Source organism: Hemicordylus capensis, chromosome 4 (assembly GCF_027244095.1).
Source record: "Hemicordylus capensis ecotype Gifberg chromosome 4, rHemCap1.1.pri, whole genome shotgun sequence".
Classification (NCBI taxonomy): domain Eukaryota; kingdom Metazoa; phylum Chordata; class Lepidosauria; order Squamata; family Cordylidae; genus Hemicordylus; species Hemicordylus capensis.
Window position 1 is genome coordinate 309146057 of NC_069660.1, and position 72089 is coordinate 309218145.

Consider the following 72089-nt stretch of genomic DNA (forward strand, 5'->3'; position numbering starts at 1 on the left):
TGGCCACATGACCCCTAGATAACCACCCTTTTAACCTACCAACATTCTGGAACAATTACTTGTTCCAGAAGGCTTGATACTTAAGTGTCTTCTACTGAAACTTTCAAAAGGGGCACTCATGGTATCCACCACCAAGTCAGCAACCTGCAAAACAGATAAGAAAAAAAAATTAACTCTCCCCTCAATCTAGCTGCAAAATGGCACCTCTACAATACATTTACACAGCATCTTTTGCCTTGCATCTGCATCAGGCCACATGTCACAGCTACTTAAGCCATCCACTAGCTATTAGGAAGGCTCCTTGAACGAGACTGAACCCTAAGTCATTTCATACTTCTGAGAGTCAGCTCTAAGGAAAAGGAAAAGACTCTAGAACTGCTGGGAAAGGAGGTTGAGTCAAATGTTATGAGGCTCTCTAAACAGGTCCCTCAAACTACTTTTGACTATATTTAAGTCACCTTAAGATTGGTCCAAATATACATGTATGTATGTAGATACGAGCAAGATTTAGACTCCATCCCTGTCAAGTAGAAAATGCCATTTTATTACCAAATTCTATGTAAATAAAATGTCCGTGTATGTATATAGGGGCTCACCTTCACACACAAACTACCCACCCCTCTTTCTTTGTGGCAAAAAAAACAACACGTAAATGGGGTGCACATGCATATGACATGTAACGAACGGTGCATAAACAAGACCTGCTCCCACACTCTATGCCAATCATATACCTCAGGACTATGTGAATTGCCTATTACTTTATTTTATTTTTTCCATAATAGCAAGTTGTACTGTAAAAGTAAACCTCAGTATTCACAGGAGTTCCGTTCCCAGCCAGTGCCGTGGATACTGAAACCACGAATACTGAGTAATTGGAGCAATGGCATCGCAGGGCTTAGGTTTGGGTGGGTGGAGTTACGGCCCCAAAACATGAAAAAAAGCATGGTGTAATGCCCTACCATGCTCCGCGAGTCCCCAGCAGTCATGCAGTTCCCCCAAGAGTAAAACATCGGCTGAAAATCAGCCAGAAGTCGTGTGTCCCCCCTTTTTGTAAAACGAGCCACAAAACGAGCCACCCCCGGCTTGCAGATATGTGGGTTGAACATGGATTTTTTTACCAGGCATATACTGAGGTCAGGTGTCTATTACCCGGCCACAGCTATGCAAATCCACAAATATCAAGGTTCTCCTGTATTCATATTTTTAAGATGCAGAATTTAAGATGCAATAAGTACAGCCTTTTTCCAGCACTTACTTATAATCTATTTTTCCTCACAGTTAGTGTGGCTTATTGTGTCATCTTCCTAATGAGAAATAATGTAAAGAAACTCAAGTATGGCATCCCTAATTTTAACAAGGAAATACAGTCCATGGTCAAAAGTTTAAGGAGTGCTTGAAGGGGAGAAGGAGAAGGAAAGAGAAAAAGAACATTAGATAGAAATCAGTTCCAATATGCACATCCCCGTTCTAGCTCTATCCAATTATGTCATGCCCAGTATGGAGCCCTCTACATCACTAATGGGTTAAGGAGCCCCCCCCAATTGTAACATTACACACTGAAGTTTAAGCATTAAACTACCGAAATATAAAGACACTCAAAGCTAAGAATATTTACAAGAAGCCCCCCCCTGCCCCCCACCCCACACGTAAGCAGTCATCCTTGTAGAACCCATCAGCCATTTCTTGTATGCTTAAAGAGGTTTGTCTTTTAAGATAGAAGGCATATTGCAGAACTATAGCTGAATCTGAGTCAGAAACTTGGCAGGATGAAGAGGAAGTAACATATATGAAGTCATACTAGAGCATCATAATGGCTTCTAAGAGTATCTTTGCCCCTGGACAGGGGTAACTCACTTCTGGGTTCTCAGGGACCCCTGGTCAGTGCAAAATACCTGAAGTGCTACTTTGCCACACAAACCAAACTTCTCATAAAAGGAGCCCTATTCCATAAGAACAACTGGAGCCATTTGGCAGCACATGCACTCACTGTATACAAATATATGTATCTGGCATCTTACATGCACATTATGGTAACTAATGGTGACTGAATCTCTTGGAACATGTCTTAAAATAGCTTAACTAGCTTCCTCATGTATTCCCAGGCAAAATTCAAAGTTTCCCAGTTTTGACCTATATTCATAGTTCTGGAAAAAAAGAAATCCAAGTTTTGACCTATAAAGTCCCTATCAGACTCAAGACCTGGGAATCTAATAGACTGTTTACTTCCACACGCATCTATTAAGATCTTGATCTCCGGATGTCCCCACCTTTGGAACTTAGGCAAGTAGCAACTGGAGAAAGAGCACAAAAAGCCCTAGCTCTTCAGCGAGCTGCTTGTCTGGTACTAAGTACCTGGTACTCCAAGGTACTACCTGCCTGGTGGTTGCCTGGTTAATATGCTTCAGGCATTGGGACCTTTGTCACCTTAAGTGGGGCAGCGCGGAAATGCTTGACTAACAAGTAGAAGGTTGCTCGTTCGAATCCCCACTGGTACTATATCAGACAGCTGCGATATAGGACGATGCTGAAAGGCATCATCTCATAATGTGCAGGAGGCAATGGTAAACCCCTCCTGTATTCTTCCAAAGAAAACCACAGGGCTCTGTGGGCACCAGGAGTCAAAATCGACTTGATGGCACACTTTACCTTTATTGGGACCTTTATTTTCATTTTCTTGGGCTTTTAATTAATAGTAACAGGATGGTTTTTATCTGCAAGCTGCTTTAGCTACTGCTTTATTATTTGTATTTTTAGGATACTTGCCATCTGAGCCATTTGTTGGCACTAAGGTGCCGGTTAGCCTATTTGTCTTCAACACCTGTGGCTTTCATATGCAGAATTCTGATCATCATAATGGGTGGGAGGGTGTTTTGAAGGGTGGGAGGGTGTTTTTAGAGGGTGTTTTGAAGAGGAACAGCTTTTTGAAAATTTCTAATGAATGACACTTGAGCCAACATGTCAGAAGGAACAAAGTGATAGCTAAACGCAATCCACTACGGCCCTAGCCTATACCACAAGGTTGTAACAAGTTTTTATGAGGTTCCTTTGCAGTGAGAAGGGTGTTCTTTCAGGGGAGGGAAGCATTCTCCAAAACAGCAGTACTCCACCCAATAAAATTCTGTTCCATCACAAAACACTCAACTTCCCTTTTGCACATATGGGGCTATGATTCGGAGCAATTTCCATAATGTTCCAAGTTCTTTTTTGATATTGTATGATCTCACAAGTATTCTGCAGGATACACTACAAAAAAGTATGCCAAAACATGAGTTCTCTTTCTTGCAGTTTGTTAAATTAGCTTCTAAACTTTGCAGGCAGCCATTGTTTGATTCTAAAAACATCAAAACTGTTTGGATTCCTTTTTCCCACTCTACATTCATGCCAAGCAGTATGAAATCTGAGCACTTGTAACATGACAAGTTTTCACCTACCTATATTGGGCATTTTAAGAGGGATTCTCCCCCTCCCCAAAACTATGCCTGTGAATGAAGCAGGAATTGCAGGGTCCTTGAACATTTCTTGCAGAGACGCAAGTTTGGGGCGGTATAGAAATTAATTAGTTAGATAAATAAAATAAAATAAAATACCGAGTGACTGAACTCACCTAGAACAAGGACAATGATATTGATGCAGCTGACTACTAGCAGTCAAAGAAGGACCTAAGTCAGGCCTGCTCAATTAGGCCATCCAGCTGTTTTTGAACTACAACTCCAATAATCCCCAGCCACAATAGCCAATAGCCAGGGATTATGGGAGTTGTAGGCCAACATCTACATGAGGGATGAAGTTGAGCAGGCCTGACCTAGGCTATGCTTGAGTAAGGCAGCCATCTACAGTTTGCCTCGATTGCGCAAAAAGAGTCTCTTCAGAAAAGTTGTCTAGTACAGTTAGGTCAATAGTTAACCAGAAGAGATCTTGTCTGTGATAATCCAGATGAGCTCTCTTTCATCTGCATTGCCAGAAGAAAGATTCCTAAAAACTTGGAGCTGCCACTTGCACATGCCCAGGCCCTCTTCTCAGCTGTCGTGGAAGAGGAGGAAGGGATGGAAGACAAGGAGGAGGAGAACAATGACTCCAGAGAAGTAATGGATAAAGACCTTCAGAGAAAAGGCTTCAAGAGAGCGGACAGGTCCGAAGAACCGGTGCCACCAAACTTTCCAGAGACACCTTGCCCTGAGAAGGCACGCCTCGCTCACCTCCCGGATCCCGCTTCCCAGGGCAGCGAGCCACCAACTGCTGCTTCTCAACCCCAGGCCAGCCACGGCTGAAGAGCCATTGCAGGAGGACAGCAGGGAGCAAAGCGGGCAGCAAAGGGGCAGTGTGTGGCAGCACTACCCACACCCAGCATTCTACATGGCACTCCTGCCACCTGCTGCTGCTTCCCAAACCCAGCCGCTCGCCTGGCTGGAGCACGAAGGGCTGTTGGAGCCAGCTGGAAAGTGGCACTCTTGTTGGGGGGGAGAGGGGAGAGAAGAGAGCGAAGGGGCAGCAGAGTGCTTTAGAGTTTACACTCAAGCTGCCTTCAACCTCGCTGCACCACTGCTTCAAAGAAGTCTCAGGAAGCCTTCTACACATACATGGATTTTTTTTAAAAAAGAAAAACTAATCACAAACACATACACACAATGTGCACAAGAAGAGTACAAACCTTAAAAGGTTTATATTTTGAAAACAAAACACAGGCGTTTGTTGCTCTGGTGCTAAAATAGTTTATTATGCTGCTGTTGAACAAATATTTTTGTAAAATCAGATTTCTACCCTGCCTTTCCTGCCCAAGGCAGCTTTAAAAAGGGAGGGAGAGGCAGCTTTATAGAAATAAATGTTTGAGCACCAATTGTTTTGGTTTTTTCCTTGCAAAGAAGTTAGCTTTCCATTGCATAAATGAAACTTACATAGAAAACAAAATGTACACTCCAGAACTTCAGTACAAATCCTTGAACTTTCTGACATGGCCCTGTTGATCTTCAAATGCTGTTGTCTGGGCACCAGTAGAATAATTGCTCCCTGTGCAGCCTTCTCACCCTGCTGCTGACAAAAAAGAACAAAATGTCAGTATATGTATAATTGAATGCTGTGCCAACAGCTCAATATTTGCACACAACACATACTGTAAGTAAAAGTTAAGCTTATTGCTTGCACACTCTGTGGAATACTAAACATGCTTACTCAGAAATATGTCCCACTACATTCAATGGGGTTTACTCCCTGGAAAAAAACAGGTTGCTCACCTAGAAATGATGATCTGTAAGTGATCTGTTAGCATTCATAAGCCTGGGTTCTGCACTTGCACAGGACCCCAGCACAGCATCCCTTCATTGGCGGTTGCTGGTGTCTTATCTTACATTGCTTTTTAAGATGATGAGTCCTTTGGGGACAAGGAGCAATTTTGTTTGATTGTTTATATCTACGTAAACCGCTTTAGGAACTTCTGTTGAAAAGCAGTATATTCATATGTAACAGGTAAGCTTTTTAAAAACAAAAAACTTTCAGCTTACTGCTGCGGGGAGGATCTTATGAATGTCAACAGATCACTTAAAGATCATCAGTTACAGGTGAGCAACCTGTTTATCTGTAGCGTGATCCATTCATAAGCCTGGATGTTTAGCTATAGTAAGACCATCTTTAAGATACTCCACCCACAATTTGCCTCTGAAGCAGAGTAAAGATCAACAGAGTAGTGCTTTACAAATGGTAATTCTGTTGACCAAGTAGTCACCTTACATAGGTCTTCTATTTGTATGCCTGAAAGATGTTGTGCTGCTGCTGCTGCTGCTGCTGCATAAGCTCTCATGGAATAGGCTCTTACAGTACATAAAGTAAAGTGTGCCGTCAAGTTGATTTTGACTCCTGGCAACCACAGAGCCATGTGGTTTTCTTGGTAGAGTACAGGAGGGGTTTACCATTGCCTCCTCCCATGCAGTATGAGATGGTGCCTTTCAGCATCTTCCTATATCGCTGCTGCCCGATATAATACCAGCAGAGATTCAAACTGGCAACCTTCTGCTTGTTAGTCAAGCATTTCCCCACTGTGCCACTTAAGGTGACCCTTATAGAACATGGAGGTCTATATTTTGTACTTTGTAAACTAATGAAATTAACTCCACCAGCCAGTGGGATAAACATTGTTTAGAGATGGGTTTTCCCTTGGCTTTACCCCTATAGGCCACAAAAAGTTGTTTGCATTTACAGAAATCTGTAGTTCTCTTTATGTAAAACAGGAATGGTCTCCTTATATCCAATGCATGGAAAGACATCTCTAGAGGCGTGGTTGGGTTTCTAAAGAAAGTAGGCAGCACTATATCCTGATTTAGATGGAAATCAGATACTACTTTAGGGCAGAACAATGGGTCCATCCACATGAGCACCTCATCAGGGTAGAATCTAGTATAAAGTATGTCAATTCTTAGAGGTGTTAACTCACTAACCCTTTTTGCTGTGGTTATGGCCACTGCTGTGGTTATGGCTGCAAGAAAAACAGTTTTCAGAGTAACCAACATCATAGTGGTTGCTGTCATTGGCTCAAAACGTTTAAGAGTGAAAAGTACTAATGACAAAGTCCATTATTCTATCAGTTGTCTCACTAGAAGGTACAGATTAATTATGCCCTTCAGAAATCTCTTGCAAACAGGTTGGGAAAATAGTTCTGCATCCCAACCCATATTTTTTTGAAGCGATCACTGCTAAACGGACTTTTAGTGAGACATTTGCTAGTCCAGTTCTTTTCAGTTTTGTCAAGCACTTGTCTAATAATGACATCCTAAGACCTTGGGTTAGGGCGGTATACAAATGTGCTAAATAAATAAATAAATAAATAAATCCTCAGGTTTAAAGACCTATATAAACACCCCTACTCACAATCTGAATGGGAATACTTTGTATTGGTACACTGCCTTTCCTACGGTGAACCTTAAATACTTTATGTGATCCTCTTGTATGTCTATATGGAAGTATGCATCTTTCACTCAGATCCAACATTGCAAGCCATTCCTCCTTGCAAAGGAGTGGCTGGATACCTTGCAACATCATCGTGTGGAACTTCCTGGTATGGACATACATGTTGATCCATCTTAAGTCCATTATAGGTGGATTCCACCATCCCGTTTCGGAATTTGGAAACAACGAGTGTAGAAACCTCTTTCTGACACGTCCACCATACAGGGGCAATAGCACCCTTTTCCAACTAAACTTTCACTTCCTCCATTAAAGCAGATGTTGCTGGCATGTATCTTATGCCTGAATAAACTGGCAGGGTCTTGAACTCTATCACATAACCTGAATTGACCATGCATAAGACCCACTTGTCCAACATTATGTTTTGCCATAGCTCTGCTAGTGGAAGATGGTTCCATCCAATATGGGTCCATCCTGGACCCCCAATGCCCCATCCGGCCTGTTTCTGTAGGGTTTCCTGAACCTCAAGAGAATCTTTTCATGGGTGGGGGGGAGGTCCAGGAGGCTGCTGCAGTGAGGAAGGGAAAGAAGTTCCTGTGCACAAGCTTTCTTCTGCCCATGCAGTTTGGGTTACAAACCAATGGATTTGACTTTTAGAAAACTGTAAAGAATTGTTATGAAAACCTAACTATGTTAGGTCAGTTCGATAACACCACTAAACAATTCTGCACTGTGGCTTTTTTCCTGGAACACCAAGATCACTCAAAAGCATTTAATTCTTTTAAAAGAGAGTCGGCATCAACTCCTTTGGCCCTAAAGTAAACAAAATGGAACTCTGGCCAGTGACCTTTGCCACTGATGGCTGCTTGCATTCCTGCTGGGAAGTACCTGAAATTCTAACAGGGAGGAGGAGGTTTGTTGTGCTACTACATTTGCCCTCGACTGCTACAGTGCTGGGGGCAAATGGCCTCAAGCCTGCACTTGCTAACAAATGAGACCATCATGATGAGAGAGAGAGAGAGAGAGAGAGAGAGAGAAGAGCTGTCGTTGACACAGTGGCATTCTTGGCTTCGTGGAATATTTGACCTCGGTCAAATATAGACAGTCAGCTGAACAGCACGGCATGCCAACCCCAATGTAAATAGTTAATGTTTACATATTTGCTTTGTACTCATTTCCTGTGCAACAGTTATTGCTCTGAAGAATAGAAGTGTGTGCACACACAGGAGCATTTCAATCCAGTTACGTGATGTGGGCTGGGAAGCAGGAGCTCCTAGGTAGCAGCCCTCACCAGGCCCCTGGTGCATAGTAGGAAGGCAGGAGAGGCATTTAAGTGAGGGGATGGGGGTAAAAAACATACAAAGGTGAAGTTTCATTTTTGCATAGCATGGACCTTGGGGAGGTTCTGACAACAGGAGGCTACGACAAAGAAACAACGATTAGTTTAATACAGCAGCATGTTTCATTCACTTAGGCCATACAAAGCATGGTGAGCATGCCTTACATGAGCTCAGTTATCCAAACGTCACTCAGTAATGCAAGTCACTGAAATCACATTTCCCATGATCTAATAACATACACTGCCTTGTGAGAAAGTACCAGTCTGAATGTATTTGCAAGTACACACAACATGGCATGATATCAACTGTGCTGGAAATTCCAAGATATATTACCTGTATACATCCCCCAATCACTCAAGGGTAAAGAGGAGATTGCCCTCCTCTACACAGCTGCTATCAAGTGCTTCTCAGACAGCTTCCAGGTCTACAATTTGGGCCACCAATGCTCCTCTTGAATGAAAGGGACCAAGCATAAGAGAACTATAGAATATGGAAAAGATACTGTGGGAATGTGGCACGATCATAGCTTTGGATCATTCCTCATTCCCAAGGTATATCCCCTGTGGCTAATCATTACCCCCTCACCACTGTGTTCTTTCCAGATCACAGAGATACCATCAAGGACAGAGGTGCTATGGCCAGAGGTGCTCTAAACCCCAAACCTTGGGTCCATGGCCTCCAAGGTCCGCCCCCCCCCCCCAAAATGGCCAGGGGGCCTCTAGCAGCCACCCTGCGCCCGACCCGCCAAACTTCTGTATTTTTTTAAAATTACAGCTGCCACGCGGACAAGGGGTGGTTGCCGAGGGGTGAGAGAAGTAGTCCTTCATTCTCTCCTATTCCCCCTCCAGCAGTGGTGGCCAGAGCGACACTGGGCCCATCCACTCGGGCCAGCATCTTCTACCAACTGCAAGGTGCACCTGAGCAGTTGAGAGATTGTTGCAAGCCCATGATGATCTCTCAACTGCGCTGCACTCAACTGCGATGGCAGACCTTGCTGTGGGTAGAAAATGCTGGCTTGAGTGGACGAGCCCAGCATCACTCTGGCCGCCGCTGCCGGAGGACGAATAGGAGAGAGTGAAGGACTACTCCTCTCATCTCCCTGGCAACCAGCCCTCGGCCGCATGGCGGCTGTAATAAAAGGAAAAAATGGAGGTTCAGCAAAGCCCCCCAAAATTAGGTTTCGGAGGGCCTCGTGCGGGGGGGGGGCATGGCTGGGAGGTCCGGGCACCCAAATCAGCTAAGTACAACCCTGGCTGTGGCAATGGCTTTTCGTAAACATTATGCAGCCAATTCCATGCTCCGATATGATGCATAAAGTCACCACAGTATTCACAGCACTGGCATACTAAACACACAGTTGTATGCATCAGGATAACCAGTCATGGAACACACAGATGTATGCCATCATACAATTCTGTGGCACTATACACATTCCAGAAGAAAATGCATTTAAACAAAACATGCCACCGTTTTAGTGTGTCTCAGGAGTGGGTTGGGGGTGAGGAATAAAAAGCTGGAAGATAGTGCTGCCTTTTGTCCACAGCTCCATGAAAAGGCGTGGGAGGCAGAAAGAGTGTTGTGGCACTTCACCCTAACCTCTACTAAGTGGTATTTGCCTTAATGTGCTTCACTGTTATAGTATTCCACTGCTGCCTGTTTTTATACTCTAAAGAATGGTCTCCAAAGATCGCTTGCCCACCACCACCAAACACTCTCAGCAATGTGCTTCCAGACTGATTCCTGAGCATGTTTGAAGAAGCCTCATGGGAGGACCTGAGAAACGCCAGCCTGTGTGAGTTGACCATATTCTCCAGAACATGTTCCAGAATTTTCTGCAACGTTCAGGGGTTTCATGGCAAGTGTGTGGAGGATCGTTGGCAGACCGAGGTGAGGGAAATTCCCAGAAGGTAAGAAGTTGAAAATCACGGCTCTGAGTCTTTAGCACACAGTAGCTCTGTCAGTTTGTTTACTGCAGTGAGATCAATAATGATACTTTGAAGAAATAACGGCAAGTTTTGCATCTCACCATATCTTCAGCTTACTTTAGTTCCGTTTTGTTCTTTCATCCAATCCGTGATTTAAGGAGCAGCAACAGCCACCTTTTCCTTAAATCTCTTCCTCCTGGAGGATTCAAAACTGCCTCAAAAGGAACCTTCAAATATTAAGCAGCAATGCTATGTAGGGCACTGTTCTTAATATTTTGTTTTCCTTTCATCTTTCCAACTTAAATATCAGACCTAATTTATTTTAACTTAAATTTGCAGCAAGATATCATTCATGAGTGCTCCACATGTGCACGTTCATTTTATTAGTAGAGAAATGTGTCCTTATGTTCTACATTTGACCTCTAGGCCAAGTTGAAAAAATCATTCTTGTTCATTCATATAGTCTAACAAGACATTTGAGAAGCTTTGTTAACTACAAACCCCAAAGTCTGATATCCCTTCAAAACCTCATCCAGAGTTTCATGTCACAAACCCCAAGTTTTGTGCCTCTTCCTCCATGAGTATACCTGAATAGCTTGTAAAAGGGTGTGAAATTGGCACAGACCTCTCTGCACAATGCTGCTGTTTGAAATCCCAACATGGGGGTGGGGATCTATCCAGTATGTAGTATGCTCTCAAAACATGAGAGAGAGACCGATACCAGTTGGCAATCTGGCTACATGATGGTACCCTGATGCCTAAGGAGGCTGCAGTAGACATGTCACCAGCACGGATGTCAGCATATGTCCAAGCATTCATGCAGTTTGTCTCTCTGACGAAGTACCGACGTGAACATGCAAAGATTTTGAACCCAAGGCTTGGTTTGCCAAGTTTGCCTTCTGGCTACATCAGGAATGACATGGCATGGATGCCCAACCTAATAGGAAAATGGTCCAGTCTACAAAGTCAGCATTGTCCAACTCATCAGTTCTGCTTGAGAAGTATGGCTCAAGGTATGTAGGTATTTTAGATGCTAGGAAGCCCAACTAGAGATACCAGAATACACCTACAGAGCAGGCAGCACAAAATTAGCACAAAACTTCAGAAAAAGGTTTGAGAGGTTGAGGATGATCTAGGGTTGGTTTGTTATTATTTATTTATTAACTAGGTACCCTGATGGGAAATGTCAGGCACATGCCTAGAGGAGGCAGCACAAAAATTGGGGTTTGTGGCATAAAACTCAATGTTTTGAGGGGTTTCAGACTTTGGGTTTTGTATTAACAGAGCTCATTTGAGGTGTATTTGCCATTCCTTGGGATCAAGACTCACAGATTCTTCTATGAGGGCATACATAGGTCACAAAGGGTCCAATACTATATAAAATGAACAAAAGAGCACTCTTATGATGGCAGTTGCACCAGCAGCCACTTACACCAGTGTAACTTAACTGGGATCCTGTACAGTCCCAGAATGAGATGGAAAGAGAAAACAGGAGCAGCTAAAACAAAAACCAAGAAAGGTACAACTCCACAAGCCACTCCCCCAGCCTCCACAGCAATGCCACCAGCACACACTGATCATGAGATGGCGTGCCGATGACGACACCCCCACGTGGACCAGACATGGAAGGAATCTACCCACTTACAACAGGGGGTGGTGGTGTCATCACCATATTATATCATGTGTTCAAAACACACAATCCATCTGATGCAAGGATGCCACAGCACCTTCCACTGCATGAGCTACTGTGGCACAGGCAGCCAAGAGGCCAGACATAAGAAGTTGCCAGGAACCTCAGCACCCCTTACACCACACACAGAGCTAATAACCACTGCATAACACAGAGGAAAGAGGCATGTAGAGCAAACACACAACAAGGGTTCAAGTCCCCCAAAGCAGGCAGGGGCTCATCTTCAGGAAAGGAACCTTTTGCCAATGGAATTGGAAAAAGCAACAAGGGATTTGTGCTGGATGCTCACTGCACATAGCTCTGGGCTAGAAGTCAAGTACGTTGGGTTCAGGCCCAGTCAGGGGAATGGCAGAATTAAGGCCAAATTTGCCTTCTGCATGCCTGGACAGGTACACCCACATCAAATGCCAAAACGGGTTGGCAGGTAGGTAGACCTCTGCATGCACAAACACACAGTGCACACACCATAACACAGTACTTTACTCAGGTACAGCAAGATAAAAGGCAACACTTCATGGGTCAGTTATCTTCAAAGCCACCCACTCCCCACAGATGCACCACATACTCAGAAACACAGAGGCTGCATGTAGAGCCCTAGACCTGTGCTAAAGCATAAGTCTCATGGAAAATGAGTCTCATGGACAAGTTCAAACCATGAACATATGGTCTCCCACCACCCAAACAGGCACACCTAAGAAACTGCAGTATCTCAGTCAGAGGGAGCACTAAATGGGTCAGTCACCTGGCTCTCACATGTTGTGGGCTGCCTTTTGCACCAGCTGTCTCAGGTAGCCACATACACCCCATCTTAGGAACCACAGGAATCTGCCATATACCAAATCAGATCACTGATCCATTTAGCTCAGTTTACCTAGACAGACTGGCAGCAGCTTCTCCAAAGTTGCAGGCAGGAATCTTGGGGATGCCAGATTTGCTGGGAGTACTGGCACCTTTATTAGCCCTCCAAGCTCCTCCTCATCCATCATGGCTGCAAGGGCCCAGTTGCTTAGGAATCCCAAAGAGCCTGCCCATTCCCACCCCTCTCACTGGAGCTCAAGAGGTCAGTGTCCAGAAGCTGCAGACCCAGAGCCCTGGAAGGAGGAAGCTCCTGTTACTCTGGCACAGCCTGGCACCATATAGCCAGAGAGAATCTGTGGAGATAAGGCAGCAGATAAATCATTGCGGGCTATAGGTCTTCAAATGTAGGTCTTCAAAAAGTGGGAAATGGAATTTTTGATGGAATCCAGGTTGCCATGATCAACACTGAATATTAGATTTCTAATTACTATGGGGATAAGGGGCCTAAAGAGCCAATGAGAAGTTGGGGTGCAACAGGTGGATACCAATCAAGAGTCTGAAAAGACAGACAAAGAAGTGGTGTGACTTTGGGGATATAAAAAGTCACATTAATAGGAAGATAGCAGACTTTCCCTCTCTTGCTTCCTACACATCTTTCACTTTCCTTTTTTGTACCTTCTCTCCCTTTTGTTATTCAAGACGCCTTTTCTCCCAAAACCAATTTTCCTCTCTCTTCCTTTTCCTCCTTCATAACAGTAGCCTAAAGTCGTCTATTTCTTTCTACTCTCTCTCTCTCAAAGCCTATTTTTCTTTCTTTCCCTTTTTCTACCTCATTACATTAGCCTCAAATATTCTATCCTCTTTTAAGTGTACCAGCTCTATCTATACAGCTTATTACACTCCTAGAGACTTATGTGTTAGCTAAATAGATAACTATTTACTTAGTTGCTTAATTTTAAGTTTTTATTTTCTTTTTGGAGAAACCTGAAAATACTTCAAGCTGCCAGAATGGTAAACATATTACTTTTACTTTTTGTTGTAGTTAAATGGTTCTAGATCCATTTAGTGGTAGGGTTTATTAACTCACAACATTCCTCTTGATATTAGCTTTGAATGCCACATATTTAGCATATTTTGCTTATGCTTGTATTTTGATGTATCTTGTATCATGTATTTACATCCCATGTGTCTTTAGCTACATTTAACCGTCCTACATGCCTCAAGTCTTTGAATAAAACTTGTAAACTTTAAAAGGTATGCTCATTGGGCTCTGAAGTTTTGATCATATGAAAAGCCTACTGAGGCACTAAAAGAACCGGATATTTTCAGCAGATTTTCAGATCCCTGCTCAGAGTTTCTTGCCTCTTGTTGAGGCAACACACAACGGTGCAGGGGTGCAATCTTCAACAACAAAGTAACAAGGGCTACCCAAAAAAATTAAGCTTGTATTGAAGAGCATCACAAATGAAGCGGGATCTAAAAGAAAAAGACAGGAAAGGAGTTGCCAGCCATCTCTCCTCAGCAGGGTTCCTGTGTCCTTCCTTACATGTCACATGAGACACAGCAGAGTGGTGGGTGGGGCTTAGGCCTGTTTTCACCTGTTACATAATTGTGTCGGTGGAGCCTGAAAAGCAACAGGAGCCTGCCAGGAACAAGCAGGTTGGCAATCCCACAGAAAGTCATCTGGAATCACATCGAGCACTGCTGCTCAAAACCTTTGTGGTTTTGCAAGGCACTGGGTGTGCGGAAGGCTCTGTCCCCTGCACCTTCTGGAGAGCTGCCCATGGAGAGCAAAGAGAGATAATCAGTTACTTGCAAGTTCAGCTGCTGCAATACCTGGTCTGCAGACATGGATGGATTTGTGAGCGACTGATGCCACCCGAGTACTGATGCAGTGCAACGCCTCCAGTCCCAGCCTCCCTCCTCTGGGGGATGGGGAGTGCAATGCCTGAAGCAGCTACCCTCCTCTCTGTGGGGAAGCCAACAGTGTGTGTAGTGGCTGTTTGCTCTGCCCTACATAGCCAGGCTGCAATCCTGCAGAACACAAGGACTGATGAGTATTTGGCCAGCTGTAGCAACAGCTGGAGTGAATTCCTAGGAGCATCTCTACCCTGGGTCCCCTATGTGGAAGGGAGGAAAGAACTGTTGGCCAACATAATGGGGCCAAGACACAGCTAACAATACTGATCGGGGGCGGGGAATCAAAACATTTGTGAGATTCACACTTTGAGGCACATAACTCTATCTAGAGCTCCTTCCCTCCCACAGGATCCATCATCTATCTCTCTGTGTGATGCAAGGGGTGCTGAGCTTCCGGGCAACTTTTTATGTCTGGCCTCTTGGCTGCCTGTGCTACAGTAGCTCATGCAGTGGAAGGTGGGGTGTTCCAGTTGTGACCGAAGTTCTGAATTAAGAGTGCCTGTAAGGGTTCTGGGAGGAGAAATGTAAACAAGATGTTCTTCCTGCCTGTCCTGAGGGCAGCAGGCTGTGTGAGCAGAGTGCCCTTTCTCCAGGACTGCCATGAGCAGCGTTTACTTTTTGGAGTTCCTAGTGTGCATGATATGAAGCCAGAGACACAGCACCACTCCATGTGCCTTGCCATCTGCACAGAGTAGCTATGCTGTGATTTGATGCAGAGTCAGCCTGAATCACATACTCTGTCACGGCAGAAAGGGTTAAGTGAGAAGCAGTGGCAGGGAGAGCAAGGGTTTGTTTTGGTGTTACTCGCCATTGATTCCAATGTGTGCTTTTTAATTGCATCACCTGTGAAGTCAGTGTAACATTGGGCCATTGTCAGGCGTGGCCAGAGTTTAGGATTTAATGTAAACCCACTCCTCCCCAACTCACCAACAACACACCCTCATCTCCACCCAAGTTTGGCCTTTGCACAGAGAGAGTTATATTGGAGGTGGAGTGATAACAGTGTAACAGTGGAGATACACCAATCCTATGCTGCTCAAACCAGGTCTATTGAAGCACAGCATTGTAAAGGTAAAGTGTGTCGACTCCTGACGTCCACAGATCCGTGTGGTTGTCTTGGGTAGAATACAGGAGGGGTTTACCATTGCCTCCTCCTGTGCAGTAGGAGATGATGCCTTTCAGCATCTTCCTATATCGCTGCTGCCCAATGTAGGAGTTTCCCATGGTCTGGGAAAAATACCAGTGGGGATTTGAACCAGCAACCTCTGGCTTGCTAATCAAGTCATTTCCCCGCTGCGCCATTAGGTGGCTTATAATATTGTACCAAACGTAAAATTATAAATGAGGACTAAAGTGGCATTGTCTCTCTCTCCCCTCATTCCTCCTCAAATCTATCACTTCCATCAAGCCCTTGCATAATTTCCCAGTCTTTACTTGCTCACATTTATCCATTGCAGGGGCATAGCAAGGTTGGAGTGGAGACAAGATCTTAAAATGCACACACACACACACACACACACACTGAAGCTCAGCTCATGAAGCAAAGAAATCTTAAATGAGGCTGAATAGTGGTAACAAAAAACATAGTAAATACACACACACACCCATGTGCCACAATAGAACATCATCCTAAATTATTTTTAACAAGGTTTTGTAAATTGTGCATGATGCAAGTCATTTAATGGTACTAGAGATAGACATGCTGTTCTGGCAGCTCCAAGTCTTAACACTCACATCCATTTCGGAGGACGAATACAACTGAAGGAAGCCCGGGCGGGTGTGTAGCTGGGGGAGTCAGTCATGTGACTTGCCTCTGCCCCCCCCAGGCAGTGGGCCCCCAGACAACTGTCCCCCCTTGCCCTATTTTAGTTACGCCCCTGATCCATTGCTTTTCCATACTGTTCTGGCAGAAATTTAAGATTCAGAGGGCAGGGACCTCCCTTTTTGGCTTATGCTGTAATGATCAACGCATCAAGTAAATTATAATGTCTTCACATATTGCAAAGTAGTACTGCAACCAATGTGAATACAAACTAGTATTTTTCCAGAAGAAAAACTGCACACAGTTGGCTGTGAATGTGCAGACTCATTACCACTATGCATGTACCAGCAGAGGATTACAGATCTGGCAGGAATCTCAGTTCTTGGAAGTTAGGAGACGATTTAGCCCTCAGAGCTAAGGAGAAAACTCAACACAGGAATAATGCCTGTTTAGGAAACAAAAGATCAAGCAGACAGCTCTTCACAACTTTGCTGCATATATACTACTGTCTCCTATGGGCTTTAGTCTGCTGTTTCTTTCACCTATGCTTCACTCTATTCTTTTCTTCACATCATCTTTGTCATAGGAATATAAGAAGCTGCTTTTATACCATTGGTCCATCTAGCTCAGTAATCCTTCCTAACTGGGTAAAGAGGAACCTTTTTAAAGTGGTGATTCTCTTTATTGAGGAGGAGAGCAACTGACCCTATCCATCCCCAGCACAGCATCCCTCCAGTGACTGCTGCTGGTGTCTATCTTGTGTTTCCTTTTTAGATTGTGTGCCTTTTGGGGACAAGGAGCCATCTTATCTAGTTATTTATTATTTCTCTATGTAAACTGCTTTGGAAACTATATTCAAAAGCGGTATATAAATAGTAGTAGTAGTAGTAATATCGTAAACACAGAAACCTAGTTTCAAAGGGCACTTCAGTTGCCTTGAGCAAGTCATACCCTGCTTCAGTTTCCCATCAGTAAAAAGAGAACAACCTCTCACATGGCTGTTAGGATAAATAAGGATTAAAAAGTACTTTGTGTAGTCGAAGTGCAGCACAAAACACCAATTAAAATCTGCATTGTACATCATGAATACAGAATCTGGGTTCTCTTACACAAGCATACTGACTACTCTGTTATTCAAGTTGGTTTAGTACTAGAACTTTGTTGTGATTTTTCTCTGTCTTTAGATGCACTTTGTTTTATTCTCAGACCACAACTCAGACACTCAAATCCAGTTTGTTAGTGTTCTGGGGTCCAGTGGCAAACAAGATCCTCACTGCCTGGAGGAAAAAAGGAGTGCAGTTTACTACGGGGCTGAACCACAATGACTGCCCACACCATTCCCCAATTCCAAGAACTGCTTGCAGATTTATTTATTTATTTATTTAACTTCTATACCGCCCAAACTTTAGTCTCTGGGCAGTTAACATAAAAACAATTAAAACACATATAAAAGTTAAAACAATGCAACAATTTAAAAACAGCCATAAAATTAAAAACAGACAATTTTAAAAAGCTGGGAAAGCTTGGGTGAAAAGATGGGTTTTCAGGTGTTTTTTAAAAATTGCCAGAGATGGGGAGGATCGTATCTCAGCAGGGAGCGCATTCCACAATCTCGGGGCAGCAACCGAGAAGGCCCGTCTCTGTGTAGCCACCAAACGAGTTGGCCGTAACTGGAGACAGACCTCCTCTGATGACCTCAATGAGTGGTGTGGCTCATAGTGAAGAAGACGCTCTTTTAAATACCCAGGGCCTAAGCCATTTAGGCTTTTAACACCGAAAGAGCTTCATACTGCCTCCACAGTGCAGTATGCACATGAGGCTCTTGCTCCTCCTTTGCTCAGGAGCTACTGACCAGCTAGATGGGAGAATGAGCGCACCACACATATAACTGTTTTGTGATAAACAAGGAAACCTGGCAGATCCCAAGTGTGCAGCTTTAAGCCTAGAGAAGCACTTGGGGCCGTCCCACAGTGGCAGTAACAGAATAACCAGCAGCAACACCACAATACAAGGAAGAAAAGTAAACTAGGTGGTGGATGACCAACACATAAGAAATTACTGCATGGCTTGAGAACCTTGTCTCTCAGTCTGCATCTATTTATGGGCACAGGGTTCTGTCCATGCAATTCCTCCTATCGCTGGAGAGAGAGATTAAGATTTTATGTATATATAAATCTTTCAATACATTGGAACTTGCCAACTTCCACACAAGAGTTGGCCAGAAGTTATGAACTCCCACCAAGAGCAAAAGATGATAATATTAGACTTCAACTCCCATAATCCCCAGCCTCAGTGGTCTTTGGTTGGGGATTATGGGAGTTGAATTCCAATAACATCTGGGGACCCAACATTGAGAATCCCTGATCCAGTTGACAGCTACTGGGAAGACATATAAGGGATTCAAGCAGACAAGTTCTCATTTTCCTCCCTTCCCTTTGGGACTTCATTCAAATGCCATTTTATAGATTTATTATTTCTCTGTGTAAACTGCCCTGAGCCATTTTTGGAAGGGCGGTACAGAAATCAAATTAATAATAATAATGTTTATAATTCATACCTCCTGCTGTTTCCCGAGACCAGCCTGAACCCCTTCCAGAGACTCTCTGAGGCAAATTCTACCCTATCGATATCTTTCTCCCAGTTTGAGTCTCTTAAGTTTGCTTCAAAATGCACCATGTTCATGCGCGACCAAGGTCTGGAGCACATGCACAGAAGCAAAAGGAAAAAACTGGGGAGGTGGGTCAGTGTTTTCCCCTCCTCTCCTGGAGAAAGCCCAGAAATTTTGGTAAAAACTGAAATATATACAAATATTTATGTTTGTATCATAAGTTGCTTTACTATTTTAAAGACATATGTACAGCCAATTTAGCACATAAGCATTTCCTTTCTGAAAAAATAAAGCTGAGGCACTTATCCTTTTAAATGCCATAAGTAGCAATAGCAATAGCACTTACATTTATATACCGCTCTATAGCTGGAAGCTCTCTAAGCGGTTTACAATGATTTAGCATATTGCCCCCAACATTCTGGGTACTCATTTTACCGACCTCGGAAGGATGGAAGGCTGAGTCAACCTTAGTAGATTCAATAATAATTGCAAATATATGTAATGCTAGAGATTGACCTGCAAGCCGCTGCAGGTTGAGGTATCTGGGCATGTCTGATATGTCAGTTAAAAATTAGGGAGGGGAAATTGAAAGATGCTGCAAGATGCAGTATACACTATAGGAACCTGGTGACAAGGTGGGATGGGACAGAACAGGGGTTCCCCACAGAGGGTACTAGTATCCCTTGGGGTACCCAGGAGCCCTCCTGCCTCCGCATGCTGCTACAGCCATACAGTGATCTCTCTGAGGTGTGCACGTGCTCACACCTTTTTTTGATGTCTGCCCAGTTAATTTTAGACCCTGCTCAGGTTGAATCAGGAACGTCCCACTCTGAATGCACATGCGCGCGCACTGCCTTGATACTGCTGCTCAGAACAAAATTCATTCTGCACACAGATGAAAAAAATTTGAGAGAACACTGCAGCCACGCTCTTTATTCCCTATCTAAGGATTGCCGGCTTGAAGCCTATACATCCTCAGTCATGTGTCTGGTGCGGAGGGGGAGGGAGGAGGATGAAGACCCTCCTGCCCTGTCCCCGATTGGCAGGCTACGTGCTGAAGCTCAGCATACCCCTCCCCTCAGTCTGACTGACAAGCTTAATAAAGTTTGCACTGAGCACTCTCATTGAGTCACCTTAAGTGGCACAGCGGGGAAATGCTTGACTAACAATCAGAAGGTTACCGGTTCAAATCCCCACTGGTACTATATTGGGCAACAGCGATATAGGAAGGTGCTGAAAGGCATCATCTCAGACTGTGCGGGAGGAGGCAATGGTAAACCCCTCCTGTATTCTACCAAGAGAAAACCACACAGCTCTGTGGGTGCCAGGAGTCGAAATCGACTTGACGGCACACTTTACTTTTTACTCTCACGGAAACTAGTGGGACAAGTAAACTTGTCCTATTAATTTCAATAAAACTGCACATTAGTAACTCAGTATGGACAGCAGTGTTCTCTCTAATTTTTTTAATCGGTGTGTGGAATGAGTTTTGTTCTGGGCGGCAGTATCAAGGCAGTGTGAGCACACATGCATTCAGAGTGGGGCCTTCCTGATTCAACCTGAGCGGGATCTAAAACCTACTGAGCGGACATTAAAAAGCCTGTGAGCATGAGCACGCCTTAGAAGGAACACTAGTAGACAGGTGCCAGTGACTGGAGTAGCCCACCTCCCTAACTGGAACACTTAAATTTGTACTTTTATGTATACGTGTGCGCATGCACACACATTTTAATGTTACAGTTATGAGATGGATGACTCCAGTCACTGGCTTACATCCAGATTAAGTTACTCATAAGCAGTCTTCCCGAAACCAATGAGACAACTAAAGACACCTCTTCAGCCAAGCTTTTTAGTTGGTTGGTGCATTTTTATGGATATTTTAATAGGATTTGTGTATGTTTTAACTGTTAAATTCTTGGTTTGTTTTATGCTGCAAACCGCCTAGAGACTTGGGTAGTGGGCAGTATACAAGTGTATTAAAATAAAGTTTACTTGTCCCATTAATTTCAGTGGGAATACTCATGAGTAACTTTGAATGTTAAGCCAGTGACTGGCATTGCCTGCCTCATAACTGTAACATTTAAATTTGTGTGCACACACATACGTATGCACAGCCACATACACAAAATCTCTGTGAGGTACCTGAGCTGAAGGTTTGCAACAGAAAGGGTACACTTGCTTTAGAAGGTGGGGGACTCCTGGGATAGGAGATTCCCAGCAACCCAGTTTAAATGTTCGGGTTTCTCCTGAGGCTGTGCTACCTACAAGGTATCTTGCAGCATCTGCTCTTTGACTTTTTTTTTTAGCTCTCTCTACACAAGCAGGCAAAGCAATAGGCTGCCTGTTCAACTGTAAAAGTGTGAAACATGGTGTCACAGTGCTTTGAGGTGAGAGAATATCTCCAAGATGTACAGGGGCCAAGTCAGCAGCATAGGATACTACTCGGCCTGCTAACTGAGCAAAGAGGAACCTTTTTAAAGTGGCAATTCTCTTTATTTAGCAGGGGGAGAGCAACTGGCCCTATCCATCGCCAGCAGAGCATCCCTCCAGTGACTGCTGCTGGCGTGTATCTATCTTATATTTCTTTTTTAGACTGTGAGCCCTTTGGGGACAGGGAGCCATTTTATTTATATCTATGTAGACCACTTTGGGAACTTTGGTTGAAAAGCAGTATATAAATATTGGTCATTCATTCATACTCTCCTGATCAAAGAAGGAAGGCCAAATGAAAGCAGGCAACAATTCACAGGCAAAGAATGGTTCTAGGTCTGTGTGTTCCTCTAGTAAAAATGACAGTGCATCCTGCGAAGGGCAAAGGCAACCTGTATATGGAATTGGGAGTGTATAGAACCCTATATTATATGGGATACGAATTTCAATTAGCTAATATTTTTCATTATCTTGCATAAAACATCTTCATACTGCATAGTTGTTAGAAACAGCGAGGCAGGAAGTGATGACAGTATTTTATAACCATGCCTTGTAAAGAATTTCTTCAATTTTTTCCAAAATTTTCCATCTCTGGACTTGGGAAAATAACTGGTTTCCCCTCCCTCCGAATTTTTCCATTCCTTCACATCTCTATCAGACACACATAAAACTATAAGTTGGAGCCACAGTGCAGCTTTCAAGAAGCATTTATTTGAACACAACTCCACAAAACTGTGATGAAGGAGGCACGCTTCCCACATGCGTTCGTGTGAGCATATACTGCGAAAAATGCTAATACCTAGAATTAGCTCATGCAAGTAAGGATTCCCAGAGCACACGAGAACATCCTGTGATAATCTGAAGTGCTCTGAGGAATATGCTGCTGTGGAACATGTGCAAACACACTTCTTGCAGTAAAGTGCCAACAGCTGGCAAGCAGGAGGAGGAGAAGACAAAGATCTGTCTTCTCCCCTCTCCAGGGAAGACAGCTGCCGGGACAGAGGCCTGGCCTCTGCCTTACTGTGCACAGAGAAAAGGTAGCTTGCATATCTACATATAGGAAAAGGAAAGATTGTGCCATCGAGTCAGTGTCGACTCCTGGCGACCCCAGAGCCATGTGGTTTTCTTGGTAGAATACAGGAGGGGTTTACCATTGCTTTTCTCCTGCACAGTACGAGACGATGCCTTTGCTGTTGTCACTGAAGTGAGCATCTGCCTCCAGCACCTTCCTATATCCCTGCTGCCCAATATAGGCGACTACAAATCTATATTTATTAGGCACAGCCTGGGAAGCACACCGGCAGGGATTCAAACTAACAGCCTCTTGCTCCCTAGGCAGGCTGCTTCCCCGCTGCGCCATCACAGCTGCATATAGTACTGCTCTTTTCATTCTATATGCACATCTCTTCTCCTGGCAACCAGAACAAGCAACAATGGAGAAGAGCAATTCTGAGGATTCATCCCTCTTCCTGACACAGTACAGACATATTTTACTCTCACCATGGACAGTATTATAGTGAAGTATTTGACCGCAGTACAACTACAGTTTCACTAGGGTGATATAAGGAGATACACTGGTCGAGAAACAAGTTGCCAACATGGGATGACATAGCTTGCCAATGGCTTCTGGACATTTTTTAAAGTCAAATTAGCTATGCCAGTTGTCTAAGACAGAGCTGCACAACTTTGCCTCACTACTTGGTATTGGACTACAGTTCCCATCATCCCCAGTAACAGCAGCCAATAGCCAGGGATGATGAGAGTTGTAGTCCAATTAAGTTGTGCAGCCCTGGTCTAAGTTATACCTCCTCTCTCATCTCCCAGGTGGGCCCAACTTCAGCTACTGCAATCTACTCTCACCCCAGTTTACACTGTCAGTAGAGCTGGAGAAACATATGTCTCCTGTAAGATCCTTGGGACATACTCCTGATACTCATACTCCTGGTGAATGCACAAATATTCTCAGAGGCACTAATACCAGGAATGTTAGCATCTGGGCCTAAGACTCAGCATAGTGAGTTACCTGTGCAGAGACATCATCATCCACCAACTCAGAACAATGCAGTCTTTACTCCTGAGAACTCTATCTGCTCAGGTTCAAGAAGAAACAAAATGCATGACAAGCACAGATCCCATGAGCCAGGACACCATCAATATTAGGCACAGTAAGTGCAAGGAAGCATTTTTAAAAGCCAGTGCAAACAAGAACTTGGAAAGGAAGGTACCTACCCTGTTTGCTACAGAGAAGCTATATACATTCTGTTCATTAGTTTCATAGAGTGACCTCTGCAAACCCACTGAGGTCAATAAGATCTGGAATGATCTGCTGAGTAAGTGCTGTTTGCACACATTTCAAGATGCTGAGGGTGCCTGTGAAACTGGCACTGTGTTTTCCTGAAGCACAGTAAAGAACCCCTATGTTTAATTTTTAACTCAGTTTTTAACTCAAAAGTCAATGGCATCTCCACTTCTGCTTTCACTGCCCCCTTTAGAGATTATGCCTCCATCATGACATGTTATGAGGAGAGAGAAAGCACACTTAATATCACTATGTCTCAACAATTCAAACCTTAAGGCAAAAAAGCTCACTGTGTGCTCAACACCTCTTCTCTCTCTCTCTCTTTGGGCTGTTTGTGAGAAAATGAAAACAAAAACAAAAAACCCTGCTTCTTAAGAACCCCACCCAGACCCCAGAATAATTATTGTGGAACTGATAGAAATCTAGTCTTTACAAATAAGAAGTCACACCAGAAACCTACTGAGGTTTACTTACTTTATATAGCTATTGGATGAGTTCATCATGTGTCAATTCTTATTCAAATCAACAAATTGCAGAAGTCTCTCGACAGAAACCAGCTGTAAGGAAGAATTATTTGCCCAGAAGTAAAAATACTGAAGAAGTTTATTTTTCATTAGCATGAGGAAGTTTGCTGTCACTAGCATTCTTTATTGCTGTCCTGCAAAGCAAGACAGAGTGGGACATTACCGAGTCAGTTTGCTAGTTTCCTAACATCTCTGGCAGGTACAATTAAGACTGCACTGTGATGAGCTCTGAGCTGATTGCAGGGGGTGGGAGGGAGATCCTGCCCTAATCAATGATAGCAGTTTCTATCTGTTCTGAATTCTAGAAGTTTCACACTTTTTAATGGACACGTGTGCTTTCTTCATTAAGCCCACTAAGTTATCCAGCAGATAAAGAGAAGAAACAAATTCTAGCAAACAACACAAAAATACAGAGTGCTTTGTTGCTATGAAGTATGGTCTGAAGTGACATCTTCATCACAGATGCACGAGTGTCAATCACACCATGTCTGCTCACAATATATTTTAATGAAGCCATTTCAATAAACTTTATTTTGAGCAGCAATGCTGTATCAGCACTCATTCAGATTCCCCAAAAGAACTTTGCTGTCAGCAGAAAGTTTCTGAAAGCAGAACCCAAGTTTCCAATCCCGTTTGCAACCGCCTGTTGCTATGCGTGACAGTCAGACCTCTCATCTTACTCTTGCTTTCTCACACACCAACACTCTTGCCTTCAATTCAACACTCTTTGCAATTCAAAAACAAAGCCCACTGTTTGGGTCTCAACATCTCACTATCGAACATTATATATTTTGAAGAACTTGTTAGTTTGTGCAAGGTAAAGTCTTACTTCCCGATGACCTATTGATACCAAGTTTTGTATACACAATCTTGTCACTGAAATTAGTTGAATGCACTTCTTTTTGCATCAGAATACGCTTTGAGAAAATTTAAATATATTTTTTATTTTTTTAGCAGAAATGTTAAAAGGTGATCATATTTTAACTGTTATTGTTCTCAAAGATTTTTAACGCACAGTAATCAGATCAATAATTCACAAACATCATGTCCAAAAGAAGCAGAAGATCTTTCTCAGATGCAAATTTCCAATTATTCAAATTTACTATATATGGTGATTATTCAATAAAATGAATAATGTTTGAAACTGAAATCCTACAAATTTCAAACTGTTCTTTTACTTCCTTTTGCAAGCAGATTAATTTTTTAAAAGTTATGTATATTTCATTTCTTGAACTTTCATATACGTGTAATCTACACAAAATGACTGCCCAGTCAACTAAGGGTCTCACTTACTGTAGTATATGTCTGTACAAAGTCTTCTACTAACATTCTCCCATAGTGGTAAGTCTAACATTTGACCTTAATATCTACTCTCAGGAAGGCAGATAAGCAGGAAAGTTGAGAAGAGAATTATATAAAACTGCCATTTGCCATTTCTCATCTCCGTTTTGCTGGTAGGTTTAGGGGACATTCCAAAGGCAGCTTACCACTCCCTAAAGGTAAGATTCTAGGTAGAACAGGAAAGCAATACCATCTGAAGGTGGTATTCCCCACCCTCTTCACAAGTACTTATTTGCCCTTAAGTACAGAAGAGTGTCAAACAGCATTTCATTGTTATGACCGGGTTGGTTAAACGATAAGGTAAACGTGTCAAACAGGAATTCCTTTAGGCCACCCATCCCTCAGAACAATTCACCACAAAGAACTACTGGGAGGAGCAGAAAAGTCAGTTTCTAACTTCTCTGAATGCAAGGACACTGTGGAAGATGTAGAAACTTTTACAGCCTGAAACTCTAGCAAGTAAACAAAGTAGTTACTGTAGTTACTTGAATCCCAAACTAGGTCCCCCCCCCCCAAGTTCTGTAATATTAGAAATCAGGAGATCATCCAGAGTCCTGTTCTTTTTGAGTAAATGCAGGTATAGCCTGTATTTAACCTCTACTTTTTAAGGGGGTTGTCTTAAATTTAGAGTCATCTTTGATTCTGGAAAATACTGGTATCAAGGAAGTAGTGCCCACTTCCCACATCAATACCTTGCAGGGAAAGACTTTTCAAACCAAACTCATTCCAATCCAACCTACCCTCTATCACCACCACCCTTGTCTGTGATTTTTCCTCCTTAAAGGGATAGTTGAACAAAACAGAAATAAGTCTTTCCCTCTGAATATCAGGTCCTTCATTTGCTTCAGTGGGCTAACCATGGGTGTAGGACACATGTAAACCCTCCACACCCAGGACACATGTACACCCTCCACACCCAGCAAATCTGTCAGAGAAAGACTTTGCAAAGCACACAGAGATAAGTGTATAGAGAGGAGTTCCAATAACTTCCTCCCTTTTTGTGCAACTTCTCCAAGGAAGGAAGGATCTGTAACTGGACTCTCCCCCACCCACTGGCATTTAACATGGGAGGGGGGGCAGTAAATATGAAAGCACTAATTGAACTGAGAGCACTAATTGAACTGGGGTGGGGGGGCAGCTTGCAAATCATCACTCTGAGAAAGGATAAGCAGAGCCACAAAAGGGGGGGGGGTACTTCTGCCTGGGTTTATATAGGGGGAGGGGCAGGACATGGGCACACTCCAGTCTGTGCAGCAGCAGGACACAGAAAAATGGGGAGGGGCAGGGAGGGGAATAAAGGGGCCAAGATGGGCACCCCAAGACACAGGAGTGAAATGGGGGGAAGGGGGCTGTGCCCCCTGCCTGGAAGTTTAGAGGCAGGAGAGTAACACAGAAGGAGCAGTTGGGGGGTGAGCAGGAGGACCCCTCAAGACAGAGCCCCCACCCTCAGCCTGCCAATACAGGACAGCCCCCCCCCGACCGGGGGGGCATCTACCCAGCCCCCTCGACTCCTCCCCCCAGGTGGGCAGGGGGCGTGGCCACGGCGCTTCCCTCCCCCGCCCGTACCTGGGGTGCTGGGGGGCGGGGGGGGTCGCGCTCTCTCCGCCCACCCTCCACCTTCTCCTCCTCCTCCCTCCTCAGCCGCCGCCGCCGCTTCTTCTCCTCGCCTTTAGTTTGACCTTTTCCGTGTCTCCGGCTCCCCCTCGTCCCCGACTCCTTGACGTCACCACCCTAGCAACCAATCCCGGCTCCCTCTTCTCTTGCCCCCCGCCCTCCCCTTTTCGAGCTCTCGCGCTCGCACGCCGGTTGGGGGTGGGTGGGGCTGGAACCGGGGGCGGGGCCGAGGGGAAGGGAAAGTGAGCGCTCTCTGGGAGGGTGAGTGAGTGAGTGAGGGCGGGCGGGGGGGAAACCCACCCCGGCGCGCCGCAGCCAATCGCAACCTCGAGCCGCGGCACGCGCGCAGGAAAGGAGGCGAGCGCGAGAGAGCGTGTGCACGCGAGGAGGGAGCCCGCCCCTCACTCTTTCCTGCTCGCTCGGCGTGGAGGGGGCGTGGCAGAGACGCCCATCTCTGATTGGAGGACCTGTGAGGGCGGGGGAGGGTGGAAAGGGGAGGGGCTGGAGGGCTTCCTCCCGGGGCTCGAAATGGCTTGTAAGTGCGCGGGCTCTTCGAGAGACGCTGCAAAAAAGCAGGAAAAGAGCTAACGTATTCGCGTAGGAGTAGAGCTGGGCAAAAGGGAGGGGGGCGGGGAAGGCGGTGCGTGCCTGATTATTTATTTATTTACTTGTTTTAAGCGTGCATGCCCTTGTTTAGGAGAGTTTGTAAAAATGCGCGCGCTTCCTATAATAAAATTTAAAATAAACAGGCTAAACAGTTTTTTAAAAAAAATTATATGCTTAAAATAAGCATGTAATGTATCTTACATGTTTTCATGTTAAAAAAAGCAATAATAGGACGCAGCAGTACGTCCTAGGAGAGTTGTGGGCAACTGGCCCTGCGCACGTGCATTCAATACTAATATATACTTAAAAATAAATGGCATGCCTATGCCCTATTAAGAGAGCGTGGCCAAACTGACAATGCGTGCGTGGCACTTTTCATATTTGGTTTATAATAATAATAAATTAAATAAATAAATAATAATAATAATAATATTTATAAATAATAAATAAACTTTTGTTTATTATTGTATTTATTTAGTGCATTTCTGTAGAATCCAAGGGAAAGAGTTGTAGTATGCAAGGACAAGGCAGTGGAGTGGAATGAGGAATATTAATAGTTTAATGAAATAGATATTATGTTCAGAGAGGCAAGTGCAGACTGCTTTTCCATGTTCTTGCTGCTGGCTGTTTGTAAGCCCCGCCTCTACTCCAGGATTGGAATACAAGTAACTAAAGCCCCATTAATCAGCTGACCTGAATCAAGGAGTGGATTAACCAGAAACACCACATACACCATCCTATATGCAAATATCTGGACAGTTCACAATCTAAAGCACAACAGTTAAAACATTAACACAAAACAATTTAAAATATAGATAAAAACTCTTACAACTATAAAACAATAAATGAAAAGCCTGATTAAACAGGTATGTTTTCATATCTTTTAAAAAAAATATTCAGAGAAGGTGAGGTTCTAAATTTGCTAGACATGTGTTCCTAAGTCTGGGGGCAACCCTAGAAAAGCCCTGGTTTTGAGTCACCACCAACCAAGTCACTGGCAACCAGACCTCACCGATGATCTTAATAGGCGGCAGGGTTCATGAAGAACAAAGATGTTGGAATTAACACTGGGAAAGGCCTGTAGTCTGAATGGGACTTTGCAAAAGCATTACAGAAAGAGAAGGAGGAGCATTCCAAGACCTGTAAGTTCACATCTACCGGTCCCCTGGGTAGCCTCAAGCACTCCATCACAATAGGGCTGGGTTGAATATTTTTATCCCCACGGCTTTCAGCTGAAGTTCACCATGCTGCGGGTCTTTGAGGGGAGGGGGGAGTACCTAAAAGGGTCAAACGTTGAATGATATGTTCATGTACTGTTCACAACTCACATGGCATGTATACAGTTCATACTTTACCTGTAGCTGCAGGGGCAGCTCAAGGGATTGCAATGCCTGAGGTAAGACAGCGAATGATACCTTGTCCGTTGCCCTTGATGGGGGCCAGGCCCTTTCCAAAACAAGCTCCTGCAAGCTTTGACCAGCGAGGAGAGAAGGTTGCTAGCAGCCTCCTCTTCCTTCCTTGTGCTTCCTACAAGCCTTGCTGGGAGTGTTAATGAGAAATACTCCTTGCAAAGCTTGCAAGGATCAGATCTGGCCCAAAGAGCAGTTCTGACGGCAGCAGTGTGGGGGCATCTTGCTAAACCAGAGGCGTAACTAGGGAAAACGGCACCCGGGGCAAGCACTGAAATGGCGCCCCCCCCACCGCGCCCACCGCCCCCCCAACATACTACATTATACTTAGGTTTTTCCTCACAAGGGCCCTCTGCCGCCGCCAAGCCAGGCCACTGACTGGCCGCCAGGCGCCAGCAAAGCAATGGGGGGAGGCGCAGGCACCGCGGAAGGGACCACTCGTGGGGAAGGGGGCACCGATGCGCTCCCTTGACTGCTGCAGCGCTGCTGCACTGAGCAGGAAACATTTGTATTAACAAAAAATTAAAAAAAAATTAAAAAATTTGGTCATGGCGGCGCCCCCCCCACGTGACCAGAAAAGATGGCGCCCGGGGCACGTGCCCCCCTGCCCCCCCTATAGTTACGCCTCTGTGCTAAATGGCCTCACTTCGCCTCATAAAAAGACCCATCCTGTGAACAGTATCTGAGTGCAAAATGCTACATGAGAAGCCACTCCTAATACCCAGAATGTTGGGGGCAATATGCTAAATCATTGTAAACTGCTTAGAGAGCTCCGGCTATAAAGCGGTATATAAATGTAAGTGCTATTGCTATTGCTAATGGCTTTTCAATCTGGCTTCCACCCCGGATATGGGACTGAGACTGCCTTGGTCGCTCTAGTGGATGACCTATGCCGGGAACTAGACAGGGGGAGTGTGTCCCTGTTGGTTCTGCTGGACCTCTTGGCAGCGTTCGATACCATCGACCATGGTATCCTTCTGGGCCGCCTCTCGAGTATGGGAATCGGAGGTACTGCGTTGCAGTAGTTCCGGTCCTTACTTGGAGGAGGGTCCAGAAGGTGGTGCTGGGGGACTACTGCTCGGCCCCGTGGCCGTTGGCCTGTGGGGTCCTGCAGGATTCGGTCTTTTCCCCCATGCTGTTTAACGTCTACATGAAACCACTGGGAGGGGTCATCCGGGGACTTGGACTGAGTTGTCAGTAATATGCGGATGATACTCAGCTCTATCTCTCCTTGTCACCGGATCCTAGGGAGGCGGTGGATGTCCTAAATCGGGGCTGGAGGCTGTGATGGGTTGGATGTGGGCTAATAAACTGAAATTGAATCCGGACAAGTCGGAGGTACTGTTGGTCAGTAGGAGAGCCAATCAGGATGAGGAGATTTTACCGGTTCTGGATGGGGTTGCACTCCCCTTGAAGGAGCAAGTACGCAGCTTGGGGGTATTGCTGGACCTGGCTCTGCTTTTGGAAGCTCAGGTGGAGGCGGTGGCCAGGGGTGCCTTTGCACGGCTTCGGCTAATGCACCAGCTGCGTCCCTTTCTCGAGAAGGCAGATCTGGCCACAGTTACCCATGCCTTAGTCACGTCAAGGCTGGATTACTGTAACGCATTCTACGTGGGGCTGCCCTTGAAGAATATCCGGAAACTGCAGCTAGTGCAAAATGCGGTAGCTAGGGTTTTATCTGGAGCTGCCCGGTGGGAGCACATCACACCCATTTTGAAAGAGCTGCACTGGCTACCAGTTTGTTTCCAGGTCCAATTCAAGGTACTGGTTTTGACCTTTAAAGCCCTTAACGTTTTGGCCCGGGATACCTGATGGACCGCCTGCTCGCAAGGGTTGCTGCCTGCTTGACGAGGTCATCTGAGGGGGCTCTGCTCCAGGTGCCGACAATGAGGGAGGCTCGGCTGTCATGCACACAGGACAGGGCCTTCTCTGTTGCTGCCCCCAGACTCTGGAATGCTCTCCCGGTGGCTATTTGCTCCTCAGTCTCCATCACAGCTTTAGAAAAAGTGTAAAATCTTGGCTTTTTGTCCAGGCATTTATTTGATTCTTTGCTGCTGCTCTTTATAGTCTGTATTGCTTTTATGCTTTTGTTTTAAATTTTTAATCAGATTTGTTTAATATATTTTTTCACTTAATATTTTAATTGTGCCTTTTTTACCACCTTGTGTTTAAATTTTTGCTGTAAACCGCCTTGGGATTGCTTTAATGAAAGGCGGTATATAAATTTGACAATAAATGAATGAATGAATTTTATCTGGTTTCCATAGCAAAAATAAAGATGGTGATTCCCCTTCGCCCCCGCACCACTTTCCCCAATTCACTTCTTTGGTGAAATGGAACGATATCATGGGAGTCAGGGTCTTATGGGATCTACCCTTTGCTTGAATCATGTGTTGATTTTGATAATGTATTGGTTTGATGAGTTCAGATCAATTATTAGAGATGCCAAGCTGTCCCCCCTCCTCCTGTGAGTTACTAGGTCCAGATGATGAAAAAAGTTGATATCCATCCCCCCAAAAAGTAGAAATAGAGGATGCTTTTCACCAAAAGAAAAGAAAAGAAAAGAAAAAAGGTCTCCAATAAGTCTCCAGTTTGCACAAAATTTGCATGTGTTTATTGGTATCATATATGCATATTTTGTTAAAAATTGGATAATTTGATAATAAATTCTGCTCCCCACTGTGAAGCTGGTGACCCGGTGAGCAGTATGTCTGCTCGGTCTGCTGTCTAGGTGCAGAGCAGAGGCATAACTAGGGAAAACGGCGCCCGGGGCAAGCACTGAAATGGCGCCCCCCACCACCACGCCCCCCCGCCGCCGCCCCCAACATACTACATTATACTTAGGTTTTTCCTCACAAGCACCCGCCGCCGCCGCCAAGCCAGGCCACTGACTGGCCGCCAGGCGCCAGCAAAGCAATGGGGGGGGGCGCAGGCGGCGTGGAAGGGACCGCTTGTGGGGAAGGGGGCACTGACACGTTCCCTTGACTGCTGCAGCGCTGCTGCACTGAGCAAGAAACATTTGTATTAACAAAAAATTAAAAATTAAAAAAAAAATTGGTGTTGGCGGCGCCCCCCACGTGACCAGAAAAGATGGCGCCCGGGGCACGTGCCCCCCCTGCCCCCCCTATAGTTACGCCTCTGGTGCAGAGTTCTCAAGGCCCCTGCTTCGGACCCGTGAATTCACCTCCTGGTCAGGTTTACTACAAACACAGTCCTCTGTCCTCCTCCCCACAAGGGTCACCCACCTGCTCTCCCCAGCCAGACCAGCAACTCCACCTCTTGGCTCAAGGCAGGGCAGCCAGCTAACTGCTGAGCCAGCCTCTTTGCATGCTGGTGCAGTGGTGTAGTCACGGACACCCACTAGTTTGCTGTTCTCTTTGATTACAGACACTGATATACCGCTTTTCAACAGAAGGCTTCAGGGTGGTTTTCAAAGAAAAATAAATAAATGCTCCCATGTCCCCAAAGGGCTCACAATCTAACAAGAAACGCAAGGTAACACCTGCATCAGCCACTGAAGGTATGCTGTGCTGGGGTTGGATGGGACCAGTTGCTCTCCACATGAAAAATAGAAGAGATTCACCACTTTAAAAGGTGCCTTTTTACTCAGCAGTAGGGACGTGCAAAATGATTCAAGTTCGAAAAGACTCGAGCTCGAAACGACTGTTTAGAGTGTTTCAAGCTCAAAACAAAACACCCTTAAAATCAAGGACCTGATTTGAACTCAAAAAGAAATAACCCTGTTTTGAGCTAGAATCATTTCAAGTGTTTCAAGTGCCATTTTGGAGGGAAGTTTTTCCCTTGCTGATTGGTTTTCTGGCACTGGCTTCCAATTGGCTTATGATCACCTTGCTTCTTGGTTGGCTTGTTATCACACAAATCAAGTGTTGCCATGGGCAACTGTGCTCCCATTGGCTGGGGAAAGGCAGGAGGTAGTGGGCAGGCCAAAAGAGGAAGTTTCAAATGTGTTCTAAGGTCCTGGGAGGCAGAGATCCCAGTGTGCCAGTGCCTCTTGAAGAGGAAGGACACATCAGGAGAGGAAGGACAGAGACCACAGCACGGCAGAAGAGAGCTGGTCTGAGGGAAGAGAGCTGGTCTTGTGGTAGCAAGCATGACTTGTCCCCTTAAGCTAAGCAGGGTCTGCCTTGGTTGCATATGAAAGGGAGACTTGATGTGTGAGCTCTGTAAGATATTCCCCTTAGGGGATGGAGCCACTCTGGAAAGAGCATCTAGGTTCCAAGTTCCCTCCCTGGCATCTCCAAGAGAGGGCTGGGAGAGATTCCTGCCTGCAACCTTGGAGAAGCTGCTGCCAGTCTGTGAAGACAATACTGAGCGAGACGGACCTATGGTCTGACTCAGTAAATAGCAGCTTCCTATGTTCCTATGAGAGCAGAGTGGTGGCCTGCCTGGCCTAGTGGAGAGAGAGTGCTTGTGGTTTATCTGTCTCTCTTCCCCCCATACACCCCTTTTAGTTTGCATTGCCAACAACTGCTTTTCTTTCCTTTTTTCTATTTTTTTTTTAAATTGTATCAACAGCCCCAGTGGCTTCAACTGGGTACTGCTTTGATTCCCCCCCACCCCCTGTGGATTCCTTTCCTTCTTGCTTGTAGCCAGCCAGCCCCCAGTGGCTTTAATAACTGGGTACTGTGCTGACTGTGTTTTTCTTTTGTAGCCCCAAACTGCACTTCGCTGCTGCTGCTGCTGCTGCTGCTGCTGCTGCTGCTGCTGCTGCTGCTGCTATATGCCTGGATTAGACTGCATTTGGGGGAGTGGGGCAGGCTGGTGTGCTTTGGCTTCTGTCTAGTGCCCAGACACAGGCTCTCTGTTTCCTTGATATTCCTCCCTTGTCCTGCATGTGCATGCGCAGAGGCCCGAAATGGGCTGAAAATGGCCCAATCTGTCTCTTGGGAAGCAGGCAGGTTCAGGGAAGGAGCTCTTGCTGCTGCCACCTCCCCCACCGTGGTCTCCCCTCAAGTGTCTGTCCCTGCCGCATAGTGGCGGACAGTTAAAAGATACCCCCTCCAATTAACTTGCCCTGCCCCAAGCCCTCAAGTGGCGGGTGGTCTCTGAAGCCCTTCAGGTCTGGGCCTCAGAATTACCTAGGTGTGCCCCTGCTTGGGGAACAATGGGGTATTCTGAGTTCTCTACTGTTCCCTATGGCCGAAACACTTGAAATGTTTCCGAGTTTGTTTCATCGAAACAGCCAGCTTTGCTGCTGTTCCGAGAATTCTGCATTTTGTTTCTAACTCGAAATGAAACTTAAAATCAGTTTTGTGCGCATCTTTAGTTAGCAGGGGTAGCTGCTAATTGAGTAAAGTTAGTTAGGTAACTGCTAACTTCTCACTGCCACCACACGAAGGAGGCAAGCTTCACCTGCTGGGCCCACATGTCCATGCTCCTGCATCACATGGTTCTGCAACCTTCCACTGAAGCAGAACCTCCACTCTGGCTTCCCCACTGGATGAATGCTCAGTAGGAAGGGGAACAAGACAGAGGAAGAGAAGCTGCTCATGAGAGCAAAGTGTTCTGAGTGAACAAAATGTTCCATTTGTTCCCCAGAACTTTGGACATTGCAACATATGCAAAAAAAAAAAAAAGTTTGGTCCCCAAAATAGTCACATACCCTCTATGAAAATCCCTCGTTGGCAACCCTACTCTTCCCCCACCCCACCACTATAGAACACAAACTGCAATTTCTTCTGGCCTTATAAATTATGCAAAGTTTATGATTTTTCCTCATGTAGTTTCCCATACTCAGATCAAAAGCATGCAAATGCAGTTTTTCTTTCACTGCTTGCATTCATTAATTATACAATAAACAAGCACGTTTACATGTGCAAAGCAAATGTGCTAGATGGACAGGCTGAGTTCACTATAAAATACAGTATATGTCATGATGGCCAGAGTAGATGCACCATGAATTTAGTGAAGATGTCATCCTTCCAAACAACATCGCTACCAATTTAGCATAGTATCCAGTGATTCATAAAAACAATTGTAGTGATCAGTCTCCCCTCCCTCTAAAGAGTTAACAGGGAGCGAACCCTTGTCTTGATTGACAGGCTGGTGGACTCCAGGGCTCAGCCAATCAGTACACTAAGTGGGTGGGACCTAGAGAGCTGTTGGCAGGAAGAGGGGAGTGCTTTGTTAGAAGAAGCTAGGATGGAGGTGCACAGGAGGATGTGGCCATGCAGGTTGGCTGCAGGAGAATAACTCTGCAGATCCTTGAAAGATAGGAGGGAAAGAAGTTTGAATTCTCATCAGGAGTTTGGTGAGCAAGGCAAGGAGCCAGGGCTTCAGGAAGTTTAGCATAGGGAACAGTGTGTTTAGTCGGATTGGGCATTAGGGATCTTATATTGCTGTGTGTGTGTGTGTGTGTGTGCTCTACATATTCTGGATACTGTTCTATTGTAGTTTACCTGTAACATAATTAAAATAGGAAACACTAGCCTACACCCACCCTACCTAGGGCATTGCAAAAGACTCTATAAATATTCAAGCATTCATTAAGAGAGAGAGCCAGTGTGGGGTAGTGGTTAGAGTGCTGGACTAGGAACGGGGAGACCCAAGTTCCAATCCCCATTCAGCCATGAAACTAGCTGGGTGACTCTGGGCCAGCCACTTCTCTCTCAGCCTAACCTACTTCACAGGGTTGTTGTGAAAGAGAAACTCAGGTATGCAGTACACCGCTCTGGGCTCATTGGAGGAAGAGCAGGCTATAAATGTAATAATAATAATAATAATAATTATTATTATTATTATTATTATTACAACAACCTATTTTTGTAACCCTAATAAGTAAACTTAACTGTATCTAAACGCTGAGAAAGCCTCAGATGGAAGCAGTCTGTAGTAACTGAATAAAACTGTTTTTTAGTTCTTTTCTTTTTACAAGCATCTCCAAGTTGGTTCTTAACTCAAGGGAGGGGGAGGTGAAAGGGGATTTATCTGGTGCAAACACATCCTCAAACGTTCAGCAACTATCAGTTTTCTCACCACATATAGGCTTGCACATGGAAGATATTTGTACTTGTCCAAGAGACAAAATAAGAGAGGTTTTTTCTGGGTTATCCCACCCCGAGCACAGAGAAGTTTTGTAGACAAAAGGGGGTGGTGGCGGCAGCATTTTGAACCTACTGATAATATAGAATAGTTTTAGGAAAAGCCTAGCCAGGGAGTTCAGCAGAGATGATTCAGTGTTTCTTTCCCTCACATGAGCTTGCTCTGAGGCAAAGGCTTTAATCTACAACAACAATGCTCTAGCATTCTGCAATTCAATTTGGACCCGAATCTAGCCAACGGACCACAGGGGTGATTTGTTCCGTCTCCAAATCGCCCAAATCAGCTAGATTCGGATACAAATTCATTTGTACCCGAATCGATACACACATCCCTACTTAAAACCCTTTCACTGGTGTTTGCTCTATATGCCACGCAGAGGGAACACACTCTGCAACAGTTTTTATATCCTGCTCTTCCTCCAAGGAGCCCAGAGCAGTATACATGGATACGTTTATCCTCACAACAACCTGCGAAGTAGGCCGAGAAATGAGTAATTGACCCAGAGTCACCTGAGTTTCATGGGGATTTGAACTCTGATCTCCCCAGTCCTAGTCCAACACTCTAAGCACTACACTATGCTGGCTCTCAAATACTGCTTTATGGTACCAAGTGGCAGATGAAGGAGCCCCCCCTCTCCATCACACTTCCCTTTCCTGCTCCAGAGCAGGAACAGCAACCGAACAGCTGGCAAGCATGCCTCCATGGCATCTTCTCTTGCTCAAGAACAGCAAAGGCAGATCTAGGGCTTGGCCACTGACTGGGCAAGATGTTTTGAGATTCAACCTTGGGAAATTAATACAGTCCTTTTACTCAAATAACACACCAAAGCAGATATCGATCAAATAGCATGCCCAAGCAGATAACCATATATTTACAGCATCAGGAATTTTCCCAGTTCGTTTCCAGAAAGCCCACATCTCTGGGAAGGAGCAAGGGGGAGGAAAATAGTCCCAAATGTTGACTCATTTGAACGAATAGCAGAGAACAAGAAGATCAACCCTTCTTTGAGATCATGGTCCTGGCCCCCTCATTGTCGGTCTTTGCTATGAATTTCAACCCTTAAGCCAGTTTCATGGCGCACTCCTTTAATGCAAAAGATGGACTTGTCCTTCACAAAGGTGTGCACTCTCTTTCTTTGCAAGAAAACCTGAGCTGCTGAAAGGAAAGTTACGGTCTCCCTCCACTTTGTTGCAGGTGTTGTAAAACTGGTATTTAAATTGTGCTTTTGGTGTGACAGGCCAGAGAAAACATAAAAATTAAAATCTGTTAGATAAAAGCTTCTGCCATTTTCAGGCAATATAAAAAAAATAGAATTCTAAGAAAAATAGGACTCTTGGACCATTGATGTTACACTAAAAAGGAGAATAAGTGCAGAGATTCTTCCTGTTCATTTTGGTACTCCTTTCTGTCATTTTTGTGGGGCTCTATGTTACTAAAGTACTCTGTTCATGCAGTTTAGAGATAACCATCTATCAGCATGGCCATTAGAAACTCAAGTTTTATAACTGGAATAAAAATAAATGCTTGCTGTCTTCTTTTCTTCTAAAAAGATGCTTTGTTCATCACTGAAATTTTACTTTGAAAATTGGATTGGCATGTTTTGGGGCCATTTTCTATTCTCATCAGAAGCTACTAGGTCTGGAACTCAAGAACCCCAGGATCTTTGAAGTGCTATTTGACAGGTCACCAGGGCTGCCTGCAATGGTGATGCTTCCCCAGGATTCTGATGTACCTCTTGGCTTCTGGTTGATTCTGCCCCCCCTGCAGCTTATTGGCTCCACCTGAAGCATTATTAAGTTCTTCCAGGTCAGGCTGGGACTGTGTCTGGGTCACAGCAGTCTCCACTGAAGACCCAATTATGACAATACTGTACAAGGCAATCCTAACTGTCCAATGAGCATTTCTGTATGATGCATGCATTTTGCAAAGATGCACTTGTAATATTCATATTTCAGGGGCACATTGACAATATCTTAGGTGTACATCTAACATGTGAGAAGGTCCTTGGAAAAACACAAAGTTCTAGACATCTTATTAGATGCTTATGAGACCCAACTCATTTACCAAACTCTGGTGGGAAATACCCACAGCATTTCATAATTGCCCTTCTGACCTCTGACAACCTGTTTGAATGTTTGGATAGCTGCTAACTTGCTCTAGCTGTTTACCTGCTCTATCCCCTCCACTTGGAGATTATGCTGCCAAAAATGCACCATGGGTTGGTTGGTTGGTTTGCATATTTGTATACTGCCCAAAACTTGCGTTTCTGGGTGGTTTACGATAAACCCATGGCTTTAGAATGCATGTAAAGTAGTAATAGTAGTAGTAGTAATATGAATATGCAACCAAAGTTCTCAAAAGCGATTTACATTGAAAAATAAATACATAAATAAGACGGTCCCATGTCCCCAAAGGGCTCACAATCTAAAAGGAAACATAAGATAGACACCAGCAACAGCCACTGCAGGGATGCTGTGCTGGGGTTGAATAGGGCCAGTTGCTCTCCCCCTGCTAAATAAAGAGAATCACCACTTTTAAAAGTGCTCAGTTACCAAGCCATTTTATCATTGTGTTAGTCTTCCTTTTGGTTTATGTAACCGCAGAAGAATTTCTTAGTCTGTGTGCCATAGAATTAGCCAGAAGCACCTGAATGTGTAAGTAGGGATCTATTAGTAGAGTGTATCCAGCAATCAGCATATAAGGGGTCGTTTAGACAAGTCTGCCTCAGCCAGTCAGCCTATGCTTTCTTGTACAGTCATCCCTCGCCAACCGTGAAGATTCCGTTCTGGGAAAACCTGACGAATTCGCAGTTGGAAAGCAGTAGAAATGCATTGGAAATGGGATAGGGGAACAACAGTCACAAAAAGACCGGAACCCCCCCCCAGTTAAAAATAGAAAAAAAATCACCCCCTGAGCCCCGGAGATCACCTCAATTGTCCCCAAATCTTGTCAATCCAAGCTTTGAACCCAACTGAAACCATAGTCCTTTTACCTAGCAAGTCTAATTTCCAGCCTTCATCTACCAGAAAGAACTGCTCTCCAATTCTACACACTTTACTGCAAAGTCTGTGAAACTGTGCCTCTGATGTGTGAATTATTTGCATTATGGAAGACAATAAAATCAATTACAAACTTTGTTGGGTGTTTGCTTGTTCCAGATAAAGCTATCCAAAATGGCTCTATGTTCAGAATAGAGAAGTCCAAGGTCTGTGGCACTCTTTCTTTCTTTCTTCCTTCCTTCCTTCCTTGGTGGAGACCCCAGCTTAGCCCTGTAAATGTAACTGTCTCTGGGGTGATTGGTCAGCACCCCAATGTTCGGGCTTGTGTGGGGAATTAGCTGTTAATGGGGTCAGATTCACCAGTTTTAATTAACTTTAACCTTATATGCAATTAGTCTTCCAGTTCCCAGCATTCTTTTTCCAACTTGTCAGTGTTCTTCTGGAACTGTGGTGGCCATGACACAATGCACTCATGAACATCACTATGGGGCAACAGCTTCCTGTAGTTGGCTTGCATGTTCTTTATTTGCTACATTTCTATTCACTATCAACACAGAGTGGCATTTTCTCCTTACAACTATCCTCTGAGGCAATTTAAGCTGAGAGATGGAACTTGTCTAAGGCCATCCAGTGAGCTCCTAATTAGAAGGACATTTTGAACTGGAGTTTCTTCTGTCCATATGCAATACTTTAGCTCAGGCATGGGAAGACTTCAAGTTTGCGGGATCTACTCTGTTTTTATCAGAACACAGAATCTGACAATTAGAACCAGGATCAAAGCAGTGAACATAACATAAGAGCAGTCCTGCTGGATCAGGCCCAAAGCCTTTCTAGTCCAGCATCCTGTTTCACACAGTGGCCCACCAGATGCCTCCAAGAATCCCACAGGCAAGAGCTGAGGGCATGCCCTCTCTCCTGCTGTTGCTCCCCTGCAACTGGTGTTCAGAGGCATCTTGCCTCTGAGGCTGGAGGTGGTCTATAGACAACAAACTAGTAGCTATTGAAAGATCTGTTCACTGTGAATTTGTCTAAGCCCCTTTTAAAGCCATCCAAGTTTTAAAGCCATCTATAGTGGCTATCACCACATCCTGTGGCAGAGAATTTCACAGATTAATTATGTGCTGTGTCAAAAAGTACTTCCTTTTGTTGGTCCTAAATTTCCTGGCTTTCAGTTTCATGGGATTACCCCTGGGTTCTAGTGTTATGAGAGGGAAAAAATTTCTCTGTCCACTCTCTCTACTCCATGCATAATTTTATACACCTTGATTATCTCTCCCCATAATCACCTCTTTTCCAAACTAAAAAGCCCAGGTGTTGTAGTCTTGCCTGATAAGAAAGGTGCTCCAGGTCCCTGGCCATCTTGCTTTCTGTTTGGATGCTCTCCATTCAAACTTAGAGATGGTTGCTCTCTTCTGCACCTTTTCAAGTTCTACAATGTCCTTTTTAAAGATATGGTGATCATAACTGTATGCAGTACTCCAAATGTGGCTGCACTATAGATGTATAAGGGCATTATAATATTAGCAGTTTTATTTTCAATCCCTAATTATTCCTAGCATGAAATTTGCCTTTTTCACAGCTGCTGCATACTGAGTCAACACTTTCAATGAGCTGTCCACCACAACTACAAGATCTCCCTCCTGGTCAGTAGTAATCAACATCTCAGACCCCAGCAGTGTATATGTGAAGTTGGGGTTTTTTGCCCCAATATGCATCACTTTACATTTGCTTACTTTGAACTGCATTTGCCATTTTGTCACCTACTCATCCAGTTTGGAGAGATCCTTTTGGAGCTCCTCACATTCTATTTGGATTTCACTAGCCTAAATAGTTTGGGGTCATCTGCAAATATGGCCACTTCGCTGCTTACCCCTATTTCTAGATCATTTATGAACAAGTTAAAGAGCACTGGTTCCAATACAGATCCCTGGAGGAGACCACTTCCTACTTCCCTCCATTGTGAAAACTCCATTTATTCCTAACCTCTGTTCTTCGACCAGTTACCAATCCACACATGGACCTGTCCCCTTATCCCATGACTGCTAAATTTACTCAAGAACCTTTGCTGGGGAATTTTGTCAAAAGCTTTCTGGAAGTCCAAGTATACTATGTCAACCTGATCACCATTATCCACATGCCTATATCCATATGCCAGATCACCTATATCCACATGCTAAGCCAGAGCACTGTCCCTTTAACATTCTCTGCTCTCCAGACAGGAACATAGGAAGCTGCCATATACTGAGTCAGACCATTGGCCCATCTAGCTCAGTATTGTCTACACAGACTGGCAGTGGCTTCTCCAAGGTTGCAGGCAGGAATCCCTCTCAGCCCTTCTTGGAGAAGCCAGGGAGGGAACCTGGAACCTTCTGCTCTTCCCAGAATATCCCCTAAAGGGAATAACTTACACATCAAGTCACCATTCATATGCAACCAGGGCGGACCCTGCTTAGCTATGAGGACAAGTCATGCTTGCTACCACAAGACCAGCTCTCTTCTGGTCAGGTGGAATCTTGGAGGAGGAGTCTGTGCCTGAAAGTATTTAGCTGTTGGCCTCTATCAGAGCAAGTTGCTCACTGGGAGCTCTCCAGGGTCCTTCTACCCTGACTGCCTTGTGGGTTCCTGATTACTGGACAGGACCCCACCCACTGCAATGAGTTCACTAACTGGCAGCAGTTCTCCAAGGTTTCAGGCAGGAGCCTCTCCCAGCCCGACCTGGAGATGCCAAGGTTTGATCCTGGGATCTTCTGCATGCAAGCAGATACTGTACCACTGAGCTATGGCCCCATCCTCTGAAGGGGAATATCACAACAAGCAGCACTTATATGTAGTCATCATCCAAACGGAAACCAAAGCAACCCCTGCATAGCAAAGGGGACAATTCGTCTCCTGGTAGGGTTGGAAAAAACTCTGGAGTGCCGCTGCCAGTCAATGCAGACAATACTGATCTAGATGGACCAATGCTCTGACTCAGTATAAGGCAGCTTATATTGATGTATCTCCTCACGGCATGCTTGTACCTCATCATGGCCTACCAGGTGGGTGACTCCAGCAGCAACTCATCCTGCTTCTTCCCTCCGGTGAGAGTGCACTGTTGAAGGCCTTGGTAATCCCTCCTTTCCACTTCCACCAACCAATAGGCTTCCCCCCAAGCCCCTACAACAATGCACTAGTTGATGGGAGGTACCCAGTGGCAAGGAATGCATGACATAAACCAGCCAGCTTCTGCCACTTGCTGCCTCTGCAAAGGAGATTGGCTGAGATCTGAGTGGGTCCTTGGATTAGGGGTGTGCATGCAACCATTTTTGGCGGTTTGGTTCGAATTCGAACATAGCCCCTCAAACCGGGTCAATTGAATGGACTGGACCGCTGGCCAGTTGGACTGAACTGGTTCGCGGACCGATGGTTTGGTTCAAATTCAAACCAAACCACCGGTCCGTGAACCAGTTTGGTCGAACTGGCCAGTGGTCCAGTCCATTCGATTGACCCGGTTCGAACCGGTTTGAGGGGCTATGCTTGTAAAGGGGAATCTGGTGAGAATTCCCCTTTACAAGCAAAAGAATATCCAACCTTTAAAAGGTTTCTAAGGGCAGCCAGGGGTGGTGGTGGCAAGAGGGCACTTCAGCGGCGGTGGCTCCTCTACACCTCAGTGCTTCCCCCCAGCAGAGTGGCCCAATGGGGGGAGCACCAGGGTTTAGAGGAGGTGCTGGCACCACTAAGGTGCCGTATCGCCACCCACCCACCCCTGGCACCCTTGGAATCCCTTGATAGCCAGGATTCCCCTTTGCTTGTAATCCTCACCGGATTCCCCTTCATAAGCATCGTCCCTCAAATCATTGAACTGGTCCTTAATGGACTGGGCCTGGTTCAGCTTGAAATTGGACCAGCTGCCTTTTTTTGAGGCTGGTTCTCAAACCGGTTGAACCAGGCTGCTTTGAATCAAACCTGGTTCGATTCAAATCGGTTCTGCATACCTCTACCTTGGATTGGCACAGGTCATCAGCAATGTGCCTTGGCTTGGCCTACCCATGACACCAGCCCTGCAGAAGGGGGCCTACAGAGAGCAGTTTGCTTACCTGGATGTTTGGAGCCAGCTCTGTTTAAAAGGCAAACAGGAACCTGCTGGGTTCATTAACTGGAAATTCAATCAAAAACCAAAATGTGAACAAACATATAGAAAGAAAACTATTGTAATATAAATCCTCCATCTGGGAACTATAGAGCCATTGGGTTCACTTTTTGCTTCAGCAGTCCTATACGTTTGTATTTTGTATTTTTGTCCATCTGCATAAATATTCCTAGGTGTTTGATAAAGTATCAAAATGAGTTGCTATCTGAAAAAGATGTCATACATACATGTTTTGTATGCACTTATTGGCCATTGTTTGTATTTGCAGTTGTTTGTAGTTACAATACAGTAGGGCTGTGCAATATCAGGTCAGGATAATATTTAGAGTATTGGACTAGGACCGGGAAGACCTGAGTTCAAATGCCCATTCAATCCTGAAACTGACCAGGTGACTCTGGGCCAGTCATGCACCTCTCAGCCTAACCTACCTCACAGGGTTGTTGTGAGGGTAAAAATAACCATGTACAGCATTCTGAGCTCCTTGGAGGAAGAGCAAGATATAAATGGGTGTTTGTTTTTAATGTTCCCGATCCAAACTTGGGAAGCGCATTTCGATTCAGAGTTCTCCGACTTCTTGGGAGAAATCAGAGGTTTCTGGAGCTCCAAATGGTGGCAAGAATGTGCCTTCCCTCTCTTTCATTTTTTTTTTTTCAGTTGCAGCTGGAGTAGAAACCCCATCTTCTGGCCTCTATCTGCCCACCTGTCAGCCTGCCCATGCATTTATCTCCTTAAAAAAAAAGTTTTTAAAAGTTTTTAGCCCACTTCTTAATTCACAGTTTCAAAGTGGCCAATTTCCAAGTTGAGATTCTCTGATGTTACATCACTTCCCCTTAGATTCTGTAATGTGATATCACTTCTCCTGCAGTTCTCTCTGGTGTTAGATTGCTTTTCTTGGATAGTTGGAAAAAATCCAAACCCAATCCCAACATTCTGAAGGGCCCCAAAGACCCTGCACTGATATTTGTGGGATCAGGTCAGATCGACCCAGTCTCGACATTTGCGATCATACACAGCCCTACAATACAGTTCTCTTTCTATATGTTTGTTTGCATTTTGGTTTTTGATTGAGGTTCCAGCTTATGGTTTACCTTTTGTCGTGTGTTTTTTTTTAAACCTTCTCCTCCTCTCTGCTGGAAACTCAGTACAGCACTAGGACTTGTGCATTCCTGACAGAGGGCACTCACAGCATGAGAAGAGAGAGCAAACAGAAACGGACCAAGATCCCCGCAACTGCAAAATCCGGGGATGAAGGGATAACTGCGAAATATTGCTGTTCACAGCATGCGGCTCAGGGGTTGCATTCACTGCAGAGGGCCACAGGTTGTGCAAGCCCTGTATAGTCTCATTGAGTGATGATAGCTCAGTTTCATGAACTATCTTTTTTTTTTCCCCTTAAAAAAGGAAAAGCAACCCAACCTAGTCTATCAGTTCTGGGGATTTATTCACTCCCTTTACCACTGGGCTGTGCTGTTACTCCATATATCCTGTCTGCTTATTGCTCAGAGACCAGCCCGCATTACATTATTCAGTGGAATGAACATGGCTAGCGCCAGGTGTAAGTTGTACAATGTCATAAGAAAATGCTCAATAATTAATGCCAAGGTAGCTATCGGAGTTTTGTCTCAGTGGCAACTTTATTTCATGTTCACGGGAAGCTTGAAAACACGCCCAACTCTCGGCTCCAAAGCCAGTCTGCAGAGCGAGAAGCTACAAATATTCACAAGAGGAGGTTAATTCAAACATCAGACTCACAGTTTTACTTTTTCTGTTTTCTATGTATAATCCTGGTGGAGACACCTTTTAAAACCACCTAAGCTCTCAGCAAGCCTGGCTGTAGATCTAATCCAACCAAGTAACCCAGTTTTAATTGAATTATATAGAAAAGTCCCACAGGGACACCAAAGATATGGCAGTGCCAGAGGAGAGGCACCATATACTGCTTTGCCCGTGTGCCTGGTGGGAGCCAGCTTCTTCTCCAGACCACCCTTTGTTCACTTTGGAAGCGGTGCAGGGACAGGAAAGAGGGAAGGTTGCCAGCAGCCACCTCCTCTCTCTTCATGCTTCCTGCAAGCTTTGTAAGGAGTGTGAGGAGCATTCCTTGTAAAGTTTCCAAGGGTCAGATTGGTCCCCAAGAGCTGCTCTGATGGCAGCGGCAGAGGGCATTTTCCTGCCAAGCTGGTGGCCCAGTTTTCTGCCACCTGGGGCAACCACCTCACCTCGCCTCATGAAAGGACTGTCCTTGGTGTCTGCTGAAATTCGTATTCCTCAGCTTGGTATACAAACCTCAGTGAGGCAATTCTCATGATCGCCAAAAAGCGGGGTAAGGGAGCCTAGCCTGCTTTCTGGAGACCGTGAGGACCACCGAGTTCGCAGGCGAGCCCGGTTGCTCTCAAGCGGGTAACCCGCTTACGGAGCCCTCCCCTAAGCCAAGGTTAGTGGAGCGAGCTCTCCGCTAACATGGGCTCTATGATCATGTGTTGCCATGGCAACATGAGGAGACCCCTGCCAGGAGGCTAAAAGCAGCCTCCCGGGCTCGGGGGTCTCTCCAGCATGCCCTGTGCACTCGCGCAGGGCATCCTGGAACTTCCGGGGGCCACGCGGCCCCCGATCCCTGCAGCTCCCGCTGGCTCCGTGATGGAGCCGGCAGTCGTGTGGGCGGCCGATCTGGCTGCCCAAGGCTGCAGCCTGCTTGTGTGCGGGGAGAGTGGGCTTAGCCCGCTCTCCTCGCTAACTCTCTCAAGGCAGGTCTCACTGATCGCGAGACTCGCCTCATTGACTCCGAGTTTTTACCTTAAACTCTCAACAAAAAGACCCTCTATTTATTTACCATTTATTTATTTATTTGATTTATAGACCCCCCTTTCAAGAATGGCGCAAACAAAGAACTAAACGTTCATAAACATGAAAACATAAGACATTCCGGTGTGACACACCATTCTCAGTTAAGTAAAACAAATGATCGTTATTTGTTTTACTGAACTGAGGATGGTGTGTCACACCGAAACACCTTATGTTTTCATGTTTACCAATGTTTGGTTTTTCTTTGTTTGCACAATAAAAGGTCCTTTCGTTGTGAGTCTGGAGTTAATATGCACATTGCACTGCCGACAGTTCGACTTATTTGTGTCTTAAATATGAAGCGAGCATTATAGCCTCTCCGAATTTAATCTGTAAACCTTAAATTCTCTTCCCTCCATCTCACTCATCTGCCCATAACTCTTCGAACCCCTTTTGCATGGGTTTGTCCCGCAGCACTGTTGAAATATTTAAGGGCCTCCTTCATTGTGGTTGGGGCCAGTTGCACAGGCCATGTGATGCAACTGGTGCCAGACTGGGACTGGGACTGGGTGGCAATGATTCAGTGGTAATAATATCATAAGAACATAAGAACTGAACAGCCCTGCTGGATCAGGCCCAAGGCCTATCTAGTCCAGCATCCTGTTCCACACAGGGGTCCACCAGATGCCTCTGAGCAACCCACAGGCAAAAAGACGAAGGCATGCCTCCTCTCCTGCTGTTGCTCCCCTGCAACTGGTATTTAGAGGCATCGTGCCTTGAGGCTGGAGGTGGCCTAGAACCACCAGACTAGTAGCCATTGATAGACCTGTCCTCCATGAATTCGTCTAAGCCCGTTTTAAAGCCATCCAAGCTAGTGGCCATCACCACATCCGTGGCAGAGAATGCCATAGATTAATTATGCGCTGTGTGAAAAGTACTTCCTTTTGTCGGCCTGATCCAGCAGGGCTGTTCTTATGTTCATGTGTAAATAACTGTACACTCATACAAAACTGTACATGCACACACTGTACACAGCTTGTATTATGTCGAACATAGGGCTAATGACTCATGTGATTTGCCCTACCTTTGTGGTGGCGGGCATATACTGTAATATCTTCAAGTAATGAAAGAACCTCATATATTCTAGAGCAACATGCATCACGGTCTCCTTTTTGCTGACATTTTAGTGGATGCTTCCTGGTTTTTTGTGGTTTCCTTTAAATGTTACAGCAACATCATGGGTTGAGCCCACAGGAAAAAAGGATCTCATGGCGCTGCTGTAATGCCTAAAGAGCACCTAAGTTGTGTGAAAGCTGAAAATCGATGGAGAGAAATACTGCTAAATGTTAACTGCTAGCAGAAGTCTAAACTCTCATAAGCAGACCTTACACAAACTCAGATTCATTCCTTTAATTAATTGCTGCCCAAAGGACAATTTCTTTTCCAGAAAAACAGGATTCCGAGATACCCTTGCCATAACTTCACTGAAAATGCTCATCCTTGGATGATGGAGGGAAGCAACAAGCTTGTGTACTTAAAGGCATGTCTATATTACAAAGTTTCTGGCTTTAACTAGGGGGTTTCAGATGAGAATAAAGTGCGGGATCGGCAAAGCTGTCACAGAAGTTCCAAACATGATCATATTTACCGTAGGGGTGCAGGCTTCTGTACTCCTTCGTGGTGCTATCTTGTTTTCAGGACCCTCATACGCTTTTTGCAACGCTACCTGCTGGCCAGCTCTTGCATTCCTAGACGAATCCACCCTTTTCCATTACTACTTTTCTGGCCACTGGGAAAACGAGCTGATTTTCCTCAGAATGCAAGAGCTGACTGGCAGGTCAGTCCATGCGTGGCATATTTACAAATGGTAAAACTGCACTAGGAAGGCACAGAAGAAGCCTGCAGGATCACCTGTATGGTAAGATCATGCTTGGAACTTGCATGGAACCTTTGCAGATCTCACACTTCATTGCCTTCTGGAAACCCTCCAGGTATGTTTTGCCCAAGGAGCTTCTATAAATTGTAGTTATGTGATGAGGCTAGCAATCTCCGTCACTGTAAACCTCACAAAACTTCAATTCACAGATTCCTTATATGAAGCTTCACATTTGTCTGTGTCCAAGCAAGCTATCCAGGAACAAATCTCCAATGTTGTCAAGACAAGCCTCGGAGGTTTAACACACCACCTACAGCACAGCTGATAATTACTCCAAACAGCCCTCCTGGTGGTGTCTTTACACTAAGTCACAGGGCATTTGCCAATGCTCAGTAATTGGCCCCTCATAATCAGCCAGTATAGCTTGAAATAACCCACAACAGTCCTGGCAAATCTTGCGAGATCTCAGCCTGAAAGAAGATTTCATTCCAAGATCTCACGAGAGTTCCAGCAGACTATTTCAACTCTCAGCCTCATCACCATGGTTGGACATTTCCCTGCTGGGGCCATTTTAGTCTACTATTGTCCCTGTTAAGCACATCATTAGCTACAATGTGGGGCAGTCGGTGGGGCACACAACACACAGGCCGAGCTCTCCTAGTATTTGGGGTAAGTTTCCCTGCTTCCTCTTGCCTCGCAACCGCCGTTCCCCGACACAAGCCACGAGAATCAAATGAGCTCAAAAATTAGTAGAAGTCTATATTGTAGTAGAAATAAGTCTCCACCTTCTGAAAAATCCTTACAAGCTTACCTAGAACCATCTATCTTTTTCAGTGTGAATGCACCCTTTGAAACTAAAATGTGTTAGGAATATAGGAAGCTGCTTTATACTGGGTCAGGCCTTGGGTCCATCTTGCTCCGTATTATCTACACTGACTGCCAGCGGCTCTCCAAGCTTTCAGGAAGGAGTTTGTCTCAGCCCTACCTGGAGATGCTGCCAGAGAAGGAACCTGGGACTTTCTGCAGGCAAAGCAGATGCTCTAGTCACGCATCCAAATATAAACCAGGGCAGATCTTGCTTGGCAAAGGGGACAATTCATGCTCACCACCACAAGACCAACTCTCCTCCCCCAATGTTGATATGGAACAGTAAGCATATATAGAAATGCCATCCATTTCATTCAGGATTTTTAGTCTCTCTCTCTCTCTCTCTCTCTCTCTCTCTCTCTCTCTCTCTCTCTCTCTCTCTCTCTTTCCCTTCCATGCCTGACGTTATTTGATTTAGAAGTTGTTTTTTATTTCCTTTCCAAGTTGGCCGCCTGCCCATTTTAAAAAGAGATAGCATTTGATATATTAGAGGCTTTTAAATTAATTACTTGGATGTTTCTTAAGAAGCTTAAGCATTGTAATACATACATAAAGGAGGATAGGGTGGACAGGAAGACAGCAAGAGTTCACTGTCCCTGTCCCCCCACCCCGGCTTCCCGAACCTCCGGGAATGGGGAAAATCTTTATTCTCCACTCAAGAAAAGGAGAGGTGGGGGTAAGAGTGCAAGCGATGCAATAATTCTCCTTACACACTACGGGTCTCAAACAACTGCTCATTCGTCCTTAAGAGATGGGGACTCAGCTTACAAAGTAAAATCTTTGAACTTAGGAAACTGTTTCATACCAACTCAGGCCATTGGTACACCTTGCCCAATATTGTTTCCTCAGAGTGGCAGTGGCTCTCCAGGGTCTCAGCCAATTTCTTCATCATCTGCTACCCCTAATTTTTTTAAAAAATTGGAGATGCTAGGGATCGAATCTAAGACCTTCTGCATGCAAGTGTTAAGCTAAAGTTTCCTTCTGATCTTTAGATTACTCATTGAATCAGAACCATGGGCTGAGTTCAGATATCTGAAGGCTATTCTCTTCTCTTGCTCCGGCTTGAGACCCTCCTCCCTCACACACATACCAGGGTTGTAGCGAAACAACTAAAATTATTCAAATTCAACCAAGCAATAACTAGTATAGGCAAAACCACAGGTGTGTCCCACCAAGTTCAAGAAAATGGACAGTCACTTCCTACTTTCCTCAGGGTCTGGAGATGCTAGTGAAAGTCTATGGGTGGGTGGGGTTTTTTTGGTCTTTCCCACAGATAATCTGAGGATGTTCCATTAGTCAGTCAGTGTGCTAAATTTGCTTCCCCTGTGATGCAAGAAATCTAAGAATTGAGACTACTGCATTAAAATAGATCCTGAAAAAGGTAGTGGTGAATGAAGGTCCCTATGACTTGCCAGGCATTCGTAGCTTTAACCAGAAGAAATTACAAGGCAGTAGTCCAACAGTAATGCACAGAAATCCTACTTTTCGGTATTCAGCCCAGCAGAAGTTCAGCTCTTATAGGCCTTGTAATAAGATCTTATTAGCAATCAATCAGCAGTTTGACAACTCTGTGAAAGAGTGATTCCCAGCTCTCTGGCTTCTAAGCGAAAGCCTGCAGTACCGTACTCCTGTTATCACTGCTGTTCAGAGTGACAGGAGAGGAGAGATGGTCTTGTGGTAGCAAGCATGACTTGTCCCCATAGCTAAGTAGGGTCTGCCCTGCTTGCATATAAATGGGAGACTTAATGTGTGAGCACTGCAAGATATTCCCCTCAGGGGATGAAGCCGCTCTGGGAAGAGCAGAAGGTTCCAAGTTCCCTCCCTGGCAGCATCTCCAGGATAAGGCTGAGAGTGATTCCTGCCTGCAACCTTAGAGAAGCCACACTGAAGACAACACTGAACTAGATAGACCAATGGTCTGACGCAGTATATGGCAGCTTCCTATGTTCCTATGACTTGGCACTCAGTTTTCCTCTGTCACTCACAGGGGAGAGCCCTGCTTTGTCCCACAACAAGTGCCATACTGAACTAGATGGACCAATGGTCTGACTTAGTATATGGCAGCTTTCTATGTTCCTATGCCCATAAGGTTGGGAGGGTGGCAAGGCAAGGCAGGGTTCAGCACCATGGGGAGCTCCATGGGACAAGTTGCTTCAACAGCAGACAATGGTGGGCTGGGTTCTTAAATACCTCTGAGCTAACCCCTCTTGGATTCCACTTCCCTGCCTGGAGAGTGGGAACTGAAAATTCCTCTTTCAGAGAGCCTCCTAACTCTGAGAGGTATTTAGCCGTGGATGTTTTCAACATGGTGGCTTCAGCGGGTTCAACATGGTGGCTTCAGATTATCAACATGGTGGCTGAGATTGTGAGCCCTTTGGGGACATGGAGTCATTGTATGTATGTATGATGTATGTGTAAACTGCTTTGGGAACTTTTGTTGAAAAGCCTCTGGATGGGGCAGTATAAAAATGTAATAAATAAATAAATAAAAATAGTCGTAGTAGTAGTTCAGTTTTCAAGGCAAGTTGCAGATCCCGCCAGCAACACACTCCAGCACACACAGTTTGGCAGTCACTGCCCTTGTGCTGCTGTTGTCCAGACTGAATTGGTTATATGGGGAATTTAAGCTCAAGGGATGTCAGATTTGCCACCAGCTGGGAATGGATTTGCTTAAGAACCTTGAAGAGCTATATTAATCATAAGGCACAGCTTGCTCTACAATTAATTAACAAGGTTCTCCACTGCTTGTTTTGTCAATTGCTAATTTTTTTGAGCAGGAAATTCTTGGATTTGGCCATGTGCTCATGTTTTGAGTCCTTCCTCGGGGATGTGGAATTATACCTTGCCATTTCAAGGTGCAACAAGCAGGGAGAGAATTCCAACATCCAGGTAATATTTCAAGATAACTTTGCATATTCCTTGAACAAATATTACATTCAGGTAATATTTAGAATGACTTTGCATATTCCTTGAACACATTGGAGTTCATGGCTTTTTGTACAGGCACTTGGCATGATACAGTCTGAACATTTATCTGAATGCATACTAGGTAGCATCACCCATTTTTAGAACAGCATGTCTTAAAGGTATGTGAGAAGCATAATAATTTATGAGATGGGAAAGAATGAAGAGCTAGGCGTTAGCACTAGAGCAAATGTCTGGTTTCTAGATATCCTGCCCATCCTTCATCCTGACACTGACCACATGCTTTCACACCTATCTTAGCAGTGTGGCAGGTAGGTTCCATAGTCCTGCTATGCTGAGACTATGCCACCATAACAGAATTGCAGTGCCATGCATTCCCGGCAGCAAAATTAAAACCTAGTACTAGCAAAGGCAAACAGTATTAGCCAATGCAAAACTAGTATGAGTAAAAAAAGTTGCAAAGTCAGTAGTAGGCTACTACTACTACTAGTAGTAGTAGTAGCAGCAGCAATGCTACTAATAGCAAGTTCACTTTATTAGTTTAGTAAAGCTAGTACTAGCAAATAAAGCTAGCAAAAGCAAAGGCTAGTACTAGTAAAAGCAAACAGTTCTAGCAAAAGCTATCATAGTGACACCAAAAGTTACTTCCACAGGCACATCTGCTTACACCCACCAATCACAGTGTTCTTATCAACAATGCACCCACGTTACCCATGGAAGATAGCATCAGTCAATATGCTGTGATGGCAGGCACATTGTGATGCTGTCCAATCGATCTCTAATTAGACCTTTAAGCTAAATTACTGCTAGCCATATTCTTCCTTAGAATATCAGTTAAGGTTTTTTGCCTTGCCTAACTGAACTAGTTAGATCAGCACTCTGGTCATTACCAAGTTGGAAGGCTACAGGAATCAATGGAATAGCTATAGAAATATGGCAGGCAAGAGAAGAAGAATCAGTTAAGGCTCTAACCAAACTATGCCAGCAAATTTGGAGAAGACACAGTGACTAACAGACTGGAAGAGGTCAGTCTACATACCCATACCAAAGAAAGGAGACTTAACAGATTGTGCAAGCCATTGCACAATATCCTTAATTTCACATTTAGCAAAATAATGCTCAGGATCATCCAATGCAGATTAGAACCCTACGTGGAAAGGGTAATGCCAGATGTTCAAGCTGGTTTCAGAAAATGCAGAGGAACAAGAGACATCATTGTTGATGCATGCTGGATTACTGAGAAAGCCAAAGAATACCCCCCAAAAGTCAATATGTGCTTTATTGACTACAGAAAAGCCTTCAATTGCTTCGACCATGTCAAGTTGTGGAATATCCTTAGGAAAATGGGCATCCCAGAACACTTCATTGTTTTCATGAGAAACCTATACACAGGACAAGAAGCCACAGTCCAAACGGAACATGGTGGAACAGACTGGTTCCAGATTGGCAAAGGAGTAAGACAAGGCTGTGTACTTTCTCCTTCTTTATTCAATTTATATGCTTAACATATAATGAGAGAAGCTGGATTGGAAGAAGATAGGCGTGGTTTTAAAGTGGGAGGAAGAAACATCAATAACCTGCACTATGCTGATGACACCACTCTGATAGCTGAGAATGCGGATGATCTGCAAGCTCTAATAATGAAAGTCAAGGAGCACAGTGAACAAATGGGACTACAACTAAATGTAAAGAAGACTAAACTAATGACAACGGGTACAACAACCAGCCTCAGAATTGATAATGAAGACACTGAAGTGGTGGATAGCTCCTGCCTTTTAGGATCGACCATAAAAAGTAAAGGATCCAGCAATAAAGAAATATGCCGCAGACTAGCACTTGGTAGGGTTGCAATGAAGGCCTTGAAAAGGATATTTTGATGCCGTAATGTGTCTATACCTACAAAGATTAGAATAGTTCAGTTAATGGTTTTTCGTGTGGCACTCTATGGATGCGAAAGCTGGACTTTGAAAAAACAAGGTAGAAAGAGTATTGAAGTGTTTGAACTTTGGTGCTGGAGAAGACTTTTGAGGATACCATGGACAGCTAGGAAAACAAACAAATGGATCATAGAACAAATCAATCCAGAATTTTCACTCGAGGCACAAATGACCAGGCTCAAACTATCATACTTCAGACACATTATGTGAAGATCCAGCTCCCTTGAGATTTGAAGCCCATAATGCTGGGAAAAGTTCAAGGAAAGAGAAGAAGAGGACGACCAGCAGCAGGGTGGATGGACTCGATCACGACAGCAATGAATGCACCACTGAGAGCCCTTAAAGGCCAAGATGAAGACAGATCATCCTGGAGAGAATCTATCTATATAGTCGCTAAGAGTCACTGACTTGACGGCACTTAATCAATCATTCAGTCAATCAACTGAATTTTTACATTCTGTACCCCCATATATCCTTAATAAAATTGTTGTACTGTATTTCTGCCTCCTCATCTTTTCCAAACACCATATTTGATGCTGGAAACAAACTGCTCCCTCTAGCCAAGCTAATTCCCCATGCTAAGCCAAAAGCATATCTGGTGTGTCTAGCCAGCACTCCAAGGCAGTTCTGGTAACAAGGCACATCATGATGCTGTCACTCCAGTTCAGATCCCCACCCATGAAAACAACATATAAGCTCACTCTCAGGAAGAGAAGGCTGTGCCTCCACCCTGGTCCAGTGGCTGGAAGGCCACTGGTCATAGTTAGTTATACAGGTTGAGTATCCCTTATCCGGACATCCGAAATCCGGAATGCTCCAAAATCCGGACAACACTCACTCGCTCACAGATTCCCAGATTGCTGCTTTTAAACATGCAGTCAAAACTTACTTAGGCGAGTGGGGGTTGCGGGTGGGGGTTGCGGGTATGCTGGTCTCTCTGTTGTTGGTAGCCGGCAAGAGGTAGCTGGGGAAAGTGGAAGTGGGGTAGCTGGGGAAAGTGGAATATGCAAATATTCCAAAATCCAGAAAAGTCCAAAATCCGGAACACTTCTGGTCCCAAGCAGTCCGGATAAGGGATACTCAACCTGTATAACAATGTATATATAACTACAACCATGTTATCAGCACAGGTGCAACCATCAGCCTTTTTGCAAAGCAAAGAGGCATGTCCCTTTGGCATGTACATCTAGAAAACTGGTTTCTTTAATTGTGCAGATAAAAGTCACTCAGTGCGTTGATACAATTAGCAAGTTGGCCAGAATGACTAGTGCTCCTGAAGAGTAATTGTATGTGGTCTGACTTTTAACTTCAGCTGCACAAAGAGAATGTGCTTCGTAAGGTTTTTGTTTACAGCCAGCTTTTGCCTTTGGGCTTTTAGCCTCTAGCACAACATTACACTACTTAGAAACCAAATCTAAACAGCTGTTTTCAATGAATATATTTCTTTGGCAAAGTCTCAACAATTTCCAGCCATTTTTAATTGCAGTGTTTTGCATAGCCGGGCTTGAACTCTCAAAAGCAAGCATTCAGGGACAGACAAATCTTTTAACAATCACATTCTTGAGGTGTCTGATTAGATCCATTTATCTCTCCATGTCAGTTCCCAAATTATGGCCAGGATCCAAAGAACTGCAGGTCCTTGTCAGGCAGCAGCAAGGGTCAGGGCAAGCTCCAGGTTGTAAAATTCCTAGTTATCACTCTAAGCAGGCCAGAATCAATATGCAGTCCGAAACTGGGGCAAACAAAGATCAGCGGGGACAGAGGCAAGTGCATAGTGGTCAGGCTCCAAGCCAATGGACAAGGAAAGGGCAGGTGTTTAGGCCGTGTGTTCACATACCAGAGACAAGCTGCATGGACTGAGGAACAAGATCAGAAGCGAGGGTTTAGCCTTTGGGGTCAGCGGACTGAATGCCCGGGCAGACTGGTACTGCAACTGAGGTAGCACCCTTGAATCACAGAGCTCTGTTGTTGGTGCCAGAAGTAGGGCACCCAAGGCTGATTGCTGAGAGCCCTTATTCAAGACCAGGCCTGCTCAGCTTCTGCCCTCCTGCTGTTTTTGGACTACAGCTCCCATAATCCCCAACCACAGTGGCCAATAGTCAGGGGTTATGGGAATTGTAGACCAACATCTGCAGGAGGGCCAAAGTTGAGCAGCCATATTCAAGACACACATATGCCCCACCACCTTACATTCCTGTACCCAACGGGGCAATGGCTGCCATGCTGAACATACGGTGGTGAGGAAATTACAACCACTCACAGGTCATCCAGAGTCTTACAAACATAGGAAACTGCCATATACTGAGTCAGACCATTGGTCTATCTAGTTCAGTATTGTCTACACAGACTGTCAGCGGCTTCTCCAAGGTTGCAGGAAGGAATCTCTTTTAGCCCTATCTTGGAGATGCCAGAGAGGGAACCTGGAACCTTCTGCATGCTATCATGCAGAAGCATGCAGGTGTTCTTCCCAGAGCGGCCCCATCCCCTAAGGGAAATATCTTACAGTGCTCATGCATGTAGTCTCCCATTCAGATGCAAGCAGGGCAGACCCTGCTTAGCATAGCAAAGGGGACAAGCCGTGCTTGCTACCACAAGACCAGGTCTCTTGATATAGCAACAATATAATCAACAAGTCCCATTGTTTCAGTTACTCTAGTATTGTGGTTCCCAACATGTGGTACTCCAGCTGTTGCTGAACAACAACTCCCATCAGCACCAGCTACAGTTTATTGTGTATGGGGATAATGGGAGTTGTAGTTCAGCAATAGCTGGAGAATCACAAGATGGAAACCGCGATGCTAGCAAATAAAGACAGAGTTAGACATGTTACCAGTGTCTTCTTGGGCATTCATTAATAAGGGGTTAAAGCAGGGATGGTCAACCTGAAGCTTTCTAGCTGTTGGACTACAACTCCCATCATCCCCAGCCATAAGAACAGCCCTATTGGCTCAATCTCAAAGCCTATCTAGTCCAGCATCCTGTCTCAGTGGCCCACCAGATGCCTCTGGGAAGCCCACAGTCAAGAGGTGAGGGCATGGCCCCTCTCCTGCTATTGCTCCCCTTCAAATGGTATTCAGAGGCCTCTGAGGCTGGAGGTTCCCTATAGCCACCAGACTAGTGGCCACTGATAGACCTGTTCTCCATGAAATTGTCTAAGCCCCATTTAAAGCCATCCAAGCTAGTGGCCATCACCACATCCTGTGGCAGAGAATTCCATAGATTAATTATGCGCTGTGTGAAAAAGTACTTCCTTTTGTTGGTCTTACATTTCTGACCTTCAGTTTCATGGGATGACCCCTGGTTCTAGTGTTGTGAGAGAGGGAGAAATTGTCTTCACTCTCTCTACTCCATGCATAATTTTATACACCCCTATCATGTCTCCCCCATTGACACCTCTTTTCCAAACTAAAGAGCCTCAGATGCCGTAGCCTTGCTTTATAAGGAAGGTGTTCCAGGCCCCTGATAATCTTGGTTGCCCTCTTCTGTACCTTTTCCAATTCTACAGCATCCTTCTTTACAGTGACCAGAACTGTACGCAATGTTCCAAATGTGGCCACACCATAGATTTTTATAAGGGCATTATAATTTTAGTAACCTTATTTTCAATCCCCGTCCTAATTATCCCTAGCATGGAATTTGCCTTTTTCACAGCTGCCATGCACCAAGTCGACACTTTCAACAAGCAGTCAACCACAACCCCAAGATCCCTCTCCTGGTCAGTCACTGACAACTCAGATCCCACCAGCATATATGTGAAGTTGGGTTTTTTTGCCCCAATATGCCTCACTTTACCCTTGCTTACGTTGAACCGCATTTGCCATTTTGTCAGCTACTCCCCTAATTTGGAGAGATCCTTTTGGAGCTCCTCACAATCTGTTTTGGATTTCACTACCTTAAATAGTTTAGTGTCATCTGTAAATCTGGCCACTTCGCTGCTTAACACAACTTCTAGATTGTTTATGAACAAGTTAAAGAGCACTGGTCCCAATACAGCTCCCTGGGGGACCCCACCTCCTACCTACTACTACTACTACTACACCGCTCTTCAACAAAATTCTCAAAGCGGTTTACATAGAAAAATAATACAGAAATAAGATGGTCCCATCTCCACTGTGAAAACTGTCCACTTATTCCTAATCTCTGTTTCCTGTCTTTCAACCAGCTACCAATCCACACATGGAGGCATTTCACACGATGGGGGCTAGCGGATAGCTAGTGTGAACCACCAGGCTCGGCTGTGAGCCTGGTGATTCACAAGCGGGTCACCTGCTTCTGTAGCCCGGTGCTTAACCCAGGTTTGTCGAGGGAGCGCTCCGCAAACCCGGTTTAAGCAATTGTGAGTAGACAAGGCACGGCTCCGCACCATGGCTACTCATGAGTAGACCCCCGGCGGGAGGCTGAAAAGCAGCCTCCTGGCTCAGGGGTCTCTCCAGTATGCCCTGTGCGCTTGCACAGGGCATACTGGAGCTTCCGGGGGCCGTGCGCCCCCCGATCCACCCAGCCCCCGCCGGCTCCATCACGGAGCCAGCAGTCGTGTGGGGGGCCAATCCGGCCACCCAGGGCTGCTGCCCTGCTTGTCTGCGGGGAGAGTGGGCTTAGCCTGCTCTCCCAGCAAACCCTATGGAGGAGGGTCTCTGTGATCGTGAGACCCGCCACATGATTTACTGCAGCTGGGGATGATAGAAGTTGTAGTACAACAATAGCTAGGGATCTTCAGGATGGCCACCCCTAGTCTATAGCCAGCACAGCCATTTCCGTATTCAGAATGGATATGTTAAACATCTTCCTATCATGTATCATAATCCTTAAACCAGCTCAATATTTCCAAAAGCATACTTGCTGTTTACTTACCCATGTTTCTATCACACTTGCATCCTGCGCTTCTCAGAAAGCTCAGAGAACTTCCAGTAGTCTATCAGGCAGGCATTAATCACACTCATTTAGAAATGTGTTAAAGGTGTCCCCAAATTGTTTTCTAAGTCTTCAGTGCCTACAAACATGAACAGACACACACTTCTGAAGCCAAAGCAAGACTCACTGAAGTTTGCTTAGATTAGTGTCTCCCAGACTTCCAATAACGAAGAATTCCCCCCCCACACCATTCTTACAGCTGGAAAGAGTTACTTTTAGAGTGTACAGGAGTAAGACTTACCCAACCCCTGTGCCCCTGGCAAGTTCAGATCAGCGACTCATATGTAATATATGAAGTTCCCTTCAACTGAGTCAGACCATTGGTCCATCTAGCTGAGTTCTACCCTGACTGGCAGCAGCAGTTTTCCAGGGGTTCAGACAGGGAGTCCTTTTCAACCCTACTTGGAGATACTGCCAGAGGTTGAACCTGGGACCAGGGGTGTAACTACCGTTGGGCAAAGGGAGACATTTGTCTTGGGGCCCGCTGCCTTGAAGGCCCCCCCCCGAGGCAAGTCACATGATCATTGTCCCGGCTCCCCATCTATCTAGCTCATGATATCTTATCATCTGTCTAGCTAAGCAGCATAAATACTCTTACCTCTAGTTTTTCTAGTGTCTTCTAGGCATTAAAAGTAGCACAAATATATAGTATTCAATGTATATCACTATATATTGTGAAGTGTGCGTGTGTGTGTTCAGTGAAATGTATTTCCAGGCAGCATACCTATTTTGAAGTATCAGACTTAAATCTTTGCATTAGTTGGATCTGCTGTTATTTACACCTTGTAACTAGTTGGGATAGTTAGCAGAGACATCGGGCCAGGAGAAGGAGAGGAAAGCAGTGAGTGGGGGCCCATTTAAAAATCTCATCTCTGGGCCCACTCCAACCTTGCTACGCCCCTACCTGGGAACTTCTGCATGTAAAGCAGGTACTCTGGCACTGACCTACAGTCCCCTTTGTGGCTTGGCTCTTTGGGCTTACAGAAGTCTCTGATTATTTAATTGATTTTATGATGCACACCAGTGGGCTTTTACCTGGCACCTAGTTTGGGAGTGAAACACTCTGCAAACAACACCCCCGCCAAACAAACAAACAAACAAACAAACAAAAAAAAACCATGAGCAAACTTTGTCCCTCAGAGGTGTTCCATGGTGGGGACTAACCCCCATCTTGAAGTTTCCATTATCTGCAGGGGTCAAGGAAGTGCTCAGTGGGAGGTGCCACTTGGTGGAGTGGGCAAACCACAGGGCGAATGGTGGGCTGCACTGCCAACACCATCTGATGACGTGCAATGAAGGCAGATGGAGTACCACCTAGGCCGGCCCCAGTTACCTGGTTGGGGCAGCAGCAGAGGGAGCAGGTCAAGGGGAAGAGAGAGCAAGGAGCACAGGGCATGGTGGGGTGGGAATCTGAGAGGAATGAGGGTGACAGCCTTTATGGCAAAATAATAAGAAGTATAATAAGGAGCTTGTAGCTTGCGAGTGCTCCTGGACCCCAAGCTCTCCCTGGTTTCTCAGGCTGAGGTAGTGGCCAGGTACACTTTCTATCAGCTTCAGCTAATACGTCAGCTATGTCCATTTCTGGAGGTTAATGGCCTTAAAACAGTTGTACATATGCTGGTAACCTCCAGGCTTGACTACTGTAATGTGCTCTACATGGGGCTGCCTTTGTACATAGTCCGGAAACTACAATTGGTACAGAATGCGGCAGCCAGGTTGGTCTCTGAGATAACACAAAGGAAGCAAATAACACCAATTTTGAAAGAACTGCACTGGCTGCCAATATATCTCTGGGTGAAATACAAAGTGCTGGTTATTACCTATAAAGCCCTTAATGGCTTGGGACCAGGCTATTTAAGAGAGTGCCTCCTTTGTCATGAACCCTGCTGACTGTTATGATCTTCTGGAGAGGTCCGGTTACAGTTGCCACCAGCTCCCTTGGTAGTGACCCAGGACCAGGCTTTCTCTGTAGCTGTCCCGGAGCTTTGCAATATGCTCCCTACTGAAATAAGAGCATCTCCTTCTCTATTTGTTTTCAGGAAGACCCTCAAGACTCTCCTGTTCTTGCAGGCTTTTAATTAGAATCAATTTTAATAATTTTAATAATTTGTTTTATATTTTAAATGTGTTTAAATGTGATTTTTAATATTAAAATTTGTACACTGCCTAGAGATGTACATATTGGGGGTATAAAATATGATGAATGAATGAAGGCATGGGTGGCAGGAAAGGGAGGAGCATGTTCAGGAAGTGGCGGGGGATTGGCCTGGATAAATTGGCAAGGGGTGATGATGAGGCTGGTAAGATGGAGAGAGTCTGGGACAACTGGTAGGAGGCTTGGCAGTGAGATCTGAGCAGTAACCCTTTTGTGGGGTATTCTGAGGCTATCTGTATTGCCTTCGAGGTTTACCTCGAGATAAACCATCTCCTGCCTGGAAGAGGGGGAGTGTCACACACCACTTATTGTGAACAGAGCTTCCAAAATATGAATGATCCCTATCAATGATGGACAGGTAGAAATCCTAGGAATAATTCAAAGCAACATCTGTGTGGCAGCCCTAAATGCCATGTGTGTTTTACACTCCATGTGGCCGTGTAAAATAGGGCTGTGGTACACTACGCTCAGTTTCGGATGATCTCAGTGTGTGCTCTTCGGGCTTAGCTGAAAACTATTCTAGCCTTAACTCCTACTGGTGGAGAGCAGCCTGTGAGACGGAACAACTTGCAATTAGCACGGCTGTGAATGTGCTTCACATGACTGAATGAATGAGCTCATTATGACTGGGCCTGACTCCCTTCAGAGAGGCTGAAAAAGCCAAAGTGAGGTACCAGTGTTTAGCTGCACGTCAGACTTGGAGTTGTCTCCCACACCACTGAAAATAGCACTGTCCTTTAATAGCTCATTGTCGAAATGCATTCAAAGGCACTGAAAAGTCATTCATTAAAGAGGCCTATGTTGAGCATTTTAGAAAGATGGGGAAGACTGCTACAAGAAGACTTTGAGTTAGATCCTAAACCAGGATCTTCTGTGTCTTAATGCCTATACCTGCCATCTCTTCCAGATAAGAATACAATCACTGCATTCTTGCAAATATCTGTTCATTTAAATGAATAACTCATCACTTTTTTCAGTCGACTAACATCCTATATATGTAATTTCCAAATGTGTGCTGTGGCTTGATCACTCATGCTCTAAAACCCCTACTTTCCCGCACTTGCTGGGACACCGAAGGGTTTACAAAGTTCAGAACTGGTGAGCACTCCATCTCTGCACACAAACTGAGCATCTCATACATTTAATAAGCTCTTATTGCCTTAAATTAAGGGCTATTACTAATGACAACAGATACAGCAACCAGCCTCATAATTGATAATGAAGACATTGAAGTGGTGGATAGCTTCTGCCTTTTAGGATCAACCATCAACAGTAAAGGATCCAACAGTCGAGAAATACGCCGCAGACTAGGACTTGGTATGGTTGCAATGAAGGCCTTGGAAAGGATATTTAGATGCCATGACGCATCTATACCTTCAAAGATTAGAATCATTCGGACAATGGTCTTTCCTGTGATACTCTATGGATGCTAAAGCTGGACTTTGAAGAAGCAAGATAGAAAGAGTGTTTGAATTTTGGTGTTGGAGAAGACTTTTGAGGATACCATGGACAGCCAGGAAAACAAACAAATGGATCATAGAACAAATCAATCCAGATTTTTCACTCGAGGCACAAATGACCAGGCTCAAACTATCATACTTTGGATACATTATGTGAAAACCCAGCTCCCCTGAGAAATCCATAATGCTGGGAAAGGTTGAAGGAAAGAGAAGAAGAGGATGACCAGCAGCAAGGTGGATGGACTCGATTACAACAGCAATGAATGCACCACTGAGAGACCTTAAAAGCCAAGTTGAAGACAGATCATCCAGGAAAGAATCTATGTGGTTGCTAAGAGTTGACACCAACTTTATTTATTTTATTTATTTTTATTTAACATATTTTCATACCGTCCAAAACTTATGTCTCTGGGCAGTTTACAACAACATTAAAACAACATTAAAACATTAGTTAAAAACAAAAACAAGAAATTTAAAACACAATATTCTAAAACAACATTAAAAACAATCAAAACTGTATCAGTTAAAAGCCTGCATGAACAGATGTGCCTTTAAAGACTTTTAAAAAATTTTCAGAGATGGGGAGGCTCTTATTTCACTAGGGAGCGCATTCCAAAGCCTCGGGGCAGCAGCGGAGAAGGCCCGTCCCTGAGTAGCCACCAGATGAGCCAGTTCTCATCTCGCCCTCTTTTTAAACTTTTTAATTGATTTTCTTGTCTTAATCTTTTTTAATGTTGAGTGTTGCTATTTTGACTTTTGGAAGCCGCCTTTAATGTTTTCATGGAAAGGCATGGTATAAATTCTTAAAACTAATTAATTAATATGAAGCTCCCACTCCAACACCACCCCCACCAAGATTTCCCCTCAAGCTAATTTTTGTACCTGGAGACTACTGACATGAGACCCCTGTATTACTAAAAGACAGTTGTGGCTAGTGAGGGCGGTGCTGGGGGCGGGGGGTGGCGGGCAGGCTGGTGGTGACAGGTACCTTTAAACAACGTTATGGTCTGTACCAGAGACACCTGGAAGCTGCCGGGAGTATCGATGCACCACCCAGAATCCCATGCATGGCTGCTCCACCTAACATACTAATCTGGCCCCTGCGCATGTGCAGCAGCCATTTGCGTGGTTGGCCAGTGCACATGTGCAGGCACCCGATGAGAACAGTAGGCAAGGCAGCCACATGCCAGATACCAGGCTGGGCTCCGCTGCTCCCAGCAGCTTCCAGGTGCTGCCCGTATAGATGGCAATGGCAATGTTTTTTAAAGGTACCTCTCACCAGCTCCCCAGCGCCTCCCTCTCTGGCCACCAGCGCTAAAAGGGGAAGGATATATATTACATTCGAGTACCCACAACCCACTGAAGTCTATGGAAGTGTTCTCATCAGATTTGATAGGATCAGATCTTCATCCTAAAACAATTAATTAACATCCATGAGATTAAAAATATTACTTTAATAAATTGCATACGTTAATTACTAGCATTAATCACATTGTTACCATTAAGAGCGGTTATTACTAAGTTCTTTTATTGCATCCAGGATATTAATTAAAATAAAAATGATAAGGGATTATGCTGCCTATTCCAGAGCTACAATGAATTATCAGCTTTGTGCGTTTAAAAAACAATGGGAATCATCTCACTGTTACAAGGATATGCTTCCCTTCTGGCCACACTACCTTGTGGGATGGCATTAATTCTGCTACCCTAATGCCACCTTCCTATTCATGGGGAGGTATTTTGCTGATATCCATCACCTACAGTAGGCCGGCCAACCAGTGTGAGCTGTTCAGTAGTGGAATAGTTTGCTTTGCACGATGGTTGCCTCTCCCTTGCTGGAGGTTTCCAGACAAAGACTAGGAGGCCCTCTGTCAAGGATGCTGTGGCAGTTTCCTGCAGTGAGCAGAGGGTGGACTAGATGGCCATGATCCCTTACAACTCTATGATTCCATGAGCTTAAGCCAAGTTTTAAAGAGATTTACTCAAGTTCAAGGTGGGGGGTGCAGGCAGAAACTGTTAATCCCAAGAGTACAAAACATCAGACACCTTATTATCTCTCTCTTGTTTACACAGTCAGACAGGTGTTATTGACTGGTTTGTTTTATCCAGACATCGAGTTCTTCCCAAGGACCTGGGATGCCAGAATTTTATTGTCAATGTTGTTGCTGTTGTTATAGATATCGTCGCAGAATATAGGCTGTTCCCAGAAAAGTTGCTTTTTGTAATTGGCTGATGGTGATTTCTGTGACCCCCTATGGTGTTGAGGTACTCTTCAAGTTGTTTTGGAACTGCACCCAGGGCGCCAGTTACCACTGGGATTATTTTGGTCTTTTTCTGCCACAGCCTTTCAATAATAATAATAATAATAATAATAATTATTATTATTATTATTATTATTATTATTATTATTATTATTATTATTATTATTAAACTTTATTAGTTAGCTGCTCCATATCACATTGTTCTCTAACTGGCTCACAAGAACACATTAAAAAAAATCAAATAAAAACACCACACACACCCCCCCCCCAACAAATCACATTTATTTAAAAAAAAAATACAAAATACAAAACATTTTAAAAAACTTTTTTTTTTTAAAAAAAAAAATCAATTTAAAAAGCCTGAATGAACAAAAATGTCTTTACCTGGCATCTATAGGAACAAAGTGACAATGCCAGCTGAGCCTCACTGGGGAGCCTATTCCACAGACTTGGTGCCACCACCGAAAAGGTCCTCTACCTGGTAGCGACCCACCTCACCCCATTTGCCAGGGGCTTTGAGTGCAGGGCCTCTGAAGAAGATATTAAGGTCCAAGTTGGAATATATGGGGCAGTAACTCTCTCAAGTAACCTGGTCCCAAACCATGGTGTAAAAGTGGCGTTTCTCTAATATTTAGCAGGGGGAGAACAACTATCCCTACTCAATTCAGCACCACTTTAAGATATTCCCCTCAGGGGATGGAGCCGCTCTGAGAAGAGCATCTAGGTTCCAAGTTCCCTCCCTGGCTTCTCCAAGATAGGGCTGAGAGAGATTCCTGCCTGCAACCTTGGAGAAGCCGCTGCCAGTCTGTGTAGACAATACTGAGCTAGATGGACCAATAGTCTGACTCCGTATATGGTGGCTTCCTATGTTTGTATGAAATGTAGCATTGAATTCTATGCTTCTTGGTTACTGTCAGATCAATATACAGGAATCACTTGTAAAGTCACTGAGTTCTGTGCTGCTGCATAAAAGTCACAAAAGGTATTAGCTGTGGACACTCCTGGCAAATATCTACAATGGACAAGCTTCCTATGTTCCTGTGGACTGTTGCTGGTGTCTTCCTTGTGGATTTTTAACTTGTGAGACCTTTTGGGGCAGGGAACTATTTTCTCATATCTTTTTCGATGTAGACTATTTCAAGAACCCTTTTGTTGTTGTTGAAAAGCAATGTGTAAACATTCGACATCTAACGAATCTAACCTGATTTGTTTACATGCTTCTTCATCTTAATCTCACCTATTCGATTTATCTCAGTGTTTCTTACCAGAGACACAGTTAAAGCTGCCATTCTTGATAACTGGTGTTTTATTTTATTTTGTGTTTTAAGTCCGAGTGGTTAGAATGGCATGCTTCTGGACCATGAGAGATCAGAGATTTCTCCCCCACAAAACTGGTTGTTCATCCAAACATTCTGAGGCAGACTAAATTTCTCTGCAATGCTAGGAAGTTTTTCACACAGGGCTTTTAAAGCTCTTTTTAAAGCTCATATCTCCTCTGAAATGGAGGGGTGCGTTCACATATCAGGCAGATTTACTCCAAAGTCCCTGTGAGTTATCTGGGAGCACTTCACACACAATTCAGGTTTTTCACTGTGCGTTAAGAGTGTAGCCCGATTTATATCTGTGGTAAAAAAACAACAACCCACTTTTGGGGATAACTTTGAGTTCACAGTGAAGCTTCACAGAAAACCTGCGGTAAAGCCTGCTGTATGGACAACCCAGTAGGTACAGTTGCTTTTAAGTCCACATGTTCCACACAGACCTCCATCCATGTAAGAGAGGTGTATGCTCAGCTCAGCTAGTGAGCCACTGTAAAGCACACCTACACTGCTTCTGAAGGTGGGGTTGCTGAGAACGAAGCAGTGCAAAAGCAGTTGCAACATTACTTTCATTGTGTGTTGTGCACACAGCTCTCTCTGACATGGATGGATATCTGCACGGTGTATGCCAACCATTGATTTTAATAGGACAGATTTAAGTACATGCTTAATTTCCTTGTTGAAATCAATAAGATTTAAAATGAATTTTGCTGTAATGATATCCCCCCCCCCCCTTTAAGACAAAGTGTAGTGAGAAGAGAGCTGGTCTTGTGGTAGCAAGCACGACTTGTTCCCTTAGCTAAGCAGGGTCCACCCTGGTTGCATATGAATGGGAGACTTGATGTGTGAGCACTGTAAGAGATTCCCCTCAGGGGATGGAGCTGCTCTGGGAAGAGCAGAAGGTTCCAAGTTCCCTCCCTGGCAGCATCTCCAAGATAGGGCTGAGAGAGATTCCTGCCTGCTACCATGGAGAAGTCACAGCCAGTCTGTATAAACAATACTGAGTTAGATGCACACTCAGTATATGGCAGCTTCCTATGTTCCTATATGTGCAGTCAAACCTCACCCTTTGTGAAGATGTTGCAGCTGGATTTCATATTTGTTTCCTATCTTACAGAAACAGAAAATTAAGTCAATGCGATCTGTGCCTTGGGTAAATACAACCAGCATCTATTTTTCTGACCCATCCAGTAAAACCACGTTCTGTCAGTCATGGTTGGTGTCTGGTTAGCATAGTTGAATGCTTGTCAGGGTACAGAACCATTTAGGGGCACCAGCTGAGACCCAGTGCTCCCATCTTAGCTCTTTCTTATTGTGGGGTCCCTTCTATTTTCTCAATTTATCTTTTAAAAAATCTCCAACTTTTCTTCTGTAAAGAAACCAAAGTGGCTAGCAACACCAAAACGTAAAACAACCAAGATACCAAAAACAATAATCCAAGGAAAAAAAGTGGCATAAAGGATACCTGGTTTTAACCTTTAAAGCCCTAAACAGCATGGAAGCAGCTTATCTGAAAGATCAGTTTGCCCCATACCTGGACCTTGAGATCCTCTACAGAAGCCCTTTTTGAAATGCCCCCAAATGAGGTTAGGTGGGTGGTGACTAGGGAGGGCCTTTTCGGTGATGGCACCCTGTTTATGGAACAGCCTCCCCAGTGAGGCTCGCCTATCGTCTTACTGGCTGTAAAGTAGGAGCACCTGAGATCTATGTATTGCTCTGCAGAAATGAAAGTGGAAACCAAGGAAGCATTCCTAGCCCATAAAGGATTAAGGAAGTAAACTCCTCAAATTCTAGGGCCAATCCTATGCACACTGACCTTAGGTAGCGTGTTCACTAATGTAGTCTAAGCAGATCGTGTATATTGCTTCATCAATGTGTATTATTCCTACTGCTAACACTTTTTTTAAAAAGTAAGCATACTAGTGGTCTTTCCCTCCAATCCAGATTTTAATTTAACTCTGTCTGCAACTTTTTGTTATACTTTGGTCTCTTTAAAATGACTTTTTAATGATTTGAAATAGTGATTTGAAACAAGTTTCTAAACAAAAACACACTTTACTGGATTGATAATTAATTTAATTTAATTTAATTTAATTTAATTTAATTTAATTTAATTTAATTTAACCCATACATTCAGAGTGCTAAGCCCCTCAAGTATCATGAAAGAAAGAAAAAAGAATGGCAAACTGCCACATGCCCTTTCTCACTTGGGTGTGTCTGGGAAGTTTGACTACCCAGTATTCTTCTACACATGACTCTGAGCAAACTGTCAGAGCGTCAAGCTTTGTGTGGAGCTTTAAGGGAGCCCAGCTCTCTGGATAGTCTTCTGCTGTCCTTCGGTACACACTCCGGTGGCACACACTCCTGTGGTCATCCTCTGCCTCTGGAGTTATGCACATGGAGCGAGGGTGGGAGGAAATGGACACACATCAGCCCCATCATCCCTGGCAATTGATGTAGTGGCAATCAGATGTCACATAGCGCATCTTCACATCCTCACATCAGATCACCTCCACATGCGCAGAGGCCTGAACCAGGCCACAGCCAGCCTGGGCTGCTCTTCAGGAGGCCAGGGGATTGGAGGATCCCCCATGTCAAGGTCTGGCCAGCTGCTAGGGAAGTTCACGAAGCAAGCAGAGCTGCTGAAATCGGAGACGGCGTGGCTGAACGCTGTCGATAAGAATATTGACAAACGTTGATTCTCAGCAATGAGTAGGTGGTTGGAGATGTGATTTATAGAGCAAGCCGAGAGCTCTCAGCTGGTAGGAATTCAGGGCTTGTCAGCCCTCAGCAACAGGCGTTTGCTCCTCCTAACAGCCACTAATTGTGTTTTATGTCGCGTGAGCCTGCGCTGTTGTGGAGTCATTGGTGTTTCATTGCTTAGCTCTTCTTCGCATTGGTCCCCCATGCCTTCCGCTGACTCAGGTTGCCATGCCTGCTCTAAATCATTAGTTGGATCTACCACAGCCATTTCATGAACGCTGACAGCCGGGCTCTGCCCCTTAGACACTCCTGAATTGGCAGGAAAGTTGACAGCTTCCCCTTCCTCCTCGCTGTCGGAGATCGAGGGCGTGACACCCCAACACTGATGTCTCTGCCACCTTTGCCATCCCTGCCTCGTCAAAATTAAATGTAAAAAGTACCCTTTCTCCCCCTCCCCAACCCTGCTTTACTATAGGGAGTGTCCTTTACTTGTAAAAAGGAATACCCTTGCCAGATCCCCCTCCAAACCAACCCACAAACTAGTTCAACCCGGTTCGATGGCCGAACAGGACCAGACCCGGTTGGACCAAACCTGAGACCCGGGCTTGGCCAGGTTGGTTTGAATCCGGTCTGGGTTCAAACCCAACTGAACCAGCCAAGCGGGCAGCTTGCACATCCCTAAGTCACGTGTGGCATTTTACCCTTTCCAGCAGAGGAAGAAAATGCGCCATCCATGGCACACTCTGCTTCATGCCTGTTGCACCTTCTTTCCAGTTCACTCTTCCTTCCAGATGCTGGTGATGTTTTAATAAGCAGGAAGTCTATCACTAGATTCCCAGCTAGCAGACTGAGCTTCTAGCCCTGGCAGTGAAAGTAAAAACACTAGGATAGACTTGAAGACTTCAGAGCAAATTTGGAATGGAAATTACAGAGGCGGAATAAATGCAGGCATACCAAGATGTCATTTCTCCACTTCCCTTAATGATAACGACACTTTAAAGCAGAGAATTGCTGGCAGCCGCGTCCTTTTTCAGGCAGCTGAGCCCTCTCCAAAGTGACAGCATTAAACTGGCAAGGATTTCTTCCTCTTGATTTTATTGATTTAGGAGTGTGGATTTCATCTGGGAATCACAGCAGGACACAGGGGGAAAGGTGGCTTCTGCAGATCCATGCAGACAGATCTCTTTCAGGGTATCATGATGTATGATGCACAATATACCCAGGGTAAACTGCATTATAGTCAAAATAGCCAGGGTATATAGCCAGGGTGCAATATAGCCAGGGTAAACTCCTGATAGCCTGGGGCATCAGAGATTTCTGCAACAAATATTTCTGGCCTTCTAGGTCTTTTTGGCCAGTCATGTACACACACACACACACACACATAATGTGTCTAATGTAGTGCCCTTGGAGCCATACTGGAGGAGACGTCGGAAATCGATGACAGGATCTCCATCTCTTTATTTTATTTTTAAAAGTTTCAGGGAGCAGTGGAACACAGGAAACCAACCTGGATCATTGGTCCATCTAACTCTACACTGTCTCTACACCAGGGGCGGGCAGTGAGGGTGGCACTTGTGGTGTGGCGAGAGATACCTTTAGAAGGTTGTTACTGATGGTACCGCTGGCACCTGCGAGCCACCTCGAACATCCCGGCATCCCATGCAGCGGTGTTACTGACCTCACAAATGGCCTCCGCGCATGTGCAGAAGCCCGGTGAGTGCCAGAGCCATGGAAGCTGCCACACAGGATGCCAGGCATGGTGCCACTGCTCCTCATGGCTTGATGGTGCCCGCGGCACCACTGGTGATCACTTTTTAAAGGAGCTCTTGCCTCCCCACCAGTGCTGCCCTCACCGGCCACTAGTGGTCTACAATGACAGGCTCTCCAAAGTTTCAGGCAGGAGTTTCTCTCAGCCCGACTTGGAGATGCTGCCAGGGACTGAATCTGGGGTCTTCTTGCATGCAAGTAGATGCTCTACAACTACAACAGATCAATGCTCTACCACTGATCTCCAGCCCCATTCCTTTCTTACAGCAGGCAGGGTTCACATATTGTCACCCATCCAAATGCCAACCAGTTTACTGTCTGCCTAGACCCTGTCTAGCAAAGGGGACAATTCATGCTTGCTGCTGCCAGACCGGCTTCCCTACCCCTGGGGCAGGGCTTGCTTAGAGCTTCAGAAGCCTAAGGACACTGCTGCCATGCAGAGAGTTTCCACAAGGACCTCTGAGCAGGCACCACATGAGACACCGTGTCATTTTGCTGATAGAAATCCCTCCCCCAGACATGGCTTTTGAATGAAAAGTTAAAAGGAAGGATGACTAAAGCCCCAGCGAGAGTAGAATCCTCCTTAACCCACAAGTGACGTACTTTGCTCTTAGCTCTGGGGAGGGAGAGGCCATCTTGGTTGGAACATGGGGGCTGGATGCGAGCTGGGTCTTTTCTCTCCTCCACTCAGAGCAAGTTTAAAACAAAAAACAAGAAACACCACAGCATATAATTGATCTGTGGAATTCTCTGCCACAGGATGTAGTGAAGGACACGTGCCTGGATGACTTCAAGCATGGCTTAAGCAAACTCCTGGAGGACTAATCCAGCATTGGCTACTAGTATTGATGGCCATAGGCTACTTCCAGATTCAGAGAAGAATGCCTCCAAATACCAGTTGCTGGAGAGGGAGCATGCCTGCATTCCTGGTTTGGGGCTTCGCAGAGGCATCTGGTGGGCCACTGTGGGAACAAGATGCTGGACTAGGTAGTCCTTGGGCCTGGTCCAACAAGACTCTTCTTATATTATGTTCTTATGGTCTTTGAAGGGGCATGTGACAAAAAACACATACAGAACAACATATAGAACAGTTTGAATCCCTCCATCTGGGTCACTGGAATTTCCATCCAAGAGCTTCTCCATCTTCTCTGAATTCAGTTTCAGTTTGTAAAAGGCTGGTGGAAGCTCTTCTTGGAGCCGGCAGAAATATAAGAACACCGGTCCTACGGTCTTGGCCTATTACCAGAGTTTTTCTGGGGAGGAGGAAATGTCACTCGCAGATATATTTTTCTCTCCTCGTTTTATTCTGCTCTGTGGAGAAAGAGAAAGAGAAGCCTAAAAAAAGAACCCCACAGCGCAAAGTGAAACCTCCTGAAAAATTGTTTTTAAGAGACCTGGAAGGAATGAGCACAAATAATGTATTCCCCATGAGGGGAAGTGTCAGTATCCACCTCTACTAGATCAAAAGCCATGTCAGAGATTATATCAAAGTTGAAATCTTCTTGTGTTCTGAGAGGGGGAGGCGGGGGGCAGGCGGGGGTGGGGGAGAACAGGAGTAGCAACAACACCAGTCTTCCAAATAAGTCTTCCCACAAAGCCAGACAATTCTCCTACATGCCTCTGATGGATCAAGAAACAATCCGGCTTCTCACAAAATCACTTCAGTTGCAGCCATCACAGCCTGCTGTCAGCTCTGAGTCGCATACAGAACAACTCCAGGAAGAATCATAATAAAAGAAAGTGATTGCATTAAGCTTTTGAAATACCACCTTTGAGAAGA

The 72089-nt window shown here is 44.9% G+C and overlaps 1 long non-coding RNA gene across 6 annotated transcripts; it reads right to left on the reverse strand.

Annotated features, from left to right (window-relative positions):
• Positions 1–4693: 4693 nt before the first annotated feature.
• Positions 4694–27433, reverse strand: LOC128324976 (uncharacterized). Of its 6 annotated transcripts, none has more exons than XR_008307200.1 (3): positions 27208–27433; positions 24138–24220; positions 4694–5028 (listed from the first exon to the last, which is right to left on the reverse strand). It is a non-coding gene; the product is annotated as an uncharacterized LOC128324976 (long non-coding RNA). The 6 variants fall into 6 exon arrangements; XR_008307196.1 differs by having other exon boundaries at positions 4694–5025; positions 27208–27419; XR_008307195.1 differs by lacking the exon at positions 27208–27433 and adding an exon at positions 27095–27191 and having other exon boundaries at positions 4694–5025.
• Between the last annotated feature and the right edge of the window lie 44656 nt (positions 27434–72089).